The sequence below is a fragment of the Aristolochia californica genome, unplaced genomic scaffold (genome assembly GCF_029961685.1).
Source record: "Aristolochia californica isolate CCGP_79_NKW_82.1479 unplaced genomic scaffold, dmAriCali1.0.hap1 SCAF_14, whole genome shotgun sequence".
In the NCBI taxonomy this organism is placed as follows: Eukaryota; Viridiplantae; Streptophyta; class Magnoliopsida; order Piperales; family Aristolochiaceae; genus Aristolochia; species Aristolochia californica.
The window spans coordinates 5910336-5977890 of NW_027181815.1; the positions used below are offsets into that span (position 1 = coordinate 5910336).

Below are 67555 nucleotides of genomic sequence, written 5' to 3' on the forward strand. Positions count from 1 at the left end.
GTAACAATAACTTGTGGTGGACCTCCTATCCATTTTGCATCCAACATAGTGTGCACCAGATATCCCAACATATCAATTTTCTCATTCTGAGTGTACAACAAACCTTTTCTAAGAGCACCTTTGAAATACTTTGAAATCCTATGAGCAGCTTATAAATGTATCTTTCTTGTGTTTTTCATGAATTAACTTACTACTCCCACTTCAAATGATATATCGAGCCTAGTGGCTAAAACATAAATCAAAATTTTCCCATTAGGTGTTTATACTGTGTCTTGTCCTTGAGCACAGGACTATGAGAGTCATGAAGGTTAGTATTGACTTTTATGGAGTATCCACTGGTTCAACACCCAAGAGACCGTACTCCTATAACATATCTATAATGTACTTCATTTGAGAGAGAACAACATCCTTCTTACTTCAAGCCACTTTAATACTAATGAAATATTTCAGTTGTCCTAAATCCTTAATTTGAAAATGTTTGGCCAAATCCTCAATTCCTTCTAGGTCATCAACATATACAACTAAACCAGTAATATCGGTCTTCCTTTTCAGTAAGAACACAGAATAATGACAATGACTTCTATAGATACCAATAATACTAAAATTTTTAAACCACACACTAGTACTTTGTTTAAGTTCGTAGGTTGTTTTCTTTAACCGACACACTTTTTTTTGTCTCCCTTGAGCAACATACCCAAAAACGTTGCTCCATGTGCACTTCGTCCTTTACATCATTATACAAGAATACATTTTTAACGTCCAGTTGAAATAGTGGCCATCCATTGTTAACTACCACGAAAACCAAAACACAAACTAGAGTGAGTCAAGCAAAAGGTAAAAATATTTAAAATACATCAATACCAAAGATCTGAGTACAACCCTTGGCTACTAATCTGGCCTTATAGTTATCAATAGTCCCATTGATTTTGTACTTAATTGTGTACAATCAACAACATCCAATAACAATTGTCCCTAAATGTGGGTCATAGCGACGCCATATCCCCCTAGGCACCAAAGCATACACCTCGCTCAGTGCAGGATGCGAACAAAAACTCAAGACAAAGATATTGAGATAAATGATGAGATGTACGTGACCTTTTACCCTTTTAAACACTAATGAGTAAATCCATGACCTTTTACCTTTTCGAAGGCTAACAGTAAATCCAAATCAGAAAAAAATTGGACCTACAGGCAAAGAGGAAGATGATTGGTTCGAAAGTGGCGAGCTCATGAGTTAGAGTGTCAGTAGGCATTAGTACAGGCAAAAAACAATGATAATGCTTACTATACACCTAAAGTGAAAGAGGGGAACCTGCACTAGTGCATCCTCAACAACAATGCACATTGGGCTATCCATAGAAAGACTAGATGAGGACTGAGACTCTGTAGAAGATGCAAAATAAGGAGTGTTGCAAAAAAATATAACATTAGATGATACATACATCCTTCTTTTAATTGGATCATAACAATTATATTTTTTATATGACGTGAATAACCCAAAAAAACACATCTAATAGAGCAATGAGACAATTGATCAATAGAATAACAAAACAAATTCACAAAACATAAAATCCCAAGATACCAAGAACAACATTAACAATTTATACTGGGTTGTAAAACCTTCATAGGAACTTGTCCTTGCAAAACAGAGGATGACATACGATTGATCAAAATCTCAAAAAGATTTTGGGATATTCACTTTGAAAATGCATTAACCTCCCTAATACAAAAAAAAAGGAAAAATCCATTTTATCTTTCTCTTTCACGTTAGACAAGGGCACATTGTCTGCCACGTAAGCTGACATGTCATTAAATAAAAATTAAATAATCCTCACTGTATTCCGCCGCATTGTTTTTCAAAATAAGTTATTTTAAATGCCTTATGTGTCCCCTCTCATCTTTCTCCTCTCCTCTCCTCTCGCCTTCTCACCGCCGCTCGACCTCCTCTCCTCTCCTCTCACCCCCTCTCCTCTCGCGCTCTCGCCGCCGCTTGGCCTCGGTCTCCTCTGGCCTTGCCCTCTCTCCTCTCGTTGTCGTCGCTTGGCCTCGACCTCCTCTCCTCTCCTCTTTCCCCCTCTCTTCTCGCCCTCTCACTGCCGCTCAGCCTCGACCTCCTCTGGCCTCGCCCTCTCTCCTCTCACTGCCGTCGCTCAGCCTCGGCCTCCTCTCCTCTCCTCTCCTCTCCCCCCCTCTCCCCTCTCCTCACCAAATCCCCCCCCCCCCTCTCCCCTCTCCTCTCCTCTCTCGCAATGCCTGCTGCCGCCGCTCGGCCTCAGACTTCGCCCTTGACGCCCCACTCTCAATTAAAAAATATTTTAAATCGATAATAAAATATGTTAAATTAGTAAGAGTAAATTTTTTAAATTAATTATATACGTATTTTATTTTTAATTATTTTAAATATAAGGTAATAATAAATTTGAAAAAAAACGTATTGATAAATTTGATTTTTAAACTCAAAACTAAAATTTTCAATTTTTTTTATTAAAATAATTTTTAAATTGATAATAAAAAGGTGTTAAAATGGTAAGAGTAAGATTTTTTATAACTTATTATTTTAAATATAAGGTAATAAAAAGTGTACCGGTACATTTTTTATTTAAACTCAAGTAAAAATTTTATATTTTTTCAGTTAATAAATATTTTTAATTGATAATAAAAGGTATTGTAAGATTTTAATTAACTAAGATATTTTTTTAATAATTGAATATTTTGTAAATAATATTTTAAAAATTATACAAATAAATTGTATTTTTAAACTCTAAAATAATTTTTAGGCTTCGAGACATAACATTTATTACTTTTCCAGAAGATAAATGTCCAATATTGTAGATATTAGGTAAGGAAAAATGTATCTGATTTTTTTATTTTTTTAAAAAATATTTAATTTTTATTTAATGACATGTCAGCTTACGTGGCAGATGACATGACAAAATAATGACGTGGCAGACGACGTGTCGATCTATGTTTACTGCACAGATGATGTGGCAACACATATGCAGTCAAAGCTTATGTGTCGTTTTTGACAGCACACATAGGCATTTGACCGGTCAAAGTTGGGTAGTTTTAGAAATATTTTTATGACGTCGGTATTTTTAAAAATATTTTATTTTAAATGGGTATTTAAGTGAAATACTTTAAAAAATATTAATTTATTGATAATCGGTAATTTATTATTTTCTTAATATTTATTAATCACTTTTACTTTCACTCTTACTTTTCCTTTCACTTTGAAAATGCATTAACTGCTCCCCCCCCCCAACTATACAAAAAAACAAGAGGAAAAATCCATCTTAACTGTCTCTTTCACGTTCGACAAGGGCATGCCTTTAATCTTTTGTCGCGGCCTGAACAGGTGACTCGCTAACTTCTTTACGTGCGCGCCAAACCCACTCGTCAACCGTTGCTAACTTCTTTACGGCTAGAAGTCGGTCTTCGTTGGGACCGTCGCTTGGAGAAGAGCAGAGTTTTCCAAGGAAAAAGATTGAAGGAGCATCAAAGCAGGTCAGTTTTGATTTTTTCGATAGCCGTGAACCTGACGGCTCAATGAATTACCATTCCATTCCTCTCTTCTCAGCTGGGATGATATATGTTGTTATTCCATTTCACAAATCTTCCGAGTCTTCTGGCGAATGGTATACGGGTCCAAAAGGGAATAAACAAAGAAAAGGAACTTTCCGATTAATAGAAGCTTATTTGGACTCGGGAGCAGCCTCGGACTGTATCAAACGCGGGATTGAATTCCACGACGACATGCAGTCATGCAGATAACGAAGGCACTGAGTGCAGATACTCGAAAGGTCAAAACCAATGCAAGACTAATTTGACTTGTCTCGGCTGCTTTTCCGTTGAGAACAGGAAAAGGCGATACAAAAGATTGGATGCTTTCATCTGTACATTTTATTCTGAAACCCAGAACTATGGAGATGCCTTTCATGGCCATTATTTTGTTTCATTTCCGTTGGACAGTGGTTATAAAATACTGCCAATCAGCCAGTGTTCAAAAACTTATAGTAGATATGTTTATGGTCAGCTCAAGGGACCAAACAATGATGGGAGTCATAGATATCAATGTTTAGCTGAAAAATGAATCCATTAATGATCTAAATGCAAGCTCTATGAAAAACTTGTGGTCTTCAATTTTCCTTTTCTGATCTGGCTTCTTCCAGATTCATAAAGTTATGATTGAACAAGCTTCCACCAAGGCTTGGGAGTTGGGACAGACAAGCACTTCGATGGGGTTGACTAAACATTCCGTAGAATCTGACTCAAATACAACAATATAATTTTACAGAAACTAATCTTTTATTATCACCAGTTGACGAAAACTCGTAAAGGAAGTAGAAACCCGAAGCAAAAGCAAAGACATCAACAAACTAAAAAGCACTCTGAAGCCACGCCTTTCTCTCACTATTGTCATTATTTTGATCACTCATCTTGGTAGTGGGCAATAGATGGAATTGGAAGAGCTTCGTGCGACGAATTCATCAGTCACCATACCTGAGCTCCTGTCTTTGCATATCACCACTTCCAAGCAGTCTTTCAGTTCAGCCACTACACTGCTTATGGAAGGCCTTTGTACAGATTTTGGTTGCGTGCATGAAATAGATATGTCCAGAGCCTTCCAAGCAGAGGTAATGTCGTACTCTGCTTGCAATTTTGGGTCCATGATATTCCTAACGTCCCCTCCTGAAATCAAGCAAGACACCCATTCTACAAGACCGATCTTCTGCGAGTCCCAGATTTGGATAATAGCGGGTCTCCCTGTGATGAGCTCTAGTAAAACGACCCCGAAACTATAAACATCACTTTTCTCGTTCAGGTTGTGGGAACTGAAGTACCTGAATGTGATGAATATCAAAGGGAGCTAAATTGTGAGGTTGTGATCTTAGAGAAGAAAAAATAGCAGAATGAAAGAATACATCAGAAGAGAAAAGAAAAACAGAGAAGTGGGCGCGGGCGCAAAATTAGATTTAAGTTATCGTGTTTAGGGAAGCATTTCCATTTGTTTGGTTAAATTCAAGGGGGACTTACTCTGGATCAAGATATCCATGGGTGCCCTTCACTTGGGTTGACATATGGGTGTAGTATTCATCGGTGAAAACCTTGCAAATTCCAAAATCTGCCAGTTTGGCCTCTAAGTTTTCATTCAGAAGGATGTTTGCAGCTTTCACGTCCCTATGAATAATTGGTGGCTTGCAGCCCACATGTAAATACTCCAATCCTACAATCCAACGATCAATGAAATATAAAACTAAATAACAATGGAAGTAAAGGAGCTTATTATCTTTAACGAACTAAATTTGTTCGTGTCATTACTTCTTCAATTGCAATGGGAGTAGTAATTCCGCAGCACTCAAGTTTAAAACCAGAGAAGTAAGATTTATTCGAACTGTTTTGCTTTGAAGTGTATGGATTCTCGCACAGATCAGAGCATTCACTAACCTTGTGAAACATCTAGTCCAATGCGTAGACGCTGATCCCAACTCAGAGTTTCCATGTCATCTTGAGCTGTTGGGAATGAGAATAATCAATTTCTTTCTTTCTTTACTAATTAGACGATTCGTGTTAAGGAGCTTTTGAACCATGTACCTGATAAAAGCTTTCCAAGATTTCCTTTGGCCATGTACTCCAAGATTAGGGCTTTCTTGTCGCCATCTGCACAGTAGCCGATGAAGCGAACTAGATGCCTATGGTGAAGCGTCATCAAGAGCTGCGCCTGTGAGCCAAATCCCACCACACCCAACATGAGCTCACTCATACCAGAGGTATTTACGAGCATCAAGTATTGAATAAATAATTGATTGTCCCCATACCTCTGTTTGGAATTCAACAGAAGCCTGGGCGTGTTGAGAGAGCATCTTAACGGCAACCTCATTACCATCCTTCATTTGACCATGATAGACTGTTCCAAAGGCTCCTTTGCCGATCACCCTCTGGAAATTGTTGGTCACAGTCACAATTTCATCATATGAGAATCGTCGAGTGTCTAAATTAAAGGAACCTTCTCTTTTTATATACTGGGGATTTGGTCTTGCAGCTGATGAGGTCCAAACAGACAGTTGATTAGTAACCAGCAACTTGGAATGATCGGCTATGGAAAATATTTAAGCTAAATTGTGTGTTTAAAGCTCACCTCTGGGTCTTCTACATTTAAACCAAATCAACACCGCAATTCCAATAGCAACCGTAGTGATCGCAACTGCAACTACTACTGGGACGACAACACTTGGGCTCTTTTTGCATGATTTTAGAGCACAGGGATCAGTTGCGTTGCATGAAGGGGAATTACAAAGATTTGGATCAACACTAGCAGAAGGAGGTTCAACGCTATGTATTAGCATAATTGAATTGTTCATGCATTGAATCATTAGGTTTATCTCATTCATGCAATGAACTCTGGCTAAGGTGCTTATCCCAACCTTAATGTGAGCGATTCTGTTCTGGATTTGTCAACCAAAGATATGGGAACTGATCCACTGAGCTGGTTGTGAGATAAATTCCTGCATGCATGCAGAATCTCATATCATATCTCTGCCTTTCCACACAGTAGACACGGTGAAGGACAAGTCTTTTTCCTGAAAGTTTTTCAACTTACAAGTACGAGAGATATATCAATGCTGCAAGAAACTGAGGCACCGTTCCCGTCAAGTTGTTTTGTGATAAATCCCTGAACATCCGTAATTATTAGCTGAAAACTTCAATAAAATGATAAATTAATCTAGTTCAGATCTGGCATAAAAAATGGTATTTTACAAGTGTTCAAGGGAAGTTAACGTTGCAAGGAACGGGGGTATCGGTCCTTCGATTTTGTTTTTTGATAAATCCCTGAAGAAAAAAAAAGAATTGCCCCAGTTAATAGCTACATTCATATTAGTCAAAATGTGAGATTGAACGTTAAAAAGGAACCAAATAGACCCAGTGACATTGTTTATATGGATTCTGTGTTCACTTACAAAGATTGAATCAGCTTGAGGTTCCCAATGGACGCATCTATCTTCCCACTCAATCCAGATGAAGATAGGTTCCTGGTAGTGAGGTAGCAAATCCTGTGAGCTAGATGCTCGATTCATACAAATTAGATAGTTTGATAGAATTTACTTACAGAGAAATAATTCTTGGTGGGTTGTCATCGTCATAGCTGCAAGTCAAGCCATCCCACATGTACTTGTTCGGCAAGCATGGATCGGCCATCCAATTTTTCTCCACTCCGTATATGTCTTTGATGCTCGTGATAGCATAAACTTCAGAGATTCCACAAATGAATCAAATCAAAACGGATTCTGAGGCATTTTGAGAAACTAGAAAAGTTTTCTTGAAAAGTCGAGAATATGAGGCATTTTGGAAGACAACAAACCATCTTTTTCGTCGGTTGCAGTTTCGTTAAGGGTAAGAACAATATAGATCTCAAAGGCATTTAGGATTGGGGGGAGGACTGATTTTTCCGTCTTCGAAAAAGAAATCGAGTAGTCGCGAACACCAGTCATTGGCGAGGTGGTGTATACTGTCGAGGCAACTAAGTACTTCGGTTCGTGTGCAAAGCATGAATCCCCATTGTTACAGCAATAGAATTCCCTTAAACTAGTGCTTCCATTTGATTTCTGGAAATCAGCAAAATGCCTGAAAATATGGAATTCTGTGTTGGGATCGTTCGCCGTCCAGTTGAAGTAGAGTGACCCGTTGGCATTCATAGGCGTGGCCGCAGTTCTCATTACTGCCGATGGCGGTTCGAAACCCAAGTACAAGTTCTCTACAGTGAGAGAAGTGCTAATGGATGCCCAAGAAGGATCCGTATAAGGCAGCCAGAACCGATCGTAATCATCGTCAGGATACCTAATGGACGAATGCAAAATTACGAAAAACGTTTCTGTTTATTAAAGATTACATTTAATAAGATCTAAGAAGAAGTCATCGAAGCTTAATTTTGATATGGCTAAGAGTACAAGTCCAGTGTGGTTAGCAGGGCATTCTAAATGGAATTTGACATGATTCTCTTCTCTTACCTGATTATCTGCTCAGAAGTTGAGCCGGCATCATAGATCGATTCAGCAAGAAGAGACTGATTATAAGAGGCCGCCTTGTACATTGAATCTTTGAGAAGCCTCGCCTCCACAGCCGATATGAAAGGCTCTCCGCTGCCCGTGTTCACCAGACAGACAGGTATAAAATCCATAGTTGCTACCAACACAATCTCCTTCCAACTTGGAAGCGATGCATTCGCTAAGCTTACTCGAGTCCACAGGTTGATTCCCACATAGAGATCAAACTCTGGTGCTATTTGTTTATCGTAATCCACATACATGAAAGAAGCTCTCACGAAGTACTTGCTACCCTTCAGGACTGGTCTTACCGTGTAACAGTTTCGTTCACCGTCTGGGAAGCTTCTCATGCTTCTGTACTGTCGTTTAAGGGAAGAGGCGACAAGATTCGAAGATGGGAACTCCCTGTTTTCTCCGGACCGTACGAAACCAGCGTCGGAAGTGTAAAAGATCCCCGTCTCACTGTCGGTATAGTTGAAGCCTTCCGGTATGCCGCAGTCGATGCTGATGAATCCTGCATATGTGTAAGTTTGACCTCAGATGAAGCATCTTGGATTCTTATTACTTGTCTTGTTTGTCTATGATGGATTAAGGTTCTGGACGATCAAACTAACCTGGTTGCGCCACAACAACAGCTGCAAATATTGCGAAGAGGAAGAAGAGATGCTCCGCCATCGCCATCTATTTTACTTTCTTGCAGAGGATTCAGGGACAGAAGTAAATCTTTGGGCGTCTTCACCGGCCGCAGGTAGGATAAGGTCATGAGAATGCATGTACTGATTTACATTTGGGACATTTATACAAATACCGGAATTTAAAGTTTGAAATCCATGTGGCCCAGACAACTGGCCACATCAGACGAAGACGAAGACGAAAGACGAAAGACGAAAGACATTTACAAAAATACCGGATTTCAAAGTTTGAAATCATGGCTCGGTTAACTTGCCACATCAGACGAAGACGAAGACGAAAGGCGAAAGACATTTACAAAAATACCGGATTTCAAAGTTTGAAATCATGGCTCGGTCAACATGCCACATCAGACGATGACGAAGACGATGACGAAGACGAAGACGAAGACGAAGACGAAGACGAAGAACGAAGACGAAGACGAAGAACGAAGACGAAGAGGAAAGACGAAAGAGTTCGCCGGAAGGATAAATCAAAGCGCCGGAAGGATGATCATACCTGTAGAGGTCACCGGCTCTGTAAAATCGCGCCGGAAGTAGAAATCGTGGTGGAGCTCCGTAAATTTGCCGGACGGGGCCAATCTTTGAGGAGGCCTGGTCGAACTGGAAGGGAAAAGGGAACCAGGAACGCTGGTAGTCGAGCTGTTAGAGGAAAGAGGGAAGAGGAAAGGAGGAAGGTCTAATTTTGTGAATCTCCCTTTACATTTTACTTGAAAGGATCAGTGAGATGTATATTCCACTCTCGATTTTTCTGCTGAATTAATTTGTTGAGTGAGTCGACAGGGCATGACAATGAACAAGTTTGTGAGACAACCGTTGCGACATCGTTTTCTCTATAAGCACCTTAACAGATCCGAATGGCCCTCTTCCTCGGCATAAATTAATCCACGGAAAAATACGCTACATATTACTGGCTTTTCGTTAGTTCCCACTATGAGTAATTAACGGCAATTTGAATAGTTTTGTAAGATAAAATGGAAGGTCAAGCTTTCAGAACTTTTATGGATGATTGAGTTACGACTTTTAACTTCTTCAGCGCACTGAAAACTCTCAGAAATAAAACTAATGGGACATTTACCAAATTATCTATATTTAAAAATTTATTTCGATAAAAGACGTTACTTTGAACTTATTTTGAAAAATACCCAACTTTGACTTGTCCACCTTACATGTGTACAGTCAAAGGTGATACATATGCTTTGACTGATTACATGTCACCACGTTATTAGTACTGTGTGAGTAGATAGACACATTGACTGTCACATCACCATTCCGACTAGGGGTGGCATCGAGCTGAGCCGAGCCCGAACCTGCCTATGTTCGAGCCGAACTTGATTTAAATATTTTGAGCCGAGCCTCGTCTCGAGCCCAAAAATTTTAACCGAGCTCGAGCCCAAAAATTTTAACCGAGCTTGAGCCGAGCTTCTAGCCGAACTCGAGCCTCAACATACATTTAAAAATTTTCAAAAAAATATATCAAATAAATTATATATAAAATTATACATACATTTTACATAAAATTGGACATGACCTCTACATAAAATTAGGCATAACCTATATATATATAATACATGTATAAGATTGAGGCATAACCTCTTCTTAAAATTGAGTATAATCTATGTATATAATACCTATATAAAATTCGGCATGACCTCTACTTAAAATTGGGCATAATCAATATTCATAATACCTGCATAAACACTCCATAAAACACTCCATCAATACTCCATAAACACTCCATAAACACTCCATAAAATTATCTATACATTCCATAAACACTCCATAAAATAGTCTAAACATTTCATACACTGCATAATATTATAAATAAACTTCATACAATAATCAAACACAACAAAATTAAATGAAATATCACTATCAATTCACAATCACCCAAATAAAAACTATAAATCCATTATAAAATTACAAACTATAGTTGTTTCTCTTAATGCTAGAAAATAGTATACGTCCCTGCATGAGCAAAATCTCCACCTACGACAAAAACAAAAAAATAAAATTAGTTATTGTCAGATAAAAAAATACTCTTCCACTACATGTTACTTAATGTCGTTAAAAATATTAAAATTACCATGATGAGAGAAACATGAAAAATCATGTAGCTGGTAGCATTATCTCTACACTCTTCTTCTCAGGCTGTAATCATAAAACAAAATTTTAATAAATAAAACTAAAAAATATCATAATAAAGAATTGATCAAATAACTTCACCTTTTGATTTTTTTTTTACACTGTGAAGAACCCGAATCCAATCAGTGCCACAAATCAAAGCTTGAATTGTACTTGGTGCCAAGGAAGAACGATATGAGTCTATTACTCTACCACCAGCACTAAATGTAGACTCTGAAGCTACTGTGGATATGGGAACTACAAGGATGTCTACTGCCATCTTAGATAATACCCGAAATTTCATATGATTCACTTTCCACCATTTTAAAACATCAAAATCATATTGTGAAGTTTCCTCACAACTAACACCTTCTTCAAGATAAATTTCCAATTCTGACCTTGGTGAATTAACTACATCCTTTTGTTTCATATAACTCATTAACTTTGACCAACCTGAACTTGATGAGGGCCTACGACTTGTGGAAACACCCATAGAGCTACTAGTACTTGAAACAATCTCTTCATTTCTAATATCCACATTATATAAGGATACATATTCATTGTAGATCTCATATAATGTGCGTCGAACTAAATTTATATTCATTGTAGCTTCCTCCTTAGAATATATCACTGGAAAACACATTTCGATCAACTTTAATTTGACCCTTGGATCCAAAACTGAAGCAACAACCATCAATAAATTGCATTCACCCCAATACTTCTCAAATTTCTCTTTCATTCTACTAACCATTGTCCTAATGAAAACATTTTCATTTGTAGAATGAAAATCCATAACTTCTTTTACACTATATACCTCACTAAGGTACAAATTAGAAGTAGGGTAGTCACTCCCAGAAATTATATTAGTAACTGCATTAAAAACTTCTAAAATCTCACACACTATGTCAACCTTTCCCCATTCATTAAAACTTGGCAAACAATCATATGTTGGTTCTCTAACTTTAAATCTAGATAATGCATCTTTGAATTTTAATGCAGAAGACAACATGTCATAAGTGGAGTTCCAACGAGTTGGACAATCAATAACCAACCTCTTTTCACTAAGTTCTAATTGTTGCACAATTTCAGAAAAAGTGTGAAGTCCAGCCTCAGACAGATTTATGAATTTGACACTTTCACGCACATTATCAATGATATCTTTAATATGAACAAGACCATCTTGGACTAATAAGTTCAAAATATGAGCACAACAACGCACATGAAACAACTTTCTACCACACACCAAATTTTTTTTCCTTGAAAAATCTTGTTTCAAAACTCTGATACAAACATCATTATATGCAGCATTATCGGCTGAAATACTAAAAACTTTATTTTCGATCTCCCACTCTTTCAAACCCTTGTAAATAGCATCTGCTATATCAACGCCACGAGGAGGAGGAGGAACATGCACAAAACTCAAGACTCGTTTTTGTAGCTTCCAATTATTGTCAATGAAATTGCCAGTAATAACCATGTATTCAATTTGTTGATTTTGAGACTTCCAAAGTTCCGTGGTAGGACTAATCTTGTTAATCTCTTTTAACAAAAATTTCAATTTCTTTTTCTCTGCCTCATACACGTCCATACACTCCTTCTTAATAGTCTTACGAGATATTTTCTCATAATTCATATTTGCCATCTTCATTACAAAATTAAATCCCTCCTCTTCTACTATCATGAATGGATGCTCATGCATAAGAATCCAATGAGCAATGAGTACTCTCATTTTAGCTTGATCATATTTTCCTCCAAAATCCATAAAAGGAAGTCCAGATAGACTCTGATCAACATTAGACCCCACTCCCACTGGTTGAAAGTTTAAGGTTTTTTGTTTTCTCATTGCCACTTTTCTACTAGTGCAACGTTTCAAATGTTGATTCATATGTGTGGTCACTCCACTACTAATAACACTCAAATTGATTTTACAATGAACACACTGAGCCTTTTTTGTACTATTAAGTGATACTTCTTTGAATTCCAACTACACATGAGACTTTTTTTGTCTTTTTGAAGTATGAGTAGAATCACCTTTATCCTCATTTATGGTAATTTCATTTGGGCCCACTTCTATGACAGAGGGTAGTGACTCTGGTGGAGTTGAGTCACTATTTATAGTCACACTAGAACTAGTGTTAATTATTGATGTCAATTGAGGAGGTGTTGACATTCTTACTTCTACAAAAAAACAAAATTACAAATTAAAAACATAAAGAAAAGAAAGTTATCCGAACAACAAAGATCCTACACATAATTTAAGATACTTGTTTATTCTTAGAGGAAGGTAAGTGACATTGTGACAATCGGGAACGACCCTTGTCTTTCAATGCAGCGGGGTCTCTTTGAACCAGTAGCCCTGCACACAATAGTTTCCAGTCCAATATACCGATCCTTTTTTTATATATAAATTTAAAAACTTCTAAGAGAAGGAAATAAGCACACCAATATTCTTTTCTAATATTCTGATGAAATTCAACCTCAATACCAAGAAATTAATGATAAAAAAAATCAACACTTACAGAACTCGAAAGTGTGTTTGCCGTTCAGGGATATCTCCAAAAGCCTTTTCAAGAATGAAGGAGCACTACTAAAACGAAGCGAGAGTTAGTAATTTTTTAGGTTTAGGTCGGCGACAAAAAAAAAAAATATATTAAATAAAAATCTTACCTCCCATCGGACCGTCGCTTTCGTCTCGTCAGCGAGGAAGAACTTCGGATGAAAAAAATGAAGAGGAAGGAAAAAAATCGATTGTAAAAAAGAGAGATAATTTACATCCGTCTATATCTAACGTATCAATTCAACGAAATATGAACATTTGACAAGGTTTAGGCATCATATATCATCCAATGAGTAAATTTAAGACATCAAAGGTTTACACACAAGATCTCAATTTCCAAAAGATAGAAAAGGAACTATCAAATCACTTTTCCTAATACATCAAGCCATATAACATTTTAGAACAGCAGCAGATATAAGTTCAATGAGAATTAAGAAAGAAGGACAAAAACTAACTTTTTTTATTCTTTTTTATAATAAAGAGAAGTTGGATGCAATTAAGAAAGCTCCTGATTCCATTAACTATAATAGAGTATTATTGAACAGAATATGTTATCAACACTCAGAATCATGAAATAAAATTCCATTACTAAAATATATCAAGTAACAATTTGAATACCATTGCTGTTTATTGTTGAAATGTATGATAAACGTACAATAAGAGGTCAGACACCAGAAAATAAGAAGGCAAAAAAGAAACAAGATCCCACAACATAAAAATATTTGAAAGTCTAGAATAATAACTTCATTTATGAAGAATAATAGAATTTGAGCAAAAAATCATTGACAACCAACTATTTTCCAAACATTGTAGCACTTGAGCTTAGTAAGTCATTCTGAGATATACAAAAACATAACAAATGACAAGGTGGGGGATTTTTCTCCCCCACCCTTCCTTTCCTTCTTGAATGTCAGTATGAAGTTTCCTGGCTCTCAGCCAGCTAGAATGCAATTGACGGCACACTCAAGAAAAAAAAAAAAAAACAAAATGAAAAAAAAAATTAAGAGAATAAAATAAGTCAACCTTATACAATTTGTATAAAATGATCTTCTTACCTTCTACCCTTAAATCAAGAACTCATCGTTTCAAAAAATCAAACAGTATCAACACTCAAAATGATGAAATAAAATTCATACCAGTTTTCTTCCAATGATTTCTTCCCGAGTGTACTTTGAACTGTCAACTGCAAATATCTGAAAAAAAAAATAGAGCGTAGAAAAAGAACATTTGCTTACAGAAATAAAAATCTTTCCTCCTTCCGTCGGACCATCGATTTCGTCTCGTCGGCGAGGAAAAACTTTGGATGAAGAAATCGAAGAGGAAGAAGAGAAAGAAATCGCAAAGGAAGAAGAGACAGAAATCGCAGAGGAAGAAATCGAGGAATCGAAGAGGGAGAGGGAGAACGAGGGATTTGAAGACCAAATCCCCCATTTCCCCTGAATACCTACCGACAGACAGCGATTTCCGCAAGAAATCATGCTGAAATGGCATGGAAATGGCAGAGTGAGGTATGGGTTTCGCAGGAGAAACGAAGAGAGGTTTCCCGATCCCCGAATCGCTCGTTATATTAACGAGTCGGCTCGCGAACCAACAAGCCGAATCGGGCTCTGCTCGAGCTCGACTCGTTAATGTAAACGAGCCCATCCCTGAGTTCGAGCTCGGCTCGAGCTCGAGATATAACGTTTCGAACCGAGCCGAAACCGAGCCGAACTCGAGCGGCTTGCGAGCCGGCTGGGTTGGAAGCCACCCTTAATTCCGACACGTTATCTGCCAAGTAAGATGCCATGCCATTATCTATTAACATTCTTTTTGCCATGTCATTTCGTGCCACGTAAGCCCTTATCGGTTCTTATTGTTTTCGTTCCATCTCTCCCCGCTCGATCTTTCTCCTCTCCTCTCCTCTCAACCCCTCTCCTCTCGCCCTCTCGTCGTGCCAGCTGCCGTCGCTCCCCACTGCTCCCCTGTTGCTACCACTCCCCACAAATGGGTGTTCTTATGTCCCCTTAACTGGGTTTGATTCCTATTTCGAAAGAGACGAGAATTGATTGCTCTGTCGGTTTGGGAGTGTGATGGTTTCTAAGTTGTCACAGGAGATGGGAGAAGGAAGCCATTCTACTCTGTCGCTGATCTTTTTTTTTTCTATTACTCTCACTAAACGGGATGTTGCATCGGAACTCGCAGAAAACTCTTCCTTTCCTCACTGCAGAGTAGACACCCTCTTATTTAATGGAGTCTTCAGCAGGTCAGTCACGAATCTGAATTCCTCGAAACCATTGTTAACTTTGGCTTCTTCCTATTCTTCAATTCTCCCCAACTGCCAATTTTCTCTGTTTTGAAAAAAGGGAAAAAACGGAGAAATATATTTTTTAATTAAAAAAAATCAGTTATTCAACTTTTTTTTTTTTCAAAAATTATTTGTTCTTTGAAGAATTATACATGAGTTTGTAGTCATTAGTCCCTTGAAGATATCGTATGACTTTCTTTGCAGCTTTTCAATGGTCCAAACCAGGGTTACTATGATATTTGCCCAACATTCCCAATGCATATGCTATGTCAGGTTTTGTGCAAACCTGAGCATATATTAAACTTTCAACTACATATGGAATATTTTTCATTTGTTCCCTCTCTAAATCATTTCATGAACTTTGTTCCAAACTTAATTTGTCACCTTTGACAATAGGTGCAACACCAGATGAGCAATTTTTCGTACGAAATCTCTTTTAATTTGTCACCTAATGTCCCTCGGGATCTGTCTCTATCAATCTTTATGCCTATGACATAAGAAGCTTCGCCCATATCCTTCACATCATATTTCATCGAGAAAAATCGTTTATCCTCATGAAATAATCCTAAATCACTTGAAACAAGTAGAATATTATCTACATATAGGACTAAGAAAATTATTTTGCTCCCACTTACCTTATGGTATATACATTGGTCCATTATATTCTCCAAACTACCAAATAAAGAAATAACATCATGAAATTTTAAATACCACTGACAAGAGGCTTGTTTCAGTCTATATATTGATTTCTTAATTCTACAAACCAAGTGATCATTCCCCTCTGAAATAAAACCTTCATGTTGTTTCATGTAAAACTCTTCTTCTAGGTTTCCATTGAGGAAAACCGTTTTGACATCCATTTTATATACCTCCATATCAAAATGAGTTACTAATGCCATGATTATTTGAATGAATCCTTCTTTGAAATAGGAGAGAAGATATCATGATAATCAATTCTTTCTTATTGAGTAAATCATTTGCCTTATATCTTTTAATATTGCCTAAATAATTTCTTTTGGTATTAAAAACCTACTTACAGCCAATGGTCTTCCCCCTTTTAGGCAATTCAAGAAAACCTAAGACTTGGTTTTTAGCCATTGAATCCAACTCTTACTTCATGGCATCATTCCATAATGTGGATTTATGTCCACTCATAGCTTGAACACCAATGTCCATGTCAGATTTTTTAAGTTACACTTCACACTCTAAAGAAATTGCAATTTCCTAACTCTTGAAGATCTTCTTAATGCTACTTCAACACTTTCAGGTTGAGAATGTTGAGTAACTAGATCTATAAGAATATCTTCATGATGAGACCATTCTTCAACTATTGGTTGTTCTTGAGTAATCAATCTTGATAATCCTAAATGACAACCAATCTATGTGAAGTTGTAGGAGCGGGTTGAAAACTCGTATGTTCCTCAAAAACTAAGTTTCGAGATTGGATATTTCCACTAATTTCATTATTTTTAAGGAATCTTGCATTCTTAGATTCGACAATTCTTGTTGAACGAAATGGACAATAAAATTTGTATCCTAGTTGTTTCTTCCAACACGGTTTATCAACAACTCCCAATAATAGAAGGGAGCATCATCAACATGTATCAGATTTTGTTTGTTCATTACCTCCATATCAGACGATATACCTAACCGATACATTTTGGATTTTGAAATATATGATAAGCCCATCACGCTCCTAATTGCTTATAGCACCACCATGAGTGCTGGGCCACATGGATAACCAATAGTATTCTTTAAAAATGAATACCATAGCAGGGAATGACCTAATTGAATACCGTTAAAGTGCACAATTGAGAAGAAAAGAAGAAAAGAAAGAGAAAAAATAGAGAGAATAAGAGAAAGAGAAAAAATAGAGAGAATAAGAGAAAGAGAAGCAACCAAGAAAGAGTGGTATGAGTTGAGGCTAAAAAAAGATCGGACCCTTCTCTTTTTATCAAGGGAATTTTAATATATTACATATTTTTTTAAATAATAACACAAATAACCAACTTTTGAACTTAGTTGCACAAACACTTAACTTTTACCAGTCATTTGCACATGTGTACAACACAAGTGACACATAAGCTTTGATTGCTTACGTGGTGCCACTTCATCACACCACATCAGCACCCGAATAGTCTTATGCCATGTCACCCCACCACGTCATCGGTGAGCCACATCAGTTTGTCTTTTTTCTCCTATTTTCTTTTCATGATTGATTTAGGTTATTTTGTAAATAATTTTTTTAAAAATATTAATTTTTGGTTTTAAAAAAATCTAACACATTTCATTTCATTACCTCCACTTTAATATAATAAAACATAAAAAATTGGATTATTAATTATTTAGGAATTATTTTTTAATATAATTAACACTTTCTTTTACTTAATACCTTAATGTAATTATTTTAATTTAAGATATTATTTAATTTAATACAATAATTAGTAAACAATAATTTTGTTTTAAAATTCTTATTTGGTGGTATAAATATTCTACCAACTTTTTTAAAATAACAAAACATCAAATTCGTATATTAATTAATTAAAAAAATATTCTAACATATCTAATAGCTTTTATTATCACTTTAAAATATTTTTAATTGAAAAAATTATTTGAGAGTTTAAAAATCTTATTTATCGGTACACGTTTTATAACCTTTTATTAAAAAATATTTAAAAATAACATATTTTTAAAATTTTATTTTAATCTTTATTTGTTTAAATATTTGGTTTTTTTTAAACATATATATATATATATATGTATTATTTTTAAATTTTTTATATTATTTTAAAATGTTTATATAATTTTTTTAAAAATATTTTTTTAAATTATTTATTATTTTTTAAATTTTATTATTTTAAACTTATTTTTTAAAATTTTTTTATTATTTTAAACTAATTTATTTTTTAAAATTTTATTATTTTAAACTTATTTATCGTTTTTTAAAACTTATTTAAAAATTTTTAAAAATTATATTTAATGACATGTCAGCTTACGTGGCAAATGACATGATAAAATAATGTCGTGGCAGACGGCGTGTCGATCTATGTTTACTACACAGATGACGTGACAACACATAAGCAGTCAAAGCTTATGTGTCACTTTTGACTGCACACATAGGCATTTGATCGGTCAAAGTTGGGTAGTTTTAGAAATATTTTCATGACGTCAGTATTTTTAAAAATATTTTATTTTAAATGGGTATTGACTGCTTTTGTGTGGCTTTTGACTGCAGACATAGGCATTTGATCGATCAAAGTTGGGTAGTTTTAGAAATATTTTCATGACGTCGGTATTTTTAAAAATATTTTATTTTAAATGGGTATTTAAGTGAAATACTTTAAAAATATTAATTTATTGATAATCTATAATTTATTATTTTCTTAATATTTATTATTCACTTTTACTTTCACTCTTTCTTTTCCTTTCACTCCCCCCCCTTTATACAAAATAAAAAGGAAAAATCCATTTTAACTTTCTCTTTCACGTTCGACAAGGGCATGCCTTTAATCTTTTGTCGCGGCCTGGACAGTGACTCGTTAACTTCTTTGACGTGCGCGCCAAACCCACTCGTCAACCGTTGCTAACTTCTTTACGGCTAGAAGTCGGTCTTCGTTGGGACCGTCGCTTGGAGAAGAGCAGAGTTCTCCAAGGAAAAAGATTGAAGGAGCATCTAAGCAGGTCAGTTTTGATTTTTTCGATAGCCGTGAACCTGCCGGCTCAATGAATTACCATTCCATTTCTCTCTTCTCAGCTGGGATGATATATGTTGTTATTCCATTTCACAAATCTTCCGAGTCTTCTGGCGAATGGTATACGGGTCCAAATGGGATAGACAAAGAAAAGGAACTTTCCGATTAATAGAAGCTTATTTGGACTCGGGAGCAGCCTCGGACTGTATCAAACGCGGGATTGAATTCCACGACGACATGCAGTCATGCAGATAACGAAGGCACTGAGTGCAGATACTCGAAAGGTCAAAACCAATGCAAGACTAATTTGACTTGTCTCGGCTGCTTTTCCGTTGAGAACAGGAAAAGGCGATACAAAAGATTGGATGCTTTCATCTGTACATTTTATTCTGAAACCCAGAACTATGGAGATGCCTTTCATGGCCATTATTTTGTTTCATTTCCGTTGGACAGTGGTTATAAAATACTGCCAATCAGCCAGTGTTCAAAAACTTATAGTAGATATGTTTATGGTCAGCTCAAGGGACCAAACAATGATGGGAGTCATAGATATCAATGTTTAGCTGAAAAATGAATCCATTAATGATCTAAATGCAAGCTCTATGAAAAACTTGTGGTCTTCAATTTTCCTTTTCTGATCTGGCTTCTTCCAGATTCATAAAGTTATGATTGAACAAGCTTCCACCAAGGCTTGGGAGTTGGGACAGACAAGCACTTCGATGGGGTTGACTAAACATTCCGTAGAATCTGACTCAAGTACAACAATATAATTTTACAGAAACTAATCTTTTATTATCACCAGTTGACGAAAACTCGTAAAGGAAGTAGAAACCCGAAGCAAAAGCAAAGACATCAACAAACTAAAAAGCACTCTGAAGCCACGCCTTTCTCTCACTATTGTCATTATTTTGATCACTCATCTTGGTAGTGGGCAATAGATGGAATTGGAAGAGCTCCGTGCGACGAATTCATCAGTCACCATACCTGAGCTCCTGTCTTTGCATATCACCAATTCCAAGCAGTCTTTCAGTTCAGCCACTACACTGCTTATGGAAGGCCTTTGTACAGATTTTGGTTGCGTGCATGAAATAGATATGTCCAGAGCCTTCCAAGCAGAGGTAATGTCGTACTCTGCTTGCAATTTTGGGTCCATGATATTCCTAACGTCCCCTCCTGAAATCAAGCAAGACACCCATTCTACAAGACCGATCTTCTGAGAGTCCCAGATTTGGATAATAGCGGGTCTCCCTGTGATGAGCTCTAGTAAAACGACCCCGAAACTATAAACATCACTTTTCTCGTTCAGGTTGTGGGAACTGAAGTACCTGAATGTGATGAATATCAAAGGGAGCTAAATTGTGAGGTTGTGATCTTAGAGAAGAAAAAATAGCAGAATGAAAGAATACATCAGAAGAGAAAAGAAAAACAGAGAAGTGGGCGCGGGCGCAAAATTAGATTTAAGTTATCGTGTTTAGGGAAGCATTTCCATTTGTTTGGTTAAATTCAAGGGGGACTTACTCTGGATCAAGATATCCATGGGTGCCCTTCACTTGGGTTGACATATGGGTGTAGTATTCATCGGTGAAAACCTTGCAAATTCCAAAATCTGCCAGTTTGGCCTCTAAGTTTTCATTCAGAAGGATGTTTGCGGCTTTCACGTCCCTATGAATAATTGGTGGCTTGCAGCCCACATGTAAATACTCCAATCCTACAATCCAACGATCAATGAAATATAAAACTAAATAACAATGGAAGTAAAGGAGCTTATTATCTTTAACGAACTAAATTTGTTCGTGTCATTACTTCTTCAATTGCAATGGGAGTAGTAATTCCGCAGCACTCAAGTTTAAAACCAGAGAAGTAAGATTTATTCGAACTGTTTTGCTTTGAAGTGTATGGATTCTCGCACAGATCAGAGCATTCACTAACCTTGTGAAACATCTAGTCCAATGCGTAGACGCTGATCCCAACTCAGAGTTTCCATGTCATCTTGAGCTGTTGGGAATGAGAATAATCAATTTCTTTCTTTCTTTACTAATTAGACGATTCGTGTTAAGGAGCTTTTGAACCATGTACCTGATAAAAGCTTTCCAAGATTTCCTTTGGCCATGTACTCCAAGATTAGGGCTTTCTTGTCGCCATCTGCACAGTAGCCGATGAAGCGAACTAGATGCCTATGGTGAAGCGTCATCAAGAGCTGCGCCTGTGAGCCAAATCCCACCACACCCAACATGAGCTCACTCATACCAGAGGTATTTACGAGCATCAAGTATTGAATAAATAATTGATTGTCCCCATACCTCTGTTTGGAATTCAACAGAAGCCTGGGCGTGTTGAGAGAGCATCTTAACGGCAACCTCATTACCATCCTTCATTTGACCATGATAGACTGTTCCAAAGGCTCCTTTGCCGATCACCCTCTGGAAATTGTTGGTCACAGTCACAATTTCATCATATGAGAATCGTCGAGTGTCTAAATTAAAGGAACCTTCTCTTTTTATATACTGGGGATTTGGTCTTGCAGCTGATGAGGTCCAAACAGACAGTTGATTAGTAACCAGCAACTTGAAATGATCGGCTATGGAAAATATTTAAGCTAAATTGTGTGTTTAAAGCTCACCTCTGGGTCTTCTACATTTAAACCAAATCAACACCGCAATTCCAATAGCAACCGTAGTGATCGCAACTGCAACTACTACTGGGACGACAACACTTGGGCTCTTTTTGCATGATTTTAGAGCACAGGGATCAGTTGCGTTGCATGAAGGGGAATTACAAAGATTTGGATCAACACTAGCAGAAGGAGGTTCAACGCTATGTATTAGCATAATTGAATTGTTCATGCATTGAATCATTAGGTTTATCTCATTCATGCAATGAACTCTGGCTAAGGTGCTTATCCCAACCTTAATGTGAGCGATTCTGTTCTGGATTTGTCAACCAAAGATATGGGAACTGATCCACTGAGCTGGTTGTGAGATAAATTCCTGCATGCATGCAGAATCTCATATCATATCTCTGCCTTTCCACACAGTAGACACGGTGAAGGACAAGTCTTTTTCCTGAAAGTTTTTCAACTTACAAGTACGAGAGATATATCAATGCTGCAAGAAACTGAGGCACCGTTCCCGTCAAGTTGTTTTGTGATAAATCCCTGAACATCCGTAATTATTAGCTGAAAACTTCAATAAAATGATAAATTAATCTAGTTCAGATCTGGCATAAAAAATGGTATTTTACAAGTGTTCAAGGGAAGTTAACGTTGCAAGGAACGGGGGTATCGGTCCTTCGATTTTGTTTTTTGATAAATCCCTGAAGAAAAAAAAAGAATTGCCCCAGTTAATAGCTACATTCATATTAGTCAAAATGTGAGATTGAACGTTAAAAAGGAACCAAATAGACCCAGTGACATTGTTTATATGGATTCTGTGTTCACTTACAAAGATTGAATCAGCTTGAGGTTCCCAATGGACGCATCTATCTTCCCACTCAATCCAGATGAAGATAGGTTCCTGGTAGTGAGGTAGCAAATCCTGTGAGCTAGATGCTCGATTCATACAAATTAGATAGTTTGATAGAATTTACTTACAGAGAAATAATTCTTGGTGGGTTGTCATCGTCATAGCTGCAAGTCAAGCCATCCCACATGTACTTGTTCGGCAAGCATGGATCGGCCATCCAATTTTTCTCCACTCCGTATATGTCTTTGATGCTCGTGATAGCATAAACTTCAGAGATTCCACAAATGAATCAAATCAAAACGGATTCTGAGGCATTTTGAGAAACTAGAAAAGTTTTCTTGAAAAGTCGAGAATATGAGGCATTTTGGAAGACAACAAACCATCTTTTTCGTCGGTTGCAGTTTCGTTGAGGGTAAGAACAATATAGATCTCAAAGGCATTTAGGATTGGGGGGAGGACTGATTTTTCCGTCTTCGAAAAAGAAATCGAGTAGTCGCGAACACCAGTCATTGGCGAGGTGGTGTATACTGTCGAGGCAACTAAGTACTTCGGTTCGTGTGCAAAGCATGAATCCCCATTGTTACAGCAATAGAATTCCCTTAAACTAGTGCTTCCATTTGATTTCTGGAAATCAGCAAAATGCCTGAAAATATGGAATTCTGTGTTGGGATCGTTCGCCGTCCAGTTGAAGTAGAGTGACCCGTTGGCATTCATAGGCGTGGCCGCAGTTCTCATTACTGCCGATGGCGGTTCGAAACCCAAGTACAAGTTCTCTACAGTGAGAGAAGTGCTAATGGATGCCCAAGAAGGATCCGTATAAGGCAGCCAGAACCGATCGTAATCATCGTCAGGATACCTAATGGACGAATGCAAAATTACGAAAAACGTTTCTGTTTATTAAAGATTACATTTAATAAGATCTAAGAAGAAGTCATCGAAGCTTAATTTTGATATGGCTAAGAGTACAAGTCCAGTGTGGTTAGCAGGGCATTCTAAATGGAATTTGACATGATTCTCTTCTCTTACCTGATTATCTGCTCAGAAGTTGAGCCGGCATCATAGATCGATTCAGCAAGAAGAGACTGATTATAAGAGGCCGCCTTGTACATTGAATCTTTGAGAAGCCTCGCCTCCACAGCCGATATGAAAGGCTCTCCGCTGCCCGTGTTCACCAGACAGACAGGTATAAAATCCATAGTTGCTACCAACACAATCTCCTTCCAACTTGGAAGCGATGCATTCGCTAAGCTTACTCGAGTCCACAGGTTGATTCCCACATAGAGATCAAACTCTGGTGCTATTTGTTTATCGTAATCCACATACATGAAAGAAGCTCTCACGAAGTACTTGCTACCCTTCAGGACTGGTCTTACCGTGTAACAGTTTCGTTCACCGTCTGGGAAGCTTCTCATGCTTCTGTACTGTCGTTTAAGGGAAGAGGCGACAAGATTCGAAGATGGGAACTCCCTGTTTTCTCCGGACCGTACGAAACCAGCGTCGGAAGTGTAAAAGATCCCCGTCTCACTGTCGGTATAGTTGAAGCCTTCCGGTATGCCGCAGTCGATGCTGATGAATCCTGCATATGTGTAAGTTTGACCTCAGATGAAGCATCTTGGATTCTTATTACTTGTCTTGTTTGTCTATGATGGATTAAGGTTCTGGACGATCAAACTAACCTGGTTGCGCCACAACAACAGCTGCAAATATTGCGAAGAGGAAGAAGAGATGCTCCGCCATCGCCATCTATTTTACTTTCTTGCAGAGGATCCAGGGACAGAAGTAAATCTTTGGGCGTCTTCACCGGCCGCAGGTAGGATAAGGTCATGAGAATGCATGTACTGATTTACATTTGGGACATTTATACAAATACCGGAATTTAAAGTTTGAAATCCATGTGGCCCAGACAACTGGCCACATCAGACGAAGACGAAGACGAAAGACGAAAGACGAAAGACATTTACAAAAATACCGGATTTCAAAGTTTGAAATCATGGCTCGGTTAACTTGCCACATCAGACGAAGACGAAGACGAAAGGCGAAAGACATTTACAAAAATACCGGATTTCAAAGTTTGAAATCATGGCTCGGTCAACATGCCACATCAGACGATGACGAAGACGAAGACGAAGACGAAGACGAAGAACGAAGACGAAGACGAAGAACGAAGACGAAGAGGAAAGACGAAAGAGTTCGCCGGAAGGATAAATCAAAGCGCCGGAAGGATGATCATACCTGTAGAGGTCACCGGCTCTGTAAAATCGCGCCGGAAGTAGAAATCGTGGTGGAGCTCCGTAAATTTGCCGGACGGGGCCAATCTTTGAGGAGGCCTGGTCGAACTGGAAGGGAAAAGGGAACCAGGAACGCTGGTAGTCGAGCTGTTAGAGGAAAGAGGGAAGAGGAAAGGAGGAAGGTCTAATTTTGTGAATCTCCCTTTACATTTTACTTGAAAGGATCAGTGAGATGTATATTCCACTCTCGATTTTTCTGCTGAATTAATTTGTTGAGTGAGTCGACAGGGCATGACAATGAACAAGTTTGTGAGACAACCGTTGCGACATCGTTTTCTCTATAAGCACCTTAACAGATCCGAATGGCCCTCTTCCTCGGCATAAATTAATCCACGGAAAAATACGCTACATATTACTGGCTTTTCGTTAGTTCCCACTATGAGTAATTAACGGCAATTTGAATAGTTTTGTAAGATAAAATGGAAGGTCAAGCTTTCAGAACTTTTATGGATGATTGAGTTACGACTTTTAACTTCTTCAGCGCACTGAAAACTCTCAGAAATAAAACTAATGGGACATTTACCAAATTATCTATATTTAAAAATTTATTTCGATAAAAGACGTTACTTTGAACTTATTTTGAAAAATACCCAACTTTGACTTGTCCACCTTACATGTGTACAGTCAAAGGTGATACATATGCTTTGACTGATTACATGTCACCACGTTATTAGTACTGTGTGAGTAGATAGACACATTGACTGTCACATCACCATTCCGACTAGGGGTGGCATCGAGCTGAGCCGAGCCCGAACCTGCCTATGTTCGAGCCGAACTTGATTTAAATATTTTGAGCCGAGCCTCGTCTCGAGCCTAAAATTGTTATCGAGCTCGAGCCCAAAAATTTTAACCGAGCTTGAGCCGAGCTTCGAGCCGAACTCGAGCCTCAACATACATTTAAAAATTTTCAAAAAAATATATCAAATAAATTATATATAAAATTATACATACATTTTACATAAAATTGGACATGACCTCTACATAAAATTAGGCATAACCTATATATATATAATACATGTATAAGATTGAGGCATAACCTCTTCTTAAAATTGAGTATAATCTATGTATATAATACCTATATAAAATTCGGCATGACCTCTACTTAAAATTGGGCATAATCAATATTCATAATACCTGCATAAACACTCCATAAAACACTCCATCAATACTCCATAAACACTCCATAAACACTCCATAAAATTATCTATACATTCCATAAACAATCCATAAAATAGTCTAAACATTTCATACACTGCATAATATTATAAATAAACTTCATACAATAATCAAACACAACAAAATTAAATGAAATATCACTATCAATTCACAATCACCCAAATAAAAACTATAAATCCATTATAAAATTACAAACTATAGTTGTTTCTCTTAATGCTAGAAAATAGTATACGTCCCTGCATGAGCAAAATCTCCACCTACGACAAAAACAAAAAAATAAAATTAGTTATTGTCAGATAAAAAAATACTCTTCCACTACATGTTACTTAATGTCGTTAAAAATATTAAAATTACCATGATGAGAGAAACATGAAAAATCATGTAGCTGGTAGCATTATCTCTACACTCTTCTTCTCAGGCTGTAATCATAAAACAAAATTTTAATAAATAAAACTAAAAAATATCATAATAAAGAATTGATCAAATAACTTCACCTTTTGATTTTTTTTTTACACTGTGAAGAACCCGAATCCAATCAGTGCCACAAATCAAAGCTTGAATTGTACTTGGTGCCAAGGAAGAACGATATGAGTCTATTACTCTACCACCAGCACTAAATGTAGACTCTGAAGCTACTGTGGATATGGGAACTACAAGGATGTCTACTGCCATCTTAGATAATACCCGAAATTTCATATGATTCACTTTCCACCATTTTAAAACATCAAAATCATATTGTGAAGTTTCCTCACAACTAACACCTTCTTCAAGATAAATTTCCAATTCTGACCTTGGTGAATTAACTACATCCTTTTGTTTCATATAACTCATTAACTTTGACCAACCTGAACTTGATGAGGGCCTACGACTTGTGGAAACACCCATAGAGCTACTAGTACTTGAAACAATCTCTTCATTTCTAATATCCACATTATATAAGGATACATATTCATTGTAGATCTCATATAATGTGCGTCGAACTAAATTTATATTCATTGTAGCTTCCTCCTTAGAATATATCACTGGAAAACACATTTCGATCAACTTTAATTTGACCCTTGGATCCAAAACTGAAGCAACAACCATCAATAAATTGCATTCACCCCAATACTTCTCAAATTTCTCTTTCATTCTACTAACCATTGTCCTAATGAAAACATTTTCATTTGTAGAATGAAAATCCATAACTTCTTTTACACTATATACCTCACTAAGGTACAAATTAGAAGTAGGGTAGTCACTCCCAGAAATTATATTAGTAACTGCATTAAAAACTTCTAAAATCTCACACACTATGTCAACCTTTCCCCATTCATTAAAACTTGGCAAACAATCATATGTTGGTTCTCTAACTTTAAATCTAGATAATGCATCTTTGAATTTTAATGCAGAAGACAACATGTCATAAGTGGAGTTCCAACGAGTTGGACAATCAATAACCAACCTCTTTTCACTAAGTTCTAATTGTTGCACAATTTCAGAAAAAGTGTGAAGTCCAGCCTCAGACAGATTTATGAATTTGACACTTTCACGCACATTATCAATGATATCTTTAATATGAACAAGACCATCTTGGACTAATAAGTTCAAAATATGAGCACAACAACGCACATGAAACAACTTTCTACCACACACCAAATTTTTTTTCCTTGAAAAATCTTGTTTCAAAACTCTGATACAAACATCATTATATGCAGCATTATCGGCTGAAATACTAAAAACTTTATTTTCGATCTCCCACTCTTTCAAACCCTTGTAAATAGCATCTGCTATATCAACGCCACGAGGAGGAGGAGGAACATGCACAAAACTCAAGACTCGTTTTTGTAGCTTCCAATTATTGTCAATGAAATTGCCAGTAATAACCATGTATTCAATTTTTTGATTTTGAGACTTCCAAAGTTCCGTGGTAGGACTAATCTTGTTAATCTCTTTTAACAAAAATTTCAATTTCTTTTTCTCTGCCTCATACACGTCCATACACTCCTTCTTAATAGTCTTACGAGATATTTTCTCATAATTCATATTTGCCATCTTCATTACAAAATTAAATCCCTCCTCTTCTACTATCATGAATGGATGCTCATGCATAAGAATCCAATGAGCAATGAGTACTCTCATTTTAGCTTGATCATATTTTCCTCCAAAATCCATAAAAGGAAGTCCAGATAGACTCTGATCAACATTAGACCCCACTCCCACTGGTTGAAAGTTTAAGGTTTTTTGTTTTCTCATTGCCACTTTTCTACTAGTGCAACGTTTCAAATGTTGATTCATATGTGTGGTCACTCCACTACTAATAACACTCAAATTGATTTTACAATGAACACACTGAGCCTTTTTTGTACCATTAAGTGATACTTCTTTGAATTCCAACTACACATGAGACTTTTTTTGTCTTTTTGAAGTATGAGTAGAATCACCTTTATCCTCATTTATGGTAATTTCATTTGGGCCCACTTCTATGACAGAGGGTAGTGACTCTGGTGGAGTTGAGTCACTATTTATAGTCACACTAGAACTAGTGTTAATTATTGATGTCAATTGAGGAGGTGTTGACATTCTTACTTCTACAAAAAAACAAAATTACAAATTAAAAACATAAAGAAAAGAAAGTTATCCGAACAACAAAGATCCTACACATAATTTAAGATACTTGTTTATTCTTAGAGGAAGGTAAGTGACATTGTGACAATCGGGAACGACCCTTGTCTTTCAATGCAGCGGGGTCTCTTTGAACCAGTAGCCCTGCACACAATAGTTTCCAGTCCAATATACCGATCCTTTTTTTATATATAAATTTAAAAACTTCTAAGAGAAGGAAATAAGCACACCAATATTCTTTTCTAATATTCTGATGAAATTCAACCTCAATACCAAGAAATTAATGATAAAAAAAATCAACACTTACAGAACTCGAAAGTGTGTTTGCCGTTCAGGGATATCTCCAAAAGCCTTTTCAAGAATGAAGGAGCACTACTAAAACGAAGCGAGAGTTAGTAATTTTTTAGGTTTAGGTCGGCGACAAAAAAAAAAAATATATTAAATAAAAATCTTACCTCCCATCGGACCGTCGCTTTCGTCTCGTCAGCGAGGAAGAACTTCGGATGAAAAAAATGAAGAGGAAGGAAAAAAATCGATTGTAAACAAGAGAGATAATTTACATCCGTCTATATCTAACGTATCAATTCAACGAAATATGAACATTTGACAAGGTTTAGGCATCATATATCATCCAATGAGTAAATTTAAGACATCAAAGGTTTACACACAAGATCTCAATTTCCAAAAGATAGAAAAGGAACTATCAAATCACTTTTCCTAATACATCAAGCCATATAACATTTTAGAACAGCAGCAGATATAAGTTCAATGAGAATTAAGAAAGAAGGACAAAAACTAACTTTTTTTATTCTTTTTTATAATAAAGAGAAGTTGGATGCAATTAAGAAAGCTCCTGATTCCATTAACTATAATAGAGTATTATTGAACAGAATATGTTATCAACACTCAGAATCATGAAATAAAATTCCATTACTAAAATATATCAAGTAACAATTTGAATACCATTGCTGTTTATTGTTGAAATGTATGATAAACGTACAAAATTTTATAAGAGGTCAGACACCAGAAAATAAGAAGGCAAAAAAGAAACAAGATCCCACAACATAAAAATATTTGAAAGTCTAGAATAATAACTTCATTTATGAAGAATAATGGAATTTGAGCAAAAAATCATTGACAACCAACTATTTTCCAAACATTGTAGCACTTGAGCTTAGTAAGTCATTCTGAGATATACAAAAACATAACAAATGACAAGGTGGGGGATTTTTCTCCCCCACCCTTCCTTTCCTTCTTGAATGTCAGTATGAAGTTTCCTGGCTCTCAGCCAGCTAGAATGCAATTGACGGCACACTCAAGAAAAAAAAAAAAAAACAAAATGAAAAAAAAAATTAAGAGAATAAAATAAGTCAACCTTATACAATTTGTATAAAATGATCTTCTTACCTTCTACCCTTAAATCAAGAACTCATCGTTTCAAAAAATCAAACAGTATCAACACTCAAAATGATGAAATAAAATTCATACCAGTTTTCTTCCAATGATTTCTTCCCGAGTGTACTTTGAACTGTCAACTGCAAATATCTGAAAAAAAAAATAGAGCGTAGAAAAAGAACATTTGCTTACAGAAATGAAAATCTTTCCTCCTTCCGTCGGACCATCGATTTCGTCTCGTCGGCGAGGAAAAACTTTGGATGAAGAAATCGAAGAGGAAGAAGAGAAAGAAATCGCAAAGGAAGAAGAGACAGAAATCGCAGAGGAAGAAATCGAGGAATCGAAGAGGGAGAGGGAGAACGAGGGATTTGAAGACCAAATCCCCCATTTCCCCTGAATACCTACCGATAGACAGCGATTTCCGCAAGAAATCATGCTGAAATGGCATGGAAATGGCAGAGTGAGGTATGGGTTTCGCAGGAGAAACGAAGAGAGGTTTCCCGATCCCCGAATCGCTCGTTATATTAACGAGTCGGCTCGCGAACCAACAAGCCGAATCGGGCTCTGCTCGAGCTCGACTCGTTAATGTAAACGAGCCCATCCCTGAGTTCGAGCTCGGCTCGAGCTCGAGATATAACGTTTCGAACCGAGCCGAAACCGAGCCGAACTCGAGCGGCTTGCGAGCCGGCTGGGTTGGAAGCCACCCTTAATTCCGACACGTTATCTGCCAAGTAAGATGCCATGCCATTATCTATTAACATTCTTTTTGCCATGTCATTTCGTGCCACGTAAGCCCTTATCGGTTCTTATTGTTTTCGTTCCATCTCTCCCCGCTCGATCTTTCTCCTCTCCTCTCCTCTCAACCCCTCTCCTCTCGCCCTCTCGTCGTGCCAGCTGCCGTCGCTCCCCACTGCTCCCCTGTTGCTACCACTCCCCACAAATGGGTGTTCTTATGTCCCCTTAACTGGGTTTGATTCCTATTTCGAAAGAGATGAGAATTGATTGCTCTGTCGGTCTGGGAGTGTGATGGTTTCTAAGTTGTCACAGGAGATGGGAGAAGGAAGCCATTCTACTCTGTCGCTGATCTTTTTTTTTTCTATTACTCTCACTAAACGGGATGTTGCATCGGAACTCGCAGAAAACTCTTCCTTTCCTCACTGCAGAGTAGACACCCTCTTATTTAATGGAGTCTTCAGCAGGTCAGTCACGAATCTGAATTCCTCGAAACCATTGTTAACTTTGGCTTCTTCCTATTCTTCAATTCTCCCCAACTGCCAATTTTCTCTGTTTTGAAAAAAGGGAAAAAACGGAGAAATATATTTTTTAATTAAAAAAAATCAGTTATTCAACTTTTTTTTTTTTCAAAAATTATTTGTTCTTTGAAGAATTATACATGAGTTTGTAGTCATTAGTCCCTTGAAGATATCGTATGACTTTCTTTGCAGCTTTTCAATGGTCCAAACCAGGGTTACTATGATATTTGCCCAACATTCCCAATGCATATGCTATGTCAGGTTTTGTGCAAACCTGAGCATATATTAAACTTTCAACTACATATGGAATATTTTTCATTTGTTCCCTCTCTAAATCATTTCATGAACTTTGTTCCAAACTTAATTTGTCACCTTTGACAATAGGTGCAACACCAGATGAGCAATTTTTCGTACGAAATCTCTTTTAATTTGTCACCTAATGTCCCTCGGGATCTGTCTCTATCAATCTTTATGCCTATGACATAAGAAGCTTCGCCCATATCCTTCACATCATATTTCATCGAGAAAAATCGTTTATCCTCATGAAATAATCCTAAATCACTTGAAACAAGTAGAATATTATCTACATATAGGACTAAGAAAATTATTTTGCTCCCACTTACCTTATGGTATATACATTGGTCCATTATATTCTCCAAACTACCAAATAAAGAAATAACATCATGAAATTTTAAATACCACTGACAAGAGGCTTGTTTCAGTCTATATATTGATTTCTTAATTCTACAAACCAAGTGATCATTCCCCTCTGAAATAAAACCTTCATGTTGTTTCATGTAAAACTCTTCTTCTAGGTTTCCATTGAGGAAAACCGTTTTGACATCCATTTTATATACCTCCATATCAAAATGAGTTACTAATGCCATGATTATTTGAATGAATCCTTCTTTGAAATAGGAGAGAAGATATCATGATAATCAATTCTTTCTTATTGAGTAAATCATTTGCCTTATATCTTTTAATATTGCCTAAATAATTTCTTTTGGTATTAAAAACCTACTTACAGCCAATGGTCTTCCCCCTTTTAGGCAATTCAAGAAAACCTAAGACTTGGTTTTTAGCCATTGAATCCAACTCTTACTTCATGGCATCATTCCATAATGTGGATTTATGTCCACTCATAGCTTGAACACCAATGTCCATGTCAGATTTTTTAAGTTACACTTCACACTCTAAAGAAATTGCAATTTCCTAACTCTTGAAGATCTTCTTAATGCTACTTCAACACTTTCAGGTTGAGAATGTTGAGTAACTAGATCTATAAGAATATCTTCATGATGAGACCATTCTTCAACTATTGGTTGTTCTTGAGTAATCAATCTTGATAATCCTAAATGACAACCAATCTATGTGAAGTTGTAGGAGCGGGTTGAAAACTCGTATGTTCCTCAAAAACTAAGTTTCGAGATTGGATATTTCCACTAATTTCATTATTTTTAAGGAATCTTGCATTCTTAGATTCGACAATTCTTGTTGAACGAAATGGACAATAAAATTTGTATCCTAGTTGTTTCTTCCAACACGGTTTATCAACAACTCCCAATAATAGAAGGGAGCATCATCAACATGTATCAGATTTTGTTTGTTCATTACCTCCATATCAGACGATATACCTAACCGATACATTTTGGATTTTGAAATATATGATAAGCCCATCACGCTCCTAATTGCTTATAGCACCACCATGAGTGCTGGGCCACATGGATAACCAATAGTATTCTTTAAAAATGAATACCATAGCAGGGAATGACCTAATTGAATACCGTTAAAGTGCACAATTGAGAAGAAAAGAAGAAAAGAAAGAGAAAAAATAGAGAGAATAAGAGAAAGAGAAAAAATAGAGAGAATAAGAGAAAGAGAAGCAACCAAGAAAGAGTGGTATGAGTTGAGGCTAAAAAAAGATCGGACCCTTCTCTTTTTATCAAGGGAATTTTAATATATTACATATTTTTTTAAATAATAACACAAATAACCAACTTTTGAACTTAGTTGCACAAACACTTAACTTTTACCAGTCATTTGCACATGTGTACAACACAAGTGACACATAAGCTTTGATTGCTTACGTGGTGCCACTTCATCACACCACATCAGCACCCGAATAGTCTTATGCCATGTCACCCCACCACGTCATCGGTGAGCCACATCAGTTTGTCTTTTTTCTCCTATTTTCTTTTCATGATTGATTTAGGTTATTTTGTAAATAATTTTTTTAAAAATATTAATTTTTGGTTTTAAAAAAATCTAACACATTTCATTTCATTACCTCCACTTTAATATAATAAAACATAAAAAATTGGATTATTAATTATTTAGGAATTATTTTTTAATATAATTAACACTTTCTTTTACTTAATACCTTAATGTAATTATTTTAATTTAAGATATTATTTAATTTAATACAATAATTAGTAAACAATAATTTTGTTTTAAAATTCTTATTTGGTGGTATAAATATTCTACCAACTTTTTTAAAATAACAAAACATCAAATTCGTATATTAATTAATTAAAAAAATATTCTAACATATCTAATAGCTTTTATTATCACTTTAAAATATTTTTAATTGAAAAAATTATTTGAGAGTTTAAAAATCTTATTTATCGGTACACGTTTTATAACCTTTTATTAAAAAATATTTAAAAATAACATATTTTTAAAATTTTATTTTAATCTTTATTTGTTTAAATATTTGGTTTTTTTTAAACATATATATATATATATGTATTATTTTTAAATTTTTTATATTATTTTAAAATGTTTATATAATTTTTTTAAAAATATTTTTTTAAATTATTTATTATTTTTTAAATTTTATTATTTTAAACTTATTTTTTAAAATTTTTTTATTATTTTAAACTAATTTATTTTTTAAAATTTTATTATTTTAAACTTATTTATCGTTTTTTAAAACTTATTTAAAAATTTTTAAAAATTATATTTAATGACATGTCAGCTTACGTGGCAAATGACATGATAAAATAATGTCGTGGCAGACGGCGTGTCGATCTATGTTTACTACACAGATGACGTGACAACACATAAGCAGTCAAAGCTTATGTGTCACTTTTGACTGCACACATAGGCATTTGATCGGTCAAAGTTGGGTAGTTTTAGAAATATTTTCATGACGTCAGTATTTTTAAAAATATTTTATTTTAAATGGGTATTGACTGCTTTTGTGTGGCTTTTGACTGCAGACATAGGCATTTGATCGATCAAAGTTGGGTAGTTTTAGAAATATTTTCATGACGTCGGTATTTTTAAAAATATTTTATTTTAAATGGGTATTTAAGTGAAATACTTTAAAAATATTAATTTATTGATAATCTATAATTTATTATTTTCTTAATATTTATTATTCACTTTTACTTTCACTCTTTCTTTTCCTTTCACTCCCCCCCCTTTATACAAAATAAAAAGGAAAAATCCATTTTAACTTTCTCTTTCACGTTCGACAAGGGCATGCCTTTAATCTTTTGTCGCGGCCTGGACAGTGACTCGTTAACTTCTTTGACGTGCGCGCCAAACCCACTCGTCAACCGTTGCTAACTTCTTTACGGCTAGAAGTCGGTCTTCGTTGGGACCGTCGCTTGGAGAAGAGCAGAGTTCTCCAAGGAAAAAGATTGAAGGAGCATCTAAGCAGGTCAGTTTTGATTTTTTCGATAGCCGTGAACCTGCCGGCTCAATGAATTACCATTCCATTTCTCTCTTCTCAGCTGGGATGATATATGTTGTTATTCCATTTCACAAATCTTCCGAGTCTTCTGGCGAATGGTATACGGGTCCAAATGGGATAGACAAAGAAAAGGAACTTTCCGATTAATAGAAGCTTATTTGGACTCGGGAGCAGCCTCGGACTGTATCAAACGCGGGATTGAATTCCACGACGACATGCAGTCATGCAGATAACGAAGGCACTGAGTGCAGATACTCGAAAGGTCAAAACCAATGCAAGACTAATTTGACTTGTCTCGGCTGCTTTTCCGTTGAGAACAGGAAAAGGCGATACAAAAGATTGGATGCTTTCATCTGTACATTTTATTCTGAAACCCAGAACTATGGAGATGCCTTTCATGGCCATTATTTTGTTTCATTTCCGTTGGACAGTGGTTATAAAATACTGCCAATCAGCCAGTGTTCAAAAACTTATAGTAGATATGTTTATGGTCAGCTCAAGGGACCAAACAATGATGGGAGTCATAGATATCAATGTTTAGCTGAAAAATGAATCCATTAATGATCTAAATGCAAGCTCTATGAAAAACTTGTGGTCTTCAATTTTCCTTTTCTGATCTGGCTTCTTCCAGATTCATAAAGTTATGATTGAACAAGCTTCCACCAAGGCTTGGGAGTTGGGACAGACAAGCACTTCGATGGGGTTGACTAAACATTCCGTAGAATCTGACTCAAGTACAACAATATAATTTTACAGAAACTAATCTTTTATTATCACCAGTTGACGAAAACTCGTAAAGGAAGTAGAAACCCGAAGCAAAAGCAAAGACATCAACAAACTAAAAAGCACTCTGAAGCCACGCCTTTCTCTCACTATTGTCATTATTTTGATCACTCATCTTGGTAGTGGGCAATAGATGGAATTGGAAGAGCTCCGTGCGACGAATTCATCAGTCACCATACCTGAGCTCCTGTCTTTGCATATCACCAATTCCAAGCAGTCTTTCAGTTCAGCCACTACACTGCTTATGGAAGGCCTTTGTACAGATTTTGGTTGCGTGCATGAAATAGATATGTCCAGAGCCTTCCAAGCAGAGGTAATGTCGTACTCTGCTTGCAATTTTGGGTCCATGATATTCCTAACGTCCCCTCCTGAAATCAAGCAAGACACCCATTCTACAAGACCGATCTTCTGAGAGTCCCAGATTTGGATAATAGCGGGTCTCCCTGTGATGAGCTCTAGTAAAACGACCCCGAAACTATAAACATCACTTTTCTCGTTCAGGTTGTGGGAACTGAAGTACCTGAATGTGATGAATATCAAAGGGAGCTAAATTGTGAGGTTGTGATCTTAGAGAAGAAAAAATAGCAGAATGAAAGAATACATCAGAAGAGAAAAGAAAAACAGAGAAGTGGGCGCGGGCGCAAAATTAGATTTAAGTTATCGTGTTTAGGGAAGCATTTCCATTTGTTTGGTTAAATTCAAGGGGGACTTACTCTGGATCAAGATATCCATGGGTGCCCTTCACTTGGGTTGACATATGGGTGTAGTATTCATCGGTGAAAACCTTGCAAATTCCAAAATCTGCCAGTTTGGCCTCTAAGTTTTCATTCAGAAGGATGTTTGCGGCTTTCACGTCCCTATGAATAATTGGTGGCTTGCAGCCCACATGTAAATACTCCAATCCAACGATCAATGAAATATAAAACTAAATAACAATGGAAGTAAAGGAGCTTATTATCTTTAACGAACTAAATTTGTTCGTGTCATTACTTCTTCAATTGCAATGGGAGTAGTAATTCCGCAGCACTCAAGTTTAAAACCAGAGAAGTAAGATTTATTCGAACTGTTTTGCTTTGAAGTGTATGGATTCTCGCACAGATCAGAGCATTCACTAACCTTGTGAAACATCTAGTCCAATGCGTAGACGCTGATCCCAACTCAGAGTTTCCATGTCATCTTGAGCTGTTGGGAATGAGAATAATCAATTTCTTTCTTTCTTTACTAATTAGACGATTCGTGTTAAGGAGCTTTTGAACCATGTACCTGATAAAAGCTTTCCAAGATTTCCTTTGGCCATGTACTCCAAGATTAGGGCTTTCTTGTCGCCATCTGCACAGTAGCCGATGAAGCGAACTAGATGCCTATGGTGAAGCGTCATCAAGAGCTGCGCCTGTGAGCCAAATCCCACCACACCCAACATGAGCTCACTCATACCAGAGGTATTTACGAGCATCAAGTATTGAATAAATAATTGATTGTCCCCATACCTCTGTTTGGAATTCAACAGAAGCCTGGGCGTGTTGAGAGAGCATCTTAACGGCAACCTCATTACCATCCTTCATTTGACCATGATAGACTGTTCCAAAGGCTCCTTTGCCGATCACCCTCTGGAAATTGTTGGTCACAGTCACAATTTCATCATATGAGAATCGTCGAGTGTCTAAATTAAAGGAACCTTCTCTTTTTATATACTGGGGATTTGGTCTTGCAGCTGATGAGGTCCAAACAGACAGTTGATTAGTAACCAGCAACTTGAAATGATCGGCTATGGAAAATATTTAAGCTAAATTGTGTGTTTAAAGCTCACCTCTGGGTCTTCTACATTTAAACCAAATCAACACCGCAATTCCAATAGCAACCGTAGTGATCGCAACTGCAACTACTACTGGGACGACAACACTTGGGCTCTTTTTGCATGATTTTAGAGCACAGGGATCAGTTGCGTTGCATGAAGGGGAATTACAAAGATTTGGATCAACACTAGCAGAAGGAGGTTCAACGCTATGTATTAGCATAATTGAATTGTTCATGCATTGAATCATTAGGTTTATCTCATTCATGCAATGAACTCTGGCTAAGGTGCTTATCCCAACCTTAATGTGAGCGATTCTGTTCTGGATTTGTCAACCAAAGATATGGGAACTGATCCACTGAGCTGGTTGTGAGATAAATTCCTGCATGCATGCAGAATCTCATATCATATCTCTGCCTTTCCACACAGTAGACACGGTGAAGGACAAGTCTTTTTCCTGAAAGTTTTTCAACTTACAAGTACGAGAGATATATCAATGCTGCAAGAAACTGAGGCACCGTTCCCGTCAAGTTGTTTTGTGATAAATCCCTGAACATCCGTAATTATTAGCTGAAAACTTCAATAAAATGATAAATTAATCTAGTTCAGATCTGGCATAAAAAATGGTATTTTACAAGTGTTCAAGGGAAGTTAACGTTGCAAGGAACGGGGGTATCGGTCCTTCGATTTTGTTTTTTGATAAATCCCTGAAGAAAAAAAAAGAATTGCCCCAGTTAATAGCTACATTCATATTAGTCAAAATGTGAGATTGAACGTTAAAAAGGAACCAAATAGACCCAGTGACATTGTTTATATGGATTCTGTGTTCACTTACAAAGATTGAATCAGCTTGAGGTTCCCAATGGACGCATCTATCTTCCCACTCAATCCAGATGAAGATAGGTTCCTGGTAGTGAGGTAGCAAATCCTGTGAGCTAGATGCTCGATTCATACAAATTAGATAGTTTGATAGAATTTACTTACAGAGAAATAATTCTTGGTGGGTTGTCATCGTCATAGCTGCAAGTCAAGCCATCCCACATGTACTTGTTCGGCAAGCATGGATCGGCCATCCAATTTTTCTCCACTCCGTATATGTCTTTGATGCTCGTGATAGCATAAACTTCAGAGATTCCACAAATGAATCAAATCAAAACGGATTCTGAGGCATTTTGAGAAACTAGAAAAGTTTTCTTGAAAAGTCGAGAATATGAGGCATTTTGGAAGACAACAAACCATCTTTTTCGTCGGTTGCAGTTTCGTTGAGGGTAAGAACAATATAGATCTCAAAGGCATTTAGGATTGGGGGGAGGACTGATTTTTCCGTCTTCGAAAAAGAAATCGAGTAGTCGCGAACACCAGTCATTGGCGAGGTGGTGTATACTGTCGAGGCAACTAAGTACTTCGGTTCGTGTGCAAAGCATGAATCCCCATTGTTACAGCAATAGAATTCCCTTAAACTAGTGCTTCCATTTGATTTCTGGAAATCAGCAAAATGCCTGAAAATATGGAATTCTGTGTTGGGATCGTTCGCCGTCCAGTTGAAGTAGAGTGACCCGTTGGCATTCATAGGCGTGGCCGCAGTTCTCATTACTGCCGATGGCGGTTCGAAACCCAAGTACAAGTTCTCTACAGTGAGAGAAGTGCTAATGGATGCCCAAGAAGGATCCGTATAAGGCAGCCAGAACCGATCGTAATCATCGTCAGGATACCTAATGGACGAATGCAAAATTACGAAAAACGTTTCTGTTTATTAAAGATTACATTTAATAAGATCTAAGAAGAAGTCATCGAAGCTTAATTTTGATATGGCTAAGAGTACAAGTCCAGTGTGGTTAGCAGGGCATTCTAAATGGAATTTGACATGATTCTCTTCTCTTACCTGATTATCTGCTCAGAAGTTGAGCCGGCATCATAGATCGATTCAGCAAGAAGAGACTGATTATAAGAGGCCGCCTTGTACATTGAATCTTTGAGAAGCCTCGCCTCCACAGCCGATATGAAAGGCTCTCCGCTGCCCGTGTTCACCAGACAGACAGGTATAAAATCCATAGTTGCTACCAACACAATCTCCTTCCAACTTGGAAGCGATGCATTCGCTAAGCTTACTCGAGTCCACAGGTTGATTCCCACATAGAGATCAAACTCTGGTGCTATTTGTTTATCGTAATCCACATACATGAAAGAAGCTCTCACGAAGTACTTGCTACCCTTCAGGACTGGTCTTACCGTGTAACAGTTTCGTTCACCGTCTGGGAAGCTTCTCATGCTTCTGTACTGTCGTTTAAGGGAAGAGGCGACAAGATTCGAAGATGGGAACTCCCTGTTTTCTCCGGACCGTACGAAACCAGCGTCGGAAGTGTAAAAGATCCCCGTCTCACTGTCGGTATAGTTGAAGCCTTCCGGTATGCCGCAGTCGATGCTGATGAATCCTGCATATGTGTAAGTTTGACCTCAGATGAAGCATCTTGGATTCTTATTACTTGTCTTGTTTGTCTATGATGGATTAAGGTTCTGGACGATCAAACTAACCTGGTTGCGCCACAACAACAGCTGCAAATATTGCGAAGAGGAAGAAGAGATGCTCCGCCATCGCCATCTATTTTACTTTCTTGCAGAGGATCCAGGGACAGAAGTAAATCTTTGGGCGTCTTCACCGGCCGCAGGTAGGATAAGGTCATGAGAATGCATGTACTGATTTACATTTGGGACATTTATACAAATACCGGAATTTAAAGTTTGAAATCCATGTGGCCCAGACAACTGGCCACATCAGACGAAGACGAAGACGAAAGACGAAAGACGAAAGACATTTACAAAAATACCGGATTTCAAAGTTTGAAATCATGGCTCGGTTAACTTGCCACATCAGACGAAGACGAAGACGAAAGGCGAAAGACATTTACAAAAATACCGGATTTCAAAGTTTGAAATCATGGCTCGGTCAACATGCCACATCAGACGATGACGAAGACGATGACGAAGACGAAGACGAAGACGAAGACGAAGACGAAGACGAAGACGAAGAACGAAGACGAAGACGAAGAACGAAGACGAAGAGGAAAGACGAAAGAGTTCGCCGGAAGGATAAATCAAAGCGCCGGAAGGATGATCATACCTGTAGAGGTCACCGGCTCTGTAAAATCGCGCCGGAAGTAGAAATCGTGGTGGAGCTCCGTAAATTTGCCGGACGGGGCCAATCTTTGAGGAGGCCTGGTCGAACTGGAAGGGAAAAGGGAACCAGGAACGCTGGTAGTCGAGCTGTTAGAGGAAAGAGGGAAGAGGAAAGGAGGAAGGTCTAATTTTGTGAATCTCCCTTTACATTTTACTTGAAAGGATCAGTGAGATGTATATTCCACTCTCGATTTTTCTGCTGAATTAATTTGTTGAGTGAGTCGACAGGGCATGACAATGAACAAGTTTGTGAGACAACCGTTGCGACATCGTTTTCTCTATAAGCACCTTAACAGATCCGAATGGCCCTCTTCCTCGGCATAAATTAATCCACGGAAAAATACGCTACATATTACTGGCTTTTCGTTAGTTCCCACTATGAGTAATTAACGGCAATTTGAATAGTTTTGTAAGATAAAATGGAAGGTCAAGCTTTCAGAACTTTTATGGATGATTGAGTTACGACTTTTAACTTCTTCAGCGCACTGAAAACTCTCAGAAATAAAACTAATGGGACATTTACCAAATTATCTATATTTAAAAATTTATTTCGATAAAAGACGTTACTTTGAACTTATTTTGAAAAATACCCAACTTTGACTTGTCCACCTTACATGTGTACAGTCAAAGGTGATACATATGCTTTGACTGATTACATGTCACCACGTTATTAGTACTGTGTGAGTAGATAGACACATTGACTGTCACATCACCATTCCGACTAGGGGTGGCATCGAGCTGAGCCGAGCCCGAACCTGCCTATGTTCGAGCCGAACTTGATTTAAATATTTTGAGCCGAGCCTCGTCTCGAGCCTAAAATTGTTATCGAGCTCGAGCCCAAAAATTTTAACCGAGCTTGAGCCGAGCTTCGAGCCGAACTCGAGCCTCAACATACATTTAAAAATTTTCAAAAAAATATATCAAATAAATTATATATAAAATTATACATACATTTTACATAAAATTGGACATGACCTCTACATAAAATTAGGCATAACCTATATATATATAATACATGTATAAGATTGAGGCATAACCTCTTCTTAAAATTGAGTATAATCTATGTATATAATACCTATATAAAATTCGGCATGACCTCTACTTAAAATTGGGCATAATCAATATTCATAATACCTGCATAAACACTCCATAAAACACTCCATCAATACTCCATAAACACTCCATAAACACTCCATAAAATTATCTATACATTCCATAAACAATCCATAAAATAGTCTAAACATTTCATACACTGCATAATATTATAAATAAACTTCATACAATAATCAAACACAACAAAATTAAATGAAATATCACTATCAATTCACAATCACCCAAATAAAAACTATAAATCCATTATAAAATTACAAACTATAGTTGTTTCTCTTAATGCTAGAAAATAGTATACGTCCCTGCATGAGCAAAATCTCCACCTACGACAAAAACAAAAAAATAAAATTAGTTATTGTCAGATAAAAAAATACTCTTCCACTACATGTTACTTAATGTCGTTAAAAATATTAAAATTACCATGATGAGAGAAACATGAAAAATCATGTAGCTGGTAGCATTATCTCTACACTCTTCTTCTCAGGCTGTAATCATAAAACAAAATTTTAATAAATAAAACTAAAAAATATCATAATAAAGAATTGATCAAATAACTTCACCTTTTGATTTTTTTTTTACACTGTGAAGAACCCGAATCCAATCAGTGCCACAAATCAAAGCTTGAATTGTACTTGGTGCCAAGGAAGAACGATATGAGTCTATTACTCTACCACCAGCACTAAATGTAGACTCTGAAGCTACTGTGGATATGGGAACTACAAGGATGTCTACTGCCATCTTAGATAATACCCGAAATTTCATATGATTCACTTTCCACCATTTTAAAACATCAAAATCATATTGTGAAGTTTCCTCACAACTAACACCTTCTTCAAGATAAATTTCCAATTCTGACCTTGGTGAATTAACTACATCCTTTTGTTTCATATAACTCATTAACTTTGACCAACCTGAACTTGATGAGGGCCTACGACTTGTGGAAACACCCATAGAGCTACTAGTACTTGAAACAATCTCTTCATTTCTAATATCCACATTATATAAGGATACATATTCATTGTAGATCTCATATAATGTGCGTCGAACTAAATTTATATTCATTGTAGCTTCCTCCTTAGAATATATCACTGGAAAACACATTTCGATCAACTTTAATTTGACCCTTGGATCCAAAACTGAAGCAACAACCATCAATAAATTGCATTCACCCCAATACTTCTCAAATTTCTCTTTCATTCTACTAACCATTGTCCTAATGAAAACATTTTCATTTGTAGAATGAAAATCCATAACTTCTTTTACACTATATACCTCACTAAGGTACAAATTAGAAGTAGGGTAGTCACTCCCAGAAATTATATTAGTAACTGCATTAAAAACTTCTAAAATCTCACACACTATGTCAACCTTTCCCCATTCATTAAAACTTGGCAAACAATCATATGTTGGTTCTCTAACTTTAAATCTAGATAATGCATCTTTGAATTTTAATGCAGAAGACAACATGTCATAAGTGGAGTTCCAACGAGTTGGACAATCAATAACCAACCTCTTTTCACTAAGTTCTAATTGTTGCACAATTTCAGAAAAAGTGTGAAGTCCAGCCTCAGACAGATTTATGAATTTGACACTTTCACGCACATTATCAATGATATCTTTAATATGAACAAGACCATCTTGGACTAATAAGTTCAAAATATGAGCACAACAACGCACATGAAACAACTTTCTACCACACACCAAATTTTTTTTCCTTGAAAAATCTTGTTTCAAAACTCTGATACAAACATCATTATATGCAGCATTATCGGCTGAAATACTAAAAACTTTATTTTCGATCTCCCACTCTTTCAAACCCTTGTAAATAGCATCTGCTATATCAACGCCACGAGGAGGAGGAGGAACATGCACAAAACTCAAGACTCGTTTTTGTAGCTTCCAATTATTGTCAATGAAATTGCCAGTAATAACCATGTATTCAATTTTTTGATTTTGAGACTTCCAAAGTTCCGTGGTAGGACTAATCTTGTTAATCTCTTTTAACAAAAATTTCAATTTCTTTTTCTCTGCCTCATACACGTCCATACACTCCTTCTTAATAGTCTTACGAGATATTTTCTCATAATTCATATTTGCCATCTTCATTACAAAATTAAATCCCTCCTCTTCTACTATCATGAATGGATGCTCATGCATAAGAATCCAATGAGCAATGAGTACTCTCATTTTAGCTTGATCATATTTTCCTCCAAAATCCATAAAAGGAAGTCCAGATAGACTCTGATCAACATTAGACCCCACTCCCACTGGTTGAAAGTTTAAGGTTTTTTGTTTTCTCATTGCCACTTTTCTACTAGTGCAACGTTTCAAATGTTGATTCATATGTGTGGTCACTCCACTACTAATAACACTCAAATTGATTTTACAATGAACACACTGAGCCTTTTTTGTACCATTAAGTGATACTTCTTTGAATTCCAACTACACATGAGACTTTTTTTGTCTTTTTGAAGTATGAGTAGAATCACCTTTATCCTCATTTATGGTAATTTCATTTGGGCCCACTTCTATGACAGAGGGTAGTGACTCTGGTGGAGTTGAGTCACTATTTATAGTCACACTAGAACTAATGTTAATTATTGATGTCAATTGAGGAGGTGTTGACATTCTTACTTCTACAAAAAAACAAAATTACAAATTAAAAACATAAAGAAAAGAAAGTTATCCGAACAACAAAGATCCTACACATAATTTAAGATACTTGTTTATTCTTAGAGGAAGGTAAGTGACATTGTGACAATCGGGAACGACCCTTGTCTTTCAATGCAGCGGGGTCTCTTTGAACCAGTAGCCCTGCACACAATAGTTTCCAGTCCAATATACCGATCCTTTTTTTATATATAAATTTAAAAACTTCTAAGAGAAGGAAATAAGCACACCAATATTCTTTTCTAATATTCTGATGAAATTCAACCTCAATACCAAGAAATTAATGATAAAAAAAATCAACACTTACAGAACTCGAAAGTGTGTTTGCCGTTCAGGGATATCTCCAAAAGCCTTTTCAAGAATGAAGGAGCACTACTAAAACGAAGCGAGAGTTAGTAATTTTTTAGGTTTAGGTCGGCGACAAAAAAAAAAAATATATTAAATAAAAATCTTACCTCCCATCGGACCGTCGCTTTCGTCTCGTCAGCGAGGAAGAACTTCGGATGAAAAAAATGAAGAGGAAGGAAAAAAATCGATTGTAAAAAAGAGAGATAATTTACATCCGTCTATATCTAACGTATCAATTCAACGAAATATGAACATTTGACAAGGTTTAGGCATCATATATCATCCAATGAGTAAATTTAAGACATCAAAGGTTTACACACAAGATCTCAATTTCCAAAAGATAGAAAAGGAACTATCAAATCACTTTTCCTAATACATCAAGCCATATAACATTTTAGAACAGCAGCAGATATAAGTTCAATGAGAATTAAGAAAGAAGGACAAAAACTAACTTTTTTTATTCTTTTTTATAATAAAGAGAAGTTGGATGCAATTAAGAAAGCTCCTGATTCCATTAACTATAATAGAGTATTATTGAACAGAATATGTTATCAACACTCAGAATCATGAAATAAAATTCCATTACTAAAATATATCAAGTAACAATTTGAATACCATTGCTGTTTATTGTTGAAATGTATGATAAACGTACAAAATTTTATAAGAGGTCAGACACCAGAAAATAAGAAGGCAAAAAAGAAACAAGATCCCACAACATAAAAATATTTGAAAGTCTAGAATAATAACTTCATTTATGAAGAATAATGGAATTTGAGCAAAAAATCATTGACAACCAACTATTTTCCAAACATTGTAGCACTTGAGCTTAGTAAGTCATTCTGAGATATACAAAAACATAACAAATGACAAGGTGGGGGATTTTTCTCCCCCACCCTTCCTTTCCTTCTTGAATGTCAGTATGAAGTTTCCTGGCTCTCAGCCAGCTAGAATGCAATTGACGGCACACTCAAGAAAAAAAAAAAAAAACAAAATGAAAAAAAAAATTAAGAGAATAAAATAAGTCAACCTTATACAATTTGTATAAAATGATCTTCTTACCTTCTACCCTTAAATCAAGAACTCATCGTTTCAAAAAATCAAACAGTATCAACACTCAAAATGATGAAATAAAATTCATACCAGTTTTCTTCCAATGATTTCTTCCCGAGTGTACTTTGAACTGTCAACTGCAAATATCTGAAAAAAAAAATAGAGCGTAGAAAAAGAACATTTGCTTACAGAAATAAAAATCTTTCCTCCTTCCGTCGGACCATCGATTTCGTCTCGTCGGCGAGGAAAAACTTTGGATGAAGAAATCGAAGAGGAAGAAGAGAAAGAAATCGCAAAGGAAGAAGAGACAGAAATCGCAGAGGAAGAAATCGAGGAATCGAAGAGGGAGAGGGAGAACGAGGGATTTGAAGACCAAATCCCCCATTTCCCCTGAATACCTACCGACAGACAGCGATTTCCGCAAGAAATCATGCTGAAATGGCATGGAAATGGCAGAGTGAGGTATGGGTTTCGCAGGAGAAACGAAGAGAGGTTTCCCGATCCCCGAATCGCTCGTTATATTAACGAGTCGGCTCGCGAACCAACAAGCCGAATCGGGCTCTGCTCGAGCTCGACTCGTTAATGTAAACGAGCCCATCCCTGAGTTCGAGCTCGGCTCGAGCTCGAGATATAACGTTTCGAACCGAGCCGAAACCGAGCCGAACTCGAGCGGCTTGCGAGCCGGCTGGGTTGGAAGCCACCCTTAATTCCGACACGTTATCTGCCAAGTAAGATGCCATGCCATTATCTATTAACATTCTTTTTGCCATGTCATTTCGTGCCACGTAAGCCCTTATCGGTTCTTATTGTTTTCGTTCCATCTCTCCCCGCTCGATCTTTCTCCTCTCCTCTCCTCTCAACCCCTCTCCTCTCGCCCTCTCGTCGTGCCAGCTGCCGTCGCTCCCCACTGCTCCCCTGTTGCTACCACTCCCCACAAATGGGTGTTCTTATGTCCCCTTAACTGGGTTTGATTCCTATTTCGAAAGAGATGAGAATTGATTGCTCTGTCGGTCTGGGAGTGTGATGGTTTCTAAGTTGTCACAGGAGATGGGAGAAGGAAGCCATTCTACTCTGTCGCTGATCTTTTTTTTTTCTATTACTCTCACTAAACGGGATGTTGCATCGGAACTCGCAGAAAACTCTTCCTTTCCTCACTGCAGAGTAGACACCCTCTTATTTAATGGAGTCTTCAGCAGGTCAGTCACGAATCTGAATTCCTCGAAACCATTGTTAACTTTGGCTTCTTCCTATTCTTCAATTCTCCCCAACTGCCAATTTTCTCTGTTTTGAAAAAAGGGAAAAAACGGAGAAATATATTTTTTAATTAAAAAAAATCAGTTATTCAACTTTTTTTTTTTTCAAAAATTATTTGTTCTTTGAAGAATTATACATGAGTTTGTAGTCATTAGTCCCTTGAAGATATCGTATGACTTTCTTTGCAGCTTTTCAATGGTCCAAACCAGGGTTACTATGATATTTGCCCAACATTCCCAATGCATATGCTATGTCAGGTTTTGTGCAAACCTGAGCATATATTAAACTTTCAACTACATATGGAATATTTTTCATTTGTTCCCTCTCTAAATCATTTCATGAACTTTGTTCCAAACTTAATTTGTCACCTTTGACAATAGGTGCAACACCAGATGAGCAATTTTTCGTACGAAATCTCTTTTAATTTGTCACCTAATGTCCCTCGGGATCTGTCTCTATCAATCTTTATGCCTATGACATAAGAAGCTTCGCCCATATCCTTCACATCATATTTCATCGAGAAAAATCGTTTATCCTCATGAAATAATCCTAAATCACTTGAAACAAGTAGAATATTATCTACATATAGGACTAAGAAAATTATTTTGCTCCCACTTACCTTATGGTATATACATTGGTCCATTATATTCTCCAAACTACCAAATAAAGAAATAACATCATGAAATTTTAAATACCACTGACAAGAGGCTTGTTTCAGTCTATATATTGATTTCTTAATTCTACAAACCAAGTGATCATTCCCCTCTGAAATAAAACCTTCATGTTGTTTCATGTAAAACTCTTCTTCTAGGTTTCCATTGAGGAAAACCGTTTTGACATCCATTTTATATACCTCCATATCAAAATGAGTTACTAATGCCATGATTATTTGAATGAATCCTTCTTTGAAATAGGAGAGAAGATATCATGATAATCAATTCTTTCTTATTGAGTAAATCATTTGCCTTATATCTTTTAATATTGCCTAAATAATTTCTTTTGGTATTAAAAACCTACTTACAGCCAATGGTCTTCCCCCTTTTAGGCAATTCAAGAAAACCTAAGACTTGGTTTTTAGCCATTGAATCCAACTCTTACTTCATGGCATCATTCCATAATGTGGATTTATGTCCACTCATAGCTTGAACACCAATGTCCATGTCAGATTTTTTAAGTTACACTTCACACTCTAAAGAAATTGCAATTTCCTAACTCTTGAAGATCTTCTTAATGCTACTTCAACACTTTCAGGTTGAGAATGTTGAGTAACTAGATCTATAAGAATATCTTCATGATGAGACCATTCTTCAACTATTGGTTGTTCTTGAGTAATCAATCTTGATAATCCTAAATGACAACCAATCTATGTGAAGTTGTAGGAGCGGGTTGAAAACTCGTATGTTCCTCAAAAACTAAGTTTCGAGATTGGATATTTCCACTAATTTCATTATTTTTAAGGAATCTTGCATTCTTAGATTCGACAATTCTTGTTGAACGAAATGGACAATAAAATTTGTATCCTAGTTGTTTCTTCCAACACGGTTTATCAACAACTCCCAATAATAGAAGGGAGCATCATCAACATGTATCAGATTTTGTTTGTTCATTACCTCCATATCAGACGATATACCTAACCGATACATTTTGGATTTTGAAATATATGATAAGCCCATCACGCTCCTAATTGCTTATAGCACCACCATGAGTGCTGGGCCACATGGATAACCAATAGTATTCTTTAAAAATGAATACCATAGCAGGGAATGACCTAATTGAATACCGTTAAAGTGCACAATTGAGAAGAAAAGAAGAAAAGAAAGAGAAAAAATAGAGAGAATAAGAGAAAGAGAAAAAATAGAGAGAATAAGAGAAAGAGAAGCAACCAAGAAAGAGTGGTATGAGTTGAGGCTAAAAAAAGATCGGACCCTTCTCTTTTTATCAAGGGAATTTTAATATATTACATATTTTTTTAAATAATAACACAAATAACCAACTTTTGAACTTAGTTGCACAAACACTTAACTTTTACCAGTCATTTGCACATGTGTACAACACAAGTGACACATAAGCTTTGATTGCTTACGTGGTGCCACTTCATCACACCACATCAGCACCCGAATAGTCTTATGCCATGTCACCCCACCACGTCATCGGTGAGCCACATCAGTTTGTCTTTTTTCTCCTATTTTCTTTTCATGATTGATTTAGGTTATTTTGTAAATAATTTTTTTAAAAATATTAATTTTTGGTTTTAAAAAAATCTAACACATTTCATTTCATTACCTCCACTTTAATATAATAAAACATAAAAAATTGGATTATTAATTATTTAGGAATTATTTTTTAATATAATTAACACTTTCTTTTACTTAATACCTTAATGTAATTATTTTAATTTAAGATATTATTTAATTTAATACAATAATTAGTAAACAATAATTTTGTTTTAAAATTCTTATTTGGTGGTATAAATATTCTACCAACTTTTTTAAAATAACAAAACATCAAATTCGTATATTAATTAATTAAAAAAATATTCTAACATATCTAATAGCTTTTATTATCACTTTAAAATATTTTTAATTGAAAAAATTATTTGAGAGTTTAAAAATCTTATTTATCGGTACACGTTTTATAACCTTTTATTAAAAAATATTTAAAAATAACATATTTTTAAAATTTTATTTTAATCTTTATTTGTTTAAATATTTGGTTTTTTTTAAACATATATATATATATATATGTATTATTTTTAAATTTTTTATATTATTTTAAAATGTTTATATAATTTTTTTAAAAATATTTTTTTAAATTATTTATTATTTTTTAAATTTTATTATTTTAAACTTATTTTTTAAAATTTTTTTATTATTTTAAACTAATTTATTTTTTAAAATTTTATTATTTTAAACTTATTTATCGTTTTTTAAAACTTATTTAAAAATTTTTAAAAATTATATTTAATGACATGTCAGCTTACGTGGCAAATGACATGATAAAATAATGTCGTGGCAGACGGCGTGTCGATCTATGTTTACTACACAGATGACGTGACAACACATAAGCAGTCAAAGCTTATGTGTCACTTTTGACTGCACACATAGGCATTTGATCGGTCAAAGTTGGGTAGTTTTAGAAATATTTTCATGACGTCAGTATTTTTAAAAATATTTTATTTTAAATGGGTATTGACTGCTTTTGTGTGGCTTTTGACTGCAGACATAGGCATTTGATCGATCAAAGTTGGGTAGTTTTAGAAATATTTTCATGACGTCGGTATTTTTAAAAATATTTTATTTTAAATGGGTATTTAAGTGAAATACTTTAAAAATATTAATTTATTGATAATCTATAATTTATTATTTTCTTAATATTTATTATTCACTTTTACTTTCACTCTTTCTTTTCCTTTCACTCCCCCCCCTTTATACAAAATAAAAAGGAAAAATCCATTTTAACTTTCTCTTTCACGTTCGACAAGGGCATGCCTTTAATCTTTTGTCGCGGCCTGGACAGTGACTCGTTAACTTCTTTGACGTGCGCGCCAAACCCACTCGTCAACCGTTGCTAACTTCTTTACGGCTAGAAGTCGGTCTTCGTTGGGACCGTCGCTTGGAGAAGAGCAGAGTTCTCCAAGGAAAAAGATTGAAGGAGCATCTAAGCAGGTCAGTTTTGATTTTTTCGATAGCCGTGAACCTGCCGGCTCAATGAATTACCATTCCATTTCTCTCTTCTCAGCTGGGATGATATATGTTGTTATTCCATTTCACAAATCTTCCGAGTCTTCTGGCGAATGGTATACGGGTCCAAATGGGATAGACAAAGAAAAGGAACTTTCCGATTAATAGAAGCTTATTTGGACTCGGGAGCAGCCTCGGACTGTATCAAACGCGGGATTGAATTCCACGACGACATGCAGTCATGCAGATAACGAAGGCACTGAGTGCAGATACTCGAAAGGTCAAAACCAATGCAAGACTAATTTGACTTGTCTCGGCTGCTTTTCCGTTGAGAACAGGAAAAGGCGATACAAAAGATTGGATGCTTTCATCTGTACATTTTATTCTGAAACCCAGAACTATGGAGATGCCTTTCATGGCCATTATTTTGTTTCATTTCCGTTGGACAGTGGTTATAAAATACTGCCAATCAGCCAGTGTTCAAAAACTTATAGTAGATATGTTTATGGTCAGCTCAAGGGACCAAACAATGATGGGAGTCATAGATATCAATGTTTAGCTGAAAAATGAATCCATTAATGATCTAAATGCAAGCTCTATGAAAAACTTGTGGTCTTCAATTTTCCTTTTCTGATCTGGCTTCTTCCAGATTCATAAAGTTATGATTGAACAAGCTTCCACCAAGGCTTGGGAGTTGGGACAGACAAGCACTTCGATGGGGTTGACTAAACATTCCGTAGAATCTGACTCAAGTACAACAATATAATTTTACAGAAACTAATCTTTTATTATCACCAGTTGACGAAAACTCGTAAAGGAAGTAGAAACCCGAAGCAAAAGCAAAGACATCAACAAACTAAAAAGCACTCTGAAGCCACGCCTTTCTCTCACTATTGTCATTATTTTGATCACTCATCTTGGTAGTGGGCAATAGATGGAATTGGAAGAGCTCCGTGCGACGAATTCATCAGTCACCATACCTGAGCTCCTGTCTTTGCATATCACCAATTCCAAGCAGTCTTTCAGTTCAGCCACTACACTGCTTATGGAAGGCCTTTGTACAGATTTTGGTTGCGTGCATGAAATAGATATGTCCAGAGCCTTCCAAGCAGAGGTAATGTCGTACTCTGCTTGCAATTTTGGGTCCATGATATTCCTAACGTCCCCTCCTGAAATCAAGCAAGACACCCATTCTACAAGACCGATCTTCTGAGAGTCCCAGATTTGGATAATAGCGGGTCTCCCTGTGATGAGCTCTAGTAAAACGACCCCGAAACTATAAACATCACTTTTCTCGTTCAGGTTGTGGGAACTGAAGTACCTGAATGTGATGAATATCAAAGGGAGCTAAATTGTGAGGTTGTGATCTTAGAGAAGAAAAAATAGCAGAATGAAAGAATACATCAGAAGAGAAAAGAAAAACAGAGAAGTGGGCGCGGGCGCAAAATTAGATTTAAGTTATCGTGTTTAGGGAAGCATTTCCATTTGTTTGGTTAAATTCAAGGGGGACTTACTCTGGATCAAGATATCCATGGGTGCCCTTCACTTGGGTTGACATATGGGTGTAGTATTCATCGGTGAAAACCTTGCAAATTCCAAAATCTGCCAGTTTGGCCTCTAAGTTTTCATTCAGAAGGATGTTTGCGGCTTTCACGTCCCTATGAATAATTGGTGGCTTGCAGCCCACATGTAAATACTCCAATCCAACGATCAATGAAATATAAAACTAAATAACAATGGAAGTAAAGGAGCTTATTATCTTTAACGAACTAAATTTGTTCGTGTCATTACTTCTTCAATTGCAATGGGAGTAGTAATTCCGCAGCACTCAAGTTTAAAACCAGAGAAGTAAGATTTATTCGAACTGTTTTGCTTTGAAGTGTATGGATTCTCGCACAGATCAGAGCATTCACTAACCTTGTGAAACATCTAGTCCAATGCGTAGACGCTGATCCCAACTCAGAGTTTCCATGTCATCTTGAGCTGTTGGGAATGAGAATAATCAATTTCTTTCTTTCTTTACTAATTAGACGATTCGTGTTAAGGAGCTTTTGAACCATGTACCTGATAAAAGCTTTCCAAGATTTCCTTTGGCCATGTACTCCAAGATTAGGGCTTTCTTGTCGCCATCTGCACAGTAGCCGATGAAGCGAACTAGATGCCTATGGTGAAGCGTCATCAAGAGCTGCGCCTGTGAGCCAAATCCCACCACACCCAACATGAGCTCACTCATACCAGAGGTATTTACGAGCATCAAGTATTGAATAAATAATTGATTGTCCCCATACCTCTGTTTGGAATTCAACAGAAGCCTGGGCGTGTTGAGAGAGCATCTTAACGGCAACCTCATTACCATCCTTCATTTGACCATGATAGACTGTTCCAAAGGCTCCTTTGCCGATCACCCTCTGGAAATTGTTGGTCACAGTCACAATTTCATCATATGAGAATCGTCGAGTGTCTAAATTAAAGGAACCTTCTCTTTTTATATACTGGGGATTTGGTCTTGCAGCTGATGAGGTCCAAACAGACAGTTGATTAGTAACCAGCAACTTGAAATGATCGGCTATGGAAAATATTTAAGCTAAATTGTGTGTTTAAAGCTCACCTCTGGGTCTTCTACATTTAAACCAAATCAACACCGCAATTCCAATAGCAACCGTAGTGATCGCAACTGCAACTACTACTGGGACGACAACACTTGGGCTCTTTTTGCATGATTTTAGAGCACAGGGATCAGTTGCGTTGCATGAAGGGGAATTACAAAGATTTGGATCAACACTAGCAGAAGGAGGTTCAACGCTATGTATTAGCATAATTGAATTGTTCATGCATTGAATCATTAGGTTTATCTCATTCATGCAATGAACTCTGGCTAAGGTGCTTATCCCAACCTTAATGTGAGCGATTCTGTTCTGGATTTGTCAACCAAAGATATGGGAACTGATCCACTGAGCTGGTTGTGAGATAAATTCCTGCATGCATGCAGAATCTCATATCATATCTCTGCCTTTCCACACAGTAGACACGGTGAAGGACAAGTCTTTTTCCTGAAAGTTTTTCAACTTACAAGTACGAGAGATATATCAATGCTGCAAGAAACTGAGGCACCGTTCCCGTCAAGTTGTTTTGTGATAAATCCCTGAACATCCGTAATTATTAGCTGAAAACTTCAATAAAATGATAAATTAATCTAGTTCAGATCTGGCATAAAAAATGGTATTTTACAAGTGTTCAAGGGAAGTTAACGTTGCAAGGAACGGGGGTATCGGTCCTTCGATTTTGTTTTTTGATAAATCCCTGAAGAAAAAAAAAGAATTGCCCCAGTTAATAGCTACATTCATATTAGTCAAAATGTGAGATTGAACGTTAAAAAGGAACCAAATAGACCCAGTGACATTGTTTATATGGATTCTGTGTTCACTTACAAAGATTGAATCAGCTTGAGGTTCCCAATGGACGCATCTATCTTCCCACTCAATCCAGATGAAGATAGGTTCCTGGTAGTGAGGTAGCAAATCCTGTGAGCTAGATGCTCGATTCATACAAATTAGATAGTTTGATAGAATTTACTTACAGAGAAATAATTCTTGGTGGGTTGTCATCGTCATAGCTGCAAGTCAAGCCATCCCACATGTACTTGTTCGGCAAGCATGGATCGGCCATCCAATTTTTCTCCACTCCGTATATGTCTTTGATGCTCGTGATAGCATAAACTTCAGAGATTCCACAAATGAATCAAATCAAAACGGATTCTGAGGCATTTTGAGAAACTAGAAAAGTTTTCTTGAAAAGTCGAGAATATGAGGCATTTTGGAAGACAACAAACCATCTTTTTCGTCGGTTGCAGTTTCGTTGAGGGTAAGAACAATATAGATCTCAAAGGCATTTAGGATTGGGGGGAGGACTGATTTTTCCGTCTTCGAAAAAGAAATCGAGTAGTCGCGAACACCAGTCATTGGCGAGGTGGTGTATACTGTCGAGGCAACTAAGTACTTCGGTTCGTGTGCAAAGCATGAATCCCCATTGTTACAGCAATAGAATTCCCTTAAACTAGTGCTTCCATTTGATTTCTGGAAATCAGCAAAATGCCTGAAAATATGGAATTCTGTGTTGGGATCGTTCGCCGTCCAGTTGAAGTAGAGTGACCCGTTGGCATTCATAGGCGTGGCCGCAGTTCTCATTACTGCCGATGGCGGTTCGAAACCCAAGTACAAGTTCTCTACAGTGAGAGAAGTGCTAATGGATGCCCAAGAAGGATCCGTATAAGGCAGCCAGAACCGATCGTAATCATCGTCAGGATACCTAATGGACGAATGCAAAATTACGAAAAACGTTTCTGTTTATTAAAGATTACATTTAATAAGATCTAAGAAGAAGTCATCGAAGCTTAATTTTGATATGGCTAAGAGTACAAGTCCAGTGTGGTTAGCAGGGCATTCTAAATGGAATTTGACATGATTCTCTTCTCTTACCTGATTATCTGCTCAGAAGTTGAGCCGGCATCATAGATCGATTCAGCAAGAAGAGACTGATTATAAGAGGCCGCCTTGTACATTGAATCTTTGAGAAGCCTCGCCTCCACAGCCGATATGAAAGGCTCTCCGCTGCCCGTGTTCACCAGACAGACAGGTATAAAATCCATAGTTGCTACCAACACAATCTCCTTCCAACTTGGAAGCGATGCATTCGCTAAGCTTACTCGAGTCCACAGGTTGATTCCCACATAGAGATCAAACTCTGGTGCTATTTGTTTATCGTAATCCACATACATGAAAGAAGCTCTCACGAAGTACTTGCTACCCTTCAGGACTGGTCTTACCGTGTAACAGTTTCGTTCACCGTCTGGGAAGCTTCTCATGCTTCTGTACTGTCGTTTAAGGGAAGAGGCGACAAGATTCGAAGATGGGAACTCCCTGTTTTCTCCGGACCGTACGAAACCAGCGTCGGAAGTGTAAAAGATCCCCGTCTCACTGTCGGTATAGTTGAAGCCTTCCGGTATGCCGCAGTCGATGCTGATGAATCCTGCATATGTGTAAGTTTGACCTCAGATGAAGCATCTTGGATTCTTATTACTTGTCTTGTTTGTCTATGATGGATTAAGGTTCTGGACGATCAAACTAACCTGGTTGCGCCACAACAACAGCTGCAAATATTGCGAAGAGGAAGAAGAGATGCTCCGCCATCGCCATCTATTTTACTTTCTTGCAGAGGATCCAGGGACAGAAGTAAATCTTTGGGCGTCTTCACCGGCCGCAGGTAGGATAAGGTCATGAGAATGCATGTACTGATTTACATTTGGGACATTTATACAAATACCGGAATTTAAAGTTTGAAATCCATGTGGCCCAGACAACTGGCCACATCAGACGAAGACGAAGACGAAAGACGAAAGACGAAAGACATTTACAAAAATACCGGATTTCAAAGTTTGAAATCATGGCTCGGTTAACTTGCCACATCAGACGAAGACGAAGACGAAAGGCGAAAGACATTTACAAAAATACCGGATTTCAAAGTTTGAAATCATGGCTCGGTCAACATGCCACATCAGACGATGACGAAGACGATGACGAAGACGAAGACGAAGACGAAGACGAAGACGAAGACGAAGACGAAGAACGAAGACGAAGACGAAGAACGAAGACGAAGAGGAAAGACGAAAGAGTTCGCCGGAAGGATAAATCAAAGCGCCGGAAGGATGATCATACCTGTAGAGGTCACCGGCTCTGTAAAATCGCGCCGGAAGTAGAAATCGTGGTGGAGCTCCGTAAATTTGCCGGACGGGGCCAATCTTTGAGGAGGCCTGGTCGAACTGGAAGGGAAAAGGGAACCAGGAACGCTGGTAGTCGAGCTGTTAGAGGAAAGAGGGAAGAGGAAAGGAGGAAGGTCTAATTTTGTGAATCTCCCTTTACATTTTACTTGAAAGGATCAGTGAGATGTATATTCCACTCTCGATTTTTCTGCTGAATTAATTTGTTGAGTGAGTCGACAGGGCATGACAATGAACAAGTTTGTGAGACAACCGTTGCGACATCGTTTTCTCTATAAGCACCTTAACAGATCCGAATGGCCCTCTTCCTCGGCATAAATTAATCCACGGAAAAATACGCTACATATTACTGGCTTTTCGTTAGTTCCCACTATGAGTAATTAACGGCAATTTGAATAGTTTTGTAAGATAAAATGGAAGGTCAAGCTTTCAGAACTTTTATGGATGATTGAGTTACGACTTTTAACTTCTTCAGCGCACTGAAAACTCTCAGAAATAAAACTAATGGGACATTTACCAAATTATCTATATTTAAAAATTTATTTCGATAAAAGACGTTACTTTGAACTTATTTTGAAAAATACCCAACTTTGACTTGTCCACCTTACATGTGTACAGTCAAAGGTGATACATATGCTTTGACTGATTACATGTCACCACGTTATTAGTACTGTGTGAGTAGATAGACACATTGACTGTCACATCACCATTCCGACTAGGGGTGGCATCGAGCTGAGCCGAGCCCGAACCTGCCTATGTTCGAGCCGAACTTGATTTAAATATTTTGAGCCGAGCCTCGTCTCGAGCCTAAAATTGTTATCGAGCTCGAGCCCAAAAATTTTAACCGAGCTTGAGCCGAGCTTCGAGCCGAACTCGAGCCTCAACATACATTTAAAAATTTTCAAAAAAATATATCAAATAAATTATATATAAAATTATACATACATTTTACATAAAATTGGACATGACCTCTACATAAAATTAGGCATAACCTATATATATATAATACATGTATAAGATTGAGGCATAACCTCTTCTTAAAATTGAGTATAATCTATGTATATAATACCTATATAAAATTCGGCATGACCTCTACTTAAAATTGGGCATAATCAATATTCATAATACCTGCATAAACACTCCATAAAACACTCCATCAATACTCCATAAACACTCCATAAACACTCCATAAAATTATCTATACATTCCATAAACACTCCATAAAATAGTCTAAACATTTCATACACTGCATAATATTATAAATAAACTTCATACAATAATCAAACACAACAAAATTAAATGAAATATCACTATCAATTCACAATCACCCAAATAAAAACTATAAATCCATTATAAAATTACAAACTATAGTTGTTTCTCTTAATGCTAGAAAATAGTATACGTCCCTGCATGAGCAAAATCTCCACCTACGACAAAAACAAAAAAATAAAATTAGTTATTGTCAGATAAAAAAATACTCTTCCACTACATGTTACTTAATGTCGTTAAAAATATTAAAATTACCATGATGAGAGAAACATGAAAAATCATGTAGCTGGTAGCATTATCTCTACACTCTTCTTCTCAGGCTGTAATCATAAAACAAAATTTTAATAAATAAAACTAAAAAATATCATAATAAAGAATTGATCAAATAACTTCACCTTTTGATTTTTTTTTTACACTGTGAAGAACCCGAATCCAATCAGTGCCACAAATCAAAGCTTGAATTGTACTTGGTGCCAAGGAAGAACGATATGAGTCTATTACTCTACCACCAGCACTAAATGTAGACTCTGAAGCTACTGTGGATATGGGAACTACAAGGATGTCTACTGCCATCTTAGATAATACCCGAAATTTCATATGATTCACTTTCCACCATTTTAAAACATCAAAATCATATTGTGAAGTTTCCTCACAACTAACACCTTCTTCAAGATAAATTTCCAATTCTGACCTTGGTGAATTAACTACATCCTTTTGTTTCATATAACTCATTAACTTTGACCAACCTGAACTTGATGAGGGCCTACGACTTGTGGAAACACCCATAGAGCTACTAGTACTTGAAACAATCTCTTCATTTCTAATATCCACATTATATAAGGATACATATTCATTGTAGATCTCATATAATGTGCGTCGAACTAAATTTATATTCATTGTAGCTTCCTCCTTAGAATATATCACTGGAAAACACATTTCGATCAACTTTAATTTGACCCTTGGATCCAAAACTGAAGCAACAACCATCAATAAATTGCATTCACCCCAATACTTCTCAAATTTCTCTTTCATTCTACTAACCATTGTCCTAATGAAAACATTTTCATTTGTAGAATGAAAATCCATAACTTCTTTTACACTATATACCTCACTAAGGTACAAATTAGAAGTAGGGTAGTCACTCCCAGAAATTATATTAGTAACTGCATTAAAAACTTCTAAAATCTCACACACTATGTCAACCTTTCCCCATTCATTAAAACTTGGCAAACAATCATATGTTGGTTCTCTAACTTTAAATCTAGATAATGCATCTTTGAATTTTAATGCAGAAGACAACATGTCATAAGTGGAGTTCCAACGAGTTGGACAATCAATAACCAACCTCTTTTCACTAAGTTCTAATTGTTGCACAATTTCAGAAAAAGTGTGAAGTCCAGCCTCAGACAGATTTATGAATTTGACACTTTCACGCACATTATCAATGATATCTTTAATATGAACAAGACCATCTTGGACTAATAAGTTCAAAATATGAGCACAACAACGCACATGAAACAACTTTCTACCACACACCAAATTTTTTTTCCTTGAAAAATCTTGTTTCAAAACTCTGATACAAACATCATTATATGCAGCATTATCGGCTGAAATACTAAAAACTTTATTTTCGATCTCCCACTCTTTCAAACCCTTGTAAATAGCATCTGCTATATCAACGCCACGAGGAGGAGGAGGAACATGCACAAAACTCAAGACTCGTTTTTGTAGCTTCCAATTATTGTCAATGAAATTGCCAGTAATAACCATGTATTCAATTTTTTGATTTTGAGACTTCCAAAGTTCCGTGGTAGGACTAATCTTGTTAATCTCTTTTAACAAAAATTTCAATTTCTTTTTCTCTGCCTCATACACGTCCATACACTCCTTCTTAATAGTCTTACGAGATATTTTCTCATAATTCATATTTGCCATCTTCATTACAAAATTAAATCCCTCCTCTTCTACTATCATGAATGGATGCTCATGCATAAGAATCCAATGAGCAATGAGTACTCTCATTTTAGCTTGATCATATTTTCCTCCAAAATCCATAAAAGGAAGTCCAGATAGACTCTGATCAACATTAGACCCCACTCCCACTGGTTGAAAGTTTAAGGTTTTTTGTTTTCTCATTGCCACTTTTCTACTAGTGCAACGTTTCAAATGTTGATTCATATGTGTGGTCACTCCACTACTAATAACACTCAAATTGATTTTACAATGAACACACTGAGCCTTTTTTGTACCATTAAGTGATACTTCTTTGAATTCCAACTACACATGAGACTTTTTTTGTCTTTTTGAAGTATGAGTAGAATCACCTTTATCCTCATTTATGGTAATTTCATTTGGGCCCACTTCTATGACAGAGGGTAGTGACTCTGGTGGAGTTGAGTCACTATTTATAGTCACACTAGAACTAATGTTAATTATTGATGTCAATTGAGGAGGTGTTGACATTCTTACTTCTACAAAAAAACAAAATTACAAATTAAAAACATAAAGAAAAGAAAGTTATCCGAACAACAAAGATCCTACACATAATTTAAGATACTTGTTTATTCTTAGAGGAAGGTAAGTGACATTGTGACAATCGGGAACGACCCTTGTCTTTCAATGCAGCGGGGTCTCTTTGAACCAGTAGCCCTGCACACAATAGTTTCCAGTCCAATATACCGATCCTTTTTTTATATATAAATTTAAAAACTTCTAAGAGAAGGAAATAAGCACACCAATATTCTTTTCTAATATTCTGATGAAATTCAACCTCAATACCAAGAAATTAATGATAAAAAAAATCAACACTTACAGAACTCGAAAGTGTGTTTGCCGTTCAGGGATATCTCCAAAAGCCTTTTCAAGAATGAAGGAGCACTACTAAAACGAAGCGAGAGTTAGTAATTTTTTAGGTTTAGGTCGGCGACAAAAAAAAAAAATATATTAAATAAAAATCTTACCTCCCATCGGACCGTCGCTTTCGTCTCGTCAGCGAGGAAGAACTTCGGATGAAAAAAATGAAGAGGAAGGAAAAAAATCGATTGTAAAAAAGAGAGATAATTTACATCCGTCTATATCTAACGTATCAATTCAACGAAATATGAACATTTGACAAGGTTTAGGCATCATATATCATCCAATGAGTAAATTTAAGACATCAAAGGTTTACACACAAGATCTCAATTTCCAAAAGATAGAAAAGGAACTATCAAATCACTTTTCCTAATACATCAAGCCATATAACATTTTAGAACAGCAGCAGATATAAGTTCAATGAGAATTAAGAAAGAAGGACAAAAACTAACTTTTTTTATTCTTTTTTATAATAAAGAGAAGTTGGATGCAATTAAGAAAGCTCCTGATTCCATTAACTATAATAGAGTATTATTGAACAGAATATGTTATCAACACTCAGAATCATGAAATAAAATTCCATTACTAAAATATATCAAGTAACAATTTGAATACCATTGCTGTTTATTGTTGAAATGTATGATAAACGTACAAAATTTTATAAGAGGTCAGACACCAGAAAATAAGAAGGCAAAAAAGAAACAAGATCCCACAACATAAAAATATTTGAAAGTCTAGAATAATAACTTCATTTATGAAGAATAATGGAATTTGAGCAAAAAATCATTGACAACCAACTATTTTCCAAACATTGTAGCACTTGAGCTTAGTAAGTCATTCTGAGATATACAAAAACATAACAAATGACAAGGTGGGGGATTTTTCTCCCCCACCCTTCCTTTCCTTCTTGAATGTCAGTATGAAGTTTCCTGGCTCTCAGCCAGCTAGAATGCAATTGACGGCACACTCAAGAAAAAAAAAAAAAAACAAAATGAAAAAAAAAATTAAGAGAATAAAATAAGTCAACCTTATACAATTTGTATAAAATGATCTTCTTACCTTCTACCCTTAAATCAAGAACTCATCGTTTCAAAAAATCAAACAGTATCAACACTCAAAATGATGAAATAAAATTCATACCAGTTTTCTTCCAATGATTTCTTCCCGAGTGTACTTTGAACTGTCAACTGCAAATATCTGAAAAAAAAAATAGAGCGTAGAAAAAGAACATTTGCTTACAGAAATAAAAATCTTTCCTCCTTCCGTCGGACCATCGATTTCGTCTCGTCGGCGAGGAAAAACTTTGGATGAAGAAATCGAAGAGGAAGAAGAGAAAGAAATCGCAAAGGAAGAAAAGACAGAAATCGCAGAGGAAGAAATCGAGGAATCGAAGAGGGAGAGGGAGAACGAGGGATTTGAAGACCAAATCCCCCATTTCCCCTGAATACCTACCGACAGACAGCGATTTCCGCAAGAAATCATGCTGAAATGGCATGGAAATGGCAGAGTGAGGTATGGGTTTCGCAGGAGAAACGAAGAGAGGTTTCCCGATCCCCGAATCGCTCGTTATATTAACGAGTCGGCTCGCGAACCAACAAGCCGAATCGGGCTCTGCTCGAGCTCGACTCGTTAATGTAAACGAGCCCATCCCTGAGTTCGAGCTCGGCTCGAGCTCGAGATATAACGTTTCGAACCGAGCCGAAACCGAGCCGAACTCGAGCGGCTTGCGAGCCGGCTGGGTTGGAAGCCACCCTTAATTCCGACACGTTATCTGCCAAGTAAGATGCCATGCCATTATCTATTAACATTCTTTTTGCCATGTCATTTCGTGCCACGTAAGCCCTTATCGGTTCTTATTGTTTTCGTTCCATCTCTCCCCGCTCGATCTTTCTCCTCTCCTCTCCTCTCAACCCCTCTCCTCTCGCCCTCTCGTCGTGCCAGCTGCCGTCGCTCCCCACTGCTCCCCTGTTGCTACCACTCCCCACAAATGGGTGTTCTTATGTCCCCTTAACTGGGTTTGATTCCTATTTCGAAAGAGACGAGAATTGATTGCTCTGTCGGTTTGGGAGTGTGATGGTTTCTAAGTTGTCACAGGAGATGGGAGAAGGAAGCCATTCTACTCTGTCGCTGATCTTTTTTTTTTCTATTACTCTCACTAAACGGGATGTTGCATCGGAACTCGCAGAAAACTCTTCCTTTCCTCACTGCAGAGTAGACACCCTCTTATTTAATGGAGTCTTCAGCAGGTCAGTCACGAATCTGAATTCCTCGAAACCATTGTTAACTTTGGCTTCTTCCTATTCTTCAATTCTCCCCAACTGCCAATTTTCTCTGTTTTGAAAAAAGGGAAAAAACGGAGAAATATATTTTTTAATTAAAAAAAATCAGTTATTCAACTTTTTTTTTTTTCAAAAATTATTTGTTCTTTGAAGAATTATACATGAGTTTGTAGTCATTAGTCCCTTGAAGATATCGTATGACTTTCTTTGCAGCTTTTCAATGGTCCAAACCAGGGTTACTATGATATTTGCCCAACATTCCCAATGCATATGCTATGTCAGGTTTTGTGCAAACCTGAGCATATATTAAACTTTCAACTACATATGGAATATTTTTCATTTGTTCCCTCTCTAAATCATTTCATGAACTTTGTTCCAAACTTAATTTGTCACCTTTGACAATAGGTGCAACACCAGATGAGCAATTTTTCGTACGAAATCTCTTTTAATTTGTCACCTAATGTCCCTCGGGATCTGTCTCTATCAATCTTTATGCCTATGACATAAGAAGCTTCGCCCATATCCTTCACATCATATTTCATCGAGAAAAATCGTTTATCCTCATGAAATAATCCTAAATCACTTGAAACAAGTAGAATATTATCTACATATAGGACTAAGAAAATTATTTTGCTCCCACTTACCTTATGGTATATACATTGGTCCATTATATTCTCCAAACTACCAAATAAAGAAATAACATCATGAAATTTTAAATACCACTGACAAGAGGCTTGTTTCAGTCTATATATTGATTTCTTAATTCTACAAACCAAGTGATCATTCCCCTCTGAAATAAAACCTTCATGTTGTTTCATGTAAAACTCTTCTTCTAGGTTTCCATTGAGGAAAACCGTTTTGACATCCATTTTATATACCTCCATATCAAAATGAGTTACTAATGCCATGATTATTTGAATGAATCCTTCTTTGAAATAGGAGAGAAGATATCATGATAATCAATTCTTTCTTATTGAGTAAATCATTTGCCTTATATCTTTTAATATTGCCTAAATAATTTCTTTTGGTATTAAAAACCTACTTACAGCCAATGGTCTTCCCCCTTTTAGGCAATTCAAGAAAACCTAAGACTTGGTTTTTAGCCATTGAATCCAACTCTTACTTCATGGCATCATTCCATAATGTGGATTTATGTCCACTCATAGCTTGAACACCAATGTCCATGTCAGATTTTTTAAGTTACACTTCACACTCTAAAGAAATTGCAATTTCCTAACTCTTGAAGATCTTCTTAATGCTACTTCAACACTTTCAGGTTGAGAATGTTGAGTAACTAGATCTATAAGAATATCTTCATGATGAGACCATTCTTCAACTATTGGTTGTTCTTGAGTAATCAATCTTGATAATCCTAAATGACAACCAATCTATGTGAAGTTGTAGGAGCGGGTTGAAAACTCGTATGTTCCTCAAAAACTAAGTTTCGAGATTGGATATTTCCACTAATTTCATTATTTTTAAGGAATCTTGCATTCTTAGATTCGACAATTCTTGTTGAACGAAATGGACAATAAAATTTGTATCCTAGTTGTTTCTTCCAACACGGTTTATCAACAACTCCCAATAATAGAAGGGAGCATCATCAACATGTATCAGATTTTGTTTGTTCATTACCTCCATATCAGACGATATACCTAACCGATACATTTTGGATTTTGAAATATATGATAAGCCCATCACGCTCCTAATTGCTTATAGCACCACCATGAGTGCTGGGCCACATGGATAACCAATAGTATTCTTTAAAAATGAATACCATAGCAGGGAATGACCTAATTGAATACCGTTAAAGTGCACAATTGAGAAGAAAAGAAGAAAAGAAAGAGAAAAAATAGAGAGAATAAGAGAAAGAGAAAAAATAGAGAGAATAAGAGAAAGAGAAGCAACCAAGAAAGAGTGGTATGAGTTGAGGCTAAAAAAAGATCGGACCCTTCTCTTTTTATCAAGGGAATTTTAATATATTACATATTTTTTTAAATAATAACACAAATAACCAACTTTTGAACTTAGTTGCACAAACACTTAACTTTTACCAGTCATTTGCACATGTGTACAACACAAGTGACACATAAGCTTTGATTGCTTACGTGGTGCCACTTCATCACACCACATCAGCACCCGAATAGTCTTATGCCATGTCACCCCACCACGTCATCGGTGAGCCACATCAGTTTGTCTTTTTTCTCCTATTTTCTTTTCATGATTGATTTAGGTTATTTTGTAAATAATTTTTTTAAAAATATTAATTTTTGGTTTTAAAAAAATCTAACACATTTCATTTCATTACCTCCACTTTAATATAATAAAACATAAAAAATTGGATTATTAATTATTTAGGAATTATTTTTTAATATAATTAACACTTTCTTTTACTTAATACCTTAATGTAATTATTTTAATTTAAGATATTATTTAATTTAATACAATAATTAGTAAACAATAATTTTGTTTTAAAATTCTTATTTGGTGGTATAAATATTCTACCAACTTTTTTAAAATAACAAAACATCAAATTCGTATATTAATTAATTAAAAAAATATTCTAACATATCTAATAGCTTTTATTATCACTTTAAAATATTTTTAATTGAAAAAATTATTTGAGAGTTTAAAAATCTTATTTATCGGTACACGTTTTATAACCTTTTATTAAAAAATATTTAAAAATAACATATTTTTAAAATTTTATTTTAATCTTTATTTGTTTAAATATTTGGTTTTTTTTAAACATATATATATATATATATGTATTATTTTTAAATTTTTTATATTATTTTAAAATGTTTATATAATTTTTTTAAAAATATTTTTTTAAATTATTTATTATTTTTTAAATTTTATTATTTTAAACTTATTTTTTAAAATTTTTTTATTATTTTAAACTAATTTATTTTTTAAAATTTTATTATTTTAAACTTATTTATCGTTTTTTAAAACTTATTTAAAAATTTTTAAAAATTATATTTAATGACATGTCAGCTTACGTGGCAAATGACATGATAAAATAATGTCGTGGCAGACGGCGTGTCGATCTATGTTTACTACACAGATGACGTGACAACACATAAGCAGTCAAAGCTTATGTGTCACTTTTGACTGCACACATAGGCATTTGATCGGTCAAAGTTGGGTAGTTTTAGAAATATTTTCATGACGTCAGTATTTTTAAAAATATTTTATTTTAAATGGGTATTGACTGCTTTTGTGTGGCTTTTGACTGCAGACATAGGCATTTGATCGATCAAAGTTGGGTAGTTTTAGAAATATTTTCATGACGTCGGTATTTTTAAAAATATTTTATTTTAAATGGGTATTTAAGTGAAATACTTTAAAAATATTAATTTATTGATAATCTATAATTTATTATTTTCTTAATATTTATTATTCACTTTTACTTTCACTCTTTCTTTTCCTTTCACTCCCCCCCCTTTATACAAAATAAAAAGGAAAAATCCATTTTAACTTTCTCTTTCACGTTCGACAAGGGCATGCCTTTAATCTTTTGTCGCGGCCTGGACAGTGACTCGTTAACTTCTTTGACGTGCGCGCCAAACCCACTCGTCAACCGTTGCTAACTTCTTTACGGCTAGAAGTCGGTCTTCGTTGGGACCGTCGCTTGGAGAAGAGCAGAGTTCTCCAAGGAAAAAGATTGAAGGAGCATCTAAGCAGGTCAGTTTTGATTTTTTCGATAGCCGTGAACCTGCCGGCTCAATGAATTACCATTCCATTTCTCTCTTCTCAGCTGGGATGATATATGTTGTTATTCCATTTCACAAATCTTCCGAGTCTTCTGGCGAATGGTATACGGGTCCAAATGGGATAGACAAAGAAAAGGAACTTTCCGATTAATAGAAGCTTATTTGGACTCGGGAGCAGCCTCGGACTGTATCAAACGCGGGATTGAATTCCACGACGACATGCAGTCATGCAGATAACGAAGGCACTGAGTGCAGATACTCGAAAGGTCAAAACCAATGCAAGACTAATTTGACTTGTCTCGGCTGCTTTTCCGTTGAGAACAGGAAAAGGCGATACAAAAGATTGGATGCTTTCATCTGTACATTTTATTCTGAAACCCAGAACTATGGAGATGCCTTTCATGGCCATTATTTTGTTTCATTTCCGTTGGACAGTGGTTATAAAATACTGCCAATCAGCCAGTGTTCAAAAACTTATAGTAGATATGTTTATGGTCAGCTCAAGGGACCAAACAATGATGGGAGTCATAGATATCAAT

At 36.3% G+C, this 67555-nt stretch overlaps 6 protein-coding genes across 6 annotated transcripts; all 6 read right to left on the bottom strand.

The window, feature by feature from the left end:
• Window positions 1-4323: 4323 nt before the first annotated feature.
• LOC137950301 (putative leucine-rich repeat receptor-like serine/threonine-protein kinase At2g19230) lies at window positions 4324-8735 on the bottom strand. The gene is made up of 14 exons (XM_068796694.1): window positions 8654-8735; window positions 8004-8553; window positions 7358-7833; window positions 7106-7244; window positions 6957-7028; window positions 6757-6828; window positions 6599-6670; window positions 6423-6503; window positions 6137-6309; window positions 5817-6040; window positions 5593-5719; window positions 5446-5511; window positions 5035-5224; window positions 4324-4841 (listed from the first exon to the last, which is right to left on the bottom strand). The coding sequence occupies exons 1-14, from the start codon at window positions 8718-8720 to the stop codon at window positions 4433-4435; spliced, it is 2718 nt and encodes a 905-aa protein (XP_068652795.1). The 5' UTR covers window positions 8721-8735; the 3' UTR covers window positions 4324-4432.
• Window positions 8736-20196: 11461 nt separating this feature from the next.
• On the bottom strand, window positions 20197-23624 carry LOC137950901 (probable LRR receptor-like serine/threonine-protein kinase At4g29180). The gene is made up of 12 exons (XM_068797563.1): window positions 23227-23624; window positions 22975-23113; window positions 22826-22897; window positions 22626-22697; window positions 22468-22539; window positions 22292-22372; window positions 22006-22178; window positions 21686-21909; window positions 21462-21588; window positions 21315-21380; window positions 20904-21093; window positions 20197-20710 (listed from the first exon to the last, which is right to left on the bottom strand). Exons 1-12 carry the CDS (start codon window positions 23579-23581, stop codon window positions 20302-20304), a joined length of 1980 nt encoding a protein of 659 aa, XP_068653664.1. The 5' UTR covers window positions 23582-23624; the 3' UTR covers window positions 20197-20301.
• On the bottom strand, window positions 23581-24641 carry LOC137950302 (putative leucine-rich repeat receptor-like serine/threonine-protein kinase At2g19230). Its single transcript, XM_068796695.1, has 4 exons — window positions 24523-24641; window positions 23873-24422; window positions 23670-23702; window positions 23581-23617 (listed from the first exon to the last, which is right to left on the bottom strand). Exons 1-4 carry the CDS (start codon window positions 24587-24589, stop codon window positions 23581-23583), a joined length of 687 nt encoding a protein of 228 aa, XP_068652796.1. The 5' UTR covers window positions 24590-24641.
• An 11410-nt stretch (window positions 24642-36051) lies between these two features.
• Window positions 36052-40488, bottom strand: LOC137950304 (putative leucine-rich repeat receptor-like serine/threonine-protein kinase At2g19230). Its single transcript, XM_068796698.1, has 15 exons — window positions 40370-40488; window positions 39720-40269; window positions 39074-39549; window positions 38822-38960; window positions 38673-38744; window positions 38473-38544; window positions 38315-38386; window positions 38139-38219; window positions 37853-38025; window positions 37533-37756; window positions 37309-37435; window positions 37162-37227; window positions 37086-37108; window positions 36759-36970; window positions 36052-36565 (listed from the first exon to the last, which is right to left on the bottom strand). The coding sequence occupies exons 1-15, from the start codon at window positions 40434-40436 to the stop codon at window positions 36157-36159; spliced, it is 2763 nt and encodes a 920-aa protein (XP_068652799.1). The 5' UTR covers window positions 40437-40488; the 3' UTR covers window positions 36052-36156.
• Window positions 40489-51930: 11442 nt separating this feature from the next.
• LOC137950906 (putative leucine-rich repeat receptor-like protein kinase At2g19210) lies at window positions 51931-55350 on the bottom strand. The gene is made up of 12 exons (XM_068797568.1): window positions 54953-55350; window positions 54701-54839; window positions 54552-54623; window positions 54352-54423; window positions 54194-54265; window positions 54018-54098; window positions 53732-53904; window positions 53412-53635; window positions 53188-53314; window positions 53041-53106; window positions 52638-52781; window positions 51931-52444 (listed from the first exon to the last, which is right to left on the bottom strand). The coding sequence occupies exons 1-11, from the start codon at window positions 55305-55307 to the stop codon at window positions 52774-52776; spliced, it is 1389 nt and encodes a 462-aa protein (XP_068653669.1). The 5' UTR covers window positions 55308-55350; the 3' UTR covers window positions 51931-52444; window positions 52638-52773.
• Window positions 55307-56367, bottom strand: LOC137950305 (putative leucine-rich repeat receptor-like serine/threonine-protein kinase At2g19230). Its single transcript, XM_068796699.1, has 4 exons — window positions 56249-56367; window positions 55599-56148; window positions 55396-55428; window positions 55307-55343 (listed from the first exon to the last, which is right to left on the bottom strand). The coding sequence occupies exons 1-4, from the start codon at window positions 56313-56315 to the stop codon at window positions 55307-55309; spliced, it is 687 nt and encodes a 228-aa protein (XP_068652800.1). The 5' UTR covers window positions 56316-56367.
• Between the last annotated feature and the right edge of the window lie 11188 nt (window positions 56368-67555).

What these genes read in the sequence shown, in the direction of transcription:
- LOC137950302 (XM_068796695.1), bottom strand. Translation starts at nt 24,589, where the DNA reads ATGGCGATGGCGGAGCATCTCTTCTTCCTCTTCGCAATATTTGCAGCT. An exon ending in ACTTCTGAGCAGATAATCAG is followed by an intron (nt 23,703 to 23,872) that starts GTAAGAGAAGAG and finishes TTCGTCCATTAG; the next exon opens with GTATCCTGACGATGATTACG. An exon ending in GATTACGATCGGTTCTGGCT is followed by an intron (nt 23,618 to 23,669) that starts GCCTTATACGGA and finishes CTCACTGTAGAG; the next exon opens with AACTTGTACTTGGGTTTCGA.
- LOC137950301 (XM_068796694.1), bottom strand. Translation starts at nt 8,720, where the DNA reads ATGGCGATGGCGGAGCATCTCTTCTTCCTCTTCGCAATATTTGCAGCT. An exon ending in TAAATGTAGAAGACCCAGAG is followed by an intron (nt 6,041 to 6,136) that starts GTGAGCTTTAAA and finishes GGACCTCATCAG; the next exon opens with CTGCAAGACCAAATCCCCAG. An exon ending in CTGTTGAATTCCAAACAGAG is followed by an intron (nt 5,720 to 5,816) that starts GTATGGGGACAA and finishes TTTGGCTCACAG; the next exon opens with GCGCAGCTCTTGATGACGCT.
- LOC137950305 (XM_068796699.1), bottom strand. Translation starts at nt 56,315, where the DNA reads ATGGCGATGGCGGAGCATCTCTTCTTCCTCTTCGCAATATTTGCAGCT. An exon ending in TGTTGTTGTGGCGCAACCAG is followed by an intron (nt 56,149 to 56,248) that starts GTTAGTTTGATC and finishes ACACATATGCAG; the next exon opens with GATTCATCAGCATCGACTGC. An exon ending in ACTTCTGAGCAGATAATCAG is followed by an intron (nt 55,429 to 55,598) that starts GTAAGAGAAGAG and finishes TTCGTCCATTAG; the next exon opens with GTATCCTGACGATGATTACG.
- LOC137950906 (XM_068797568.1), bottom strand. Translation starts at nt 55,307, where the DNA reads ATGAGAACTGCGGCCACGCCTATGAATGCCAACGGGTCACTCTACTTC. An exon ending in TAAATGTAGAAGACCCAGAG is followed by an intron (nt 53,636 to 53,731) that starts GTGAGCTTTAAA and finishes GGACCTCATCAG; the next exon opens with CTGCAAGACCAAATCCCCAG. An exon ending in CTGTTGAATTCCAAACAGAG is followed by an intron (nt 53,315 to 53,411) that starts GTATGGGGACAA and finishes TTTGGCTCACAG; the next exon opens with GCGCAGCTCTTGATGACGCT.
- LOC137950901 (XM_068797563.1), bottom strand. Translation starts at nt 23,581, where the DNA reads ATGAGAACTGCGGCCACGCCTATGAATGCCAACGGGTCACTCTACTTC. An exon ending in TTAACTTCCCTTGAACACTT is followed by an intron (nt 22,540 to 22,625) that starts GTAAAATACCAT and finishes ACGGATGTTCAG; the next exon opens with GGATTTATCACAAAACAACT. An exon ending in CTGTTGAATTCCAAACAGAG is followed by an intron (nt 21,589 to 21,685) that starts GTATGGGGACAA and finishes TTTGGCTCACAG; the next exon opens with GCGCAGCTCTTGATGACGCT.
- LOC137950304 (XM_068796698.1), bottom strand. Translation starts at nt 40,436, where the DNA reads ATGGCGATGGCGGAGCATCTCTTCTTCCTCTTCGCAATATTTGCAGCT. An exon ending in CCACCAAGAATTATTTCTCT is followed by an intron (nt 38,745 to 38,821) that starts GTAAGTAAATTC and finishes CCTCACTACCAG; the next exon opens with GAACCTATCTTCATCTGGAT. An exon ending in GAATAAATCTTACTTCTCTG is followed by an intron (nt 36,971 to 37,085) that starts GTTTTAAACTTG and finishes ATTGTTATTTAG; the next exon opens with TTTTATATTTCATTGATCGT.